The sequence below is a fragment of a genome, unplaced genomic scaffold (assembly GCF_019419815.1).
Source record: "Pyrus x bretschneideri cultivar Hongxiangsu unplaced genomic scaffold, Pyrus_bretschneideri_v1 Contig41, whole genome shotgun sequence".
Taxonomy (NCBI): Eukaryota; Viridiplantae; Streptophyta; class Magnoliopsida; order Rosales; family Rosaceae; genus Pyrus; species Pyrus x bretschneideri.
In genome coordinates, this window is record NW_025999735.1 from 3,437,641 (window position 1) to 3,488,849 (window position 51,209).

The 51,209-nt window shown below is 36.6% G+C and overlaps 2 protein-coding genes, 1 non-coding gene and 3 pseudogenes across 6 annotated transcripts in view; 2 read left to right on the forward strand and 4 right to left on the reverse strand.

Annotated features, from left to right (window-relative positions):
- LOC103948518 (UPF0481 protein At3g47200-like) overlaps window positions 1–2,785 on the reverse strand; it is a 2,984-nt gene extending 199 nt beyond the window's left edge. Inside the window, exons 1-4 of one of the 4 annotated variants that reach the window (XM_048566371.1) lie at window positions 2,701–2,785; window positions 2,556–2,596; window positions 1,508–1,593; window positions 1–1,404 (exon numbers count right to left, since the gene is read on the reverse strand). The exon at window positions 1–1,404 is cut by the window's left edge and continues 199 nt beyond it. In XM_048566371.1, the coding sequence (XP_048422328.1) occupies window positions 21–1,361 (1,341 nt within the window). In that variant the 5' untranslated portion in view covers window positions 1,362–1,404; window positions 1,508–1,593; window positions 2,556–2,596; window positions 2,701–2,785 and the 3' untranslated portion in view covers window positions 1–20. The remainder of the gene's footprint in view (window positions 1,405–1,507; window positions 1,594–2,555; window positions 2,597–2,700) is intronic. The other 3 variants (XR_007251595.1, XM_018647790.2, XR_007251594.1) reach the window with 3 other exon arrangements.
- An 11,441-nt stretch (window positions 2,786–14,226) lies between these two features.
- On the reverse strand, window positions 14,227–21,357 carry LOC125469253 (annotated as a pseudogene).
- On the forward strand, window positions 16,368–17,399 carry LOC125469310 (annotated as a pseudogene).
- Window positions 21,358–27,955: 6,598 nt separating the features above from the next.
- LOC103948568 (expansin-B3-like) lies at window positions 27,956–30,843 on the reverse strand. The gene is made up of 4 exons (XM_048566478.1): window positions 30,551–30,843; window positions 29,939–30,245; window positions 29,069–29,198; window positions 27,956–28,594 (listed from the first exon to the last, which is right to left on the reverse strand). The coding sequence occupies exons 1-4, from the start codon at window positions 30,702–30,704 to the stop codon at window positions 28,388–28,390; spliced, it is 798 nt and encodes a 265-aa protein (XP_048422435.1). The 5' UTR covers window positions 30,705–30,843; the 3' UTR covers window positions 27,956–28,387.
- Window positions 30,844–40,514: 9,671 nt separating this feature from the next.
- On the reverse strand, window positions 40,515–45,788 carry LOC103948569 (annotated as a pseudogene).
- A 4,442-nt stretch (window positions 45,789–50,230) lies between these two features.
- On the forward strand, window positions 50,231–50,303 carry TRNAV-UAC. Its single transcript has one exon. It is a non-coding gene; the product is annotated as a tRNA-Val (tRNA).
- The last annotated feature ends 906 nt before the right edge of the window (window positions 50,304–51,209 follow it).

Genomic DNA, 51,209 nt, shown 5'->3' on the forward strand with positions numbered 1-51,209 from the left:
ATTGACCAATTGGAAGGTTACTAATTCGGCTTGTAGTAGGCGAGAATACCATATACAGTCTGCAAGACGGTAAGAATGAGAGCAAGGATGACCGCATTTGAGAAAAGAGACAAGATTGACTTTGGATTGTATAGATAATCCCTTTTGATCCTTGCAAACCAACGCCTTAGCCAGCGACGACGGTAACATTCATTCACTTGCCGGGCGAGGGAAGAGTAAAAGAAATTTATGCGTTCAGTGCTATAGCGAAGCCTATTGAAGAAACAAACAGTGTCCTCCTCGCTCAACTCGGTGTCTATAATTCCTTTCTGAATGAGGGAGTCTAAATCTTTGGCAGACTTGATAAGCTGATTCAATAGCATGGCGTAAGACAAAACGGCACATTTGTCAAAGCTGTCCAGACACTGTTCGTAGGCTATGAGGTTTCTGAACAGGGATTCTGTGTTGGATCGAATCATCACATACGGAATTTCCATCACTCCATTTTCCAATTTGAAGGTTATGTCCGACAGATCTCTGTCATTGGATGCACTTCGAAATTTGACTCCAATTTCCTCGAGAAGTGTCACTGAGGGAATAGGAGTCCAATCTACATCATAAGACCTTGTGTTCAACAATGATCCAACAAGCGAATTTCTTACTGCGTCAAGTAAATTTCTCATAACACATTTCTCCAAGGGACTATGCTTCATTCCGGAAAGGCCCTTGGTAAGTTGATATAGAGAAACCTCTTGTGATGTTTTTGTGAGGTTGAATAAACAGTCGAGAACTTGCCACGGAAGCTGGTTTTCAAGCAGCAACAAGTCGTTTTTAAATGTGGAGAACCACCCTGGCACACAGAAACTTCGCTTGCGGAGAAGTTCTAAAATATAGCAACCATCGACCACCATCATTTCTACAAAATTATCGCTACTCAGATCAAACTTTTCGTCATAGCAGTTACGAAGAAACTCTTCTCTGCTTCTAATTTCTTTGACAAACTTCCCCAAACTGGTATCTGGAGTTGGTTTGCGATCGAGGAGGGAACGCAAATACCGTAGCTTAGTTCGTTCCATGCCTTGATACTTTATTCTTTGGTGGTGATACGGCCCGATTGAAACCGCTTGTGGGAAAAAAGCATTTTCATTCTCCCTGAAATGTTTGGTGGGGACTCTAAATACGCAAGTATGAACTGGCTCTGTTGATTTCTTGGGAAGCTTTTTTTCTATCAATGACGCTAATTCGTCTTCAATTTCTTCGTTTCTGCTCCAACCTTGGTTACCCATATGACTTATTTCTCTCCCACTTCTCTCTCCCTCCTTTCCTACTTGAATTACGGAGTGATCAGCTTTTGCGTTGCTCTCACCAGCTGAGCCTGTCATCGTCAACTCTTTTCAACTTCAAATGTGACTCGCCTACTCTAGTCTGTATCATATATTAACAAGAACAAAAATTTTATTACCATAATAAAAATTGAAAATATGACTTTACCCCTTGGAATTTAATTTTTTTAATATTTAAAACACACCTCACAATTACATCTTTTCTTTCTCTCCCTCTGTGCCGCCTACCACGTGTTCTCTGTGTCCCTTATAATTGTTCAGTAAAATAGGCCTACAATAAGAACATTGATTCGTTAAATTTTACGTATAATTATATAAAAAAAATGTATTTAAAACTTATTGTACATTTGAAAATAAAAGTATTGACTTTTGATACGTTTAGACTCTAAATGTAACAAGAAACAAAATGTACCAGAAATCCAAATGTATAAAATCAAATGTACCCATAGTATAAGTAATCAAACTTACCAATACAATCAAATGATCATACAACCAAACGTACATTTACTATGTTTATGTATGTGACAATGAGTTTTGAACATTCTATTTAATTCACTAAAATAAATATTATAATAAATAATAAAAAAAATCTAAAATCGCCACAATGAGAGATGCATATAACTATAATAAAAAATGCATAGGTAAACGAATAAAAGGACAAGAAAAAGGAAAATTAAAATATAACGAGAATTTTTTTTAAGGTGGGTAGCAAACAATTTCATGAAAAATTATATTAAAAAAAAGTGTAAAACTGAACCTCTAATAAAATGAAATTAGTCACTAAATTTGTAGGGAAAATGTTTAATCAAACTCTTAAAATAAACATATGTTTAATCAATGAAATTGAAAAACGAGACGTCTATATCAAAACGCTCATATTTTTTTCTAACAAAAACCTAATGAGCTCAAATTAAGCAAATTCGTTAATTAAGTTTGACTTCATCCAATTTGTATTTTCAGTGCCAGCTAAAATGCACCTAATGACATTTTGACTTTCAGTTTGTAACTTATAAGTTTTGTTACATAAGCTGTAAATTTTTTGTAATAATAGGTCACTTATTTGTCTACATGGTATCTTATTTGATTTGGGTTTTATTTGGATGATTTTAAAAAGTGGGCTTATGCTAAAGAAATAAGAGTGGTAAGAGCCTATCTCTAAATACCTTCAATAAAAAATAGAAACAGCAGAAATTTCAATCTAAAATTTGTACGCAGTTGGTAGGAGAAACTCACCTGCAGGATGATCCAGCTTTGATGCAGCATCCAGAGATTGGCTAAAGAAATAAGAGTGGTAAGAGCCTATCTCTAAATAACTTAAATAAAAAATAGAAACAGCAGAAATTTCAATCTAAAATTTGTATTGGTAGGAGAAACTCACCTGCATGATGATCCAGCTTTGATGCAGCATCCAGAGATTGTGTTATATGTTATTGGAACCTTACACACACACACACACACACACACACACACACACACACAATTCCGCATCCAGAGATTGTGTTATATGTTATTGGAACCTTACATACACACAGATATATTCCGAATGGAATTAATTAAGAAACTTGAGAGATCGAACAATGAATTAGACATTTATACTTACCTTGCTCAAGTCTGTCTCCTTTGCTTTATTCTATAGCTAATTTGTCCGACCATTCGTTTTGAGAATAAATTCTATATTGATGGATGAAGAGATTTTGTATGTGCTTATAAGTAATTAGGCTATTCCTCATATTGTCGGTTTTATGGTAGAACCTCAACTTTCTTCAATACGTGTTACCAAAGTTTTAAATGGTTCTTTTGATTGTCTGCGAATTAACCAAAGAATATATTAGAGTCATCTTTAATTTTCTTTGTTAAGATGAATTGCAGTGACTTTTAAAGCTGGGAGCTTCTAGTCACTCCCAGTACTGCTCAACTCACCCTTAAAACAACACTTTAAAATATTCGTTTTGCCCTTTAAACTATTTAGAGAAATTAGAAAACCAGAAAATAATTCAAAGTGCCATGGACGAGATAGTCTATCTGGCGTAAAGGTATATAAACCTTGCCATTTTGTGAGTGCTTTTTACACAACGAATATATAGTAAATGAAACGTTCTGTGGAGCATTTTCGATTTAGTTAGTAGGTCGAGGTTGAACTGATTTAGTTAGTAGGTCGAGGTTGAACTAATTTAATCTTATGCATATATATACCCTTTTTTTGAGAGCAATGGAGGATATATATTTCATTCAACAGTCAACACCAACACAGCACAAAAAGAGAGTCTGGGCAGGGCATATGACTAAAATTTGCTTATGCATGCTTTAATACATGAAAATTGACTCAAGGAGAAAATATTGTGAATGAATATCTTAAATTTGTGTGTATACCATTACATGTAGAATTTTCTATCTTATCAATTGTTAAAAAGTTGACCTCGCTTAAAAATGTTTTTGTCTCCATCCCTGCTAAAGCATTTTTGTTTCTTACAAATATCTTCTCGACGTGGCAACGGTCTATTGGCGATGAGTAACAAAAATAAAAAGTACATATTTAAAACATAGAGAGGAGTCACATTCTTCTAGACTCATAGTCCAAGAACATTGTGACCACTAACTGTTCGATGTTAATTCATCAGTAGGTGATTGTGGTGAGAGATTTTTCAGTGTAATCGGTGCACAAAGTGGTACATCACGTGTCACTATACAAATGGTGGGATATGTATGCTAAAAAGTTAATAACTTAAAAAATAAAATTTTCCACCACTTCTATTAAAACACGTGGTGTACCACTTCTATTCCCGTCACAACTAAAAATTTCTCATGATTGTGGAGACATAATTTAACCACTTCCAATAAGAGAAGGACACGTGAACTGTATACTCGCTATGACAGTTTTACACTTGATGTCGTGAGCAAACCACAAATCACTCCCAATAACGTGGCACCTGTCTGCCCTCCATGAGGGATCGTGGCACCTGTCTGCCAAGTGAGTATTAGGCCTTTGGCCATCAACGTATCAAAGGTGCTTCAGGCTCATGATATTCCTACCACCAATCCAAACTCAATCCAATGGGGATAGAAAGTGGACTCTTCGGAGTCTCCCCTTTGGTGTCCAGCGCGCATGTGTTCTTACTAACAAGGACCTTCAAAACTACTAGTTGGCAGGACTACATAGACTAGCTTGCTCCATCACGACCAAAAAGTTAATGTCTGCCTAGTATGGCTTGCAACCTCCTTGCCTGGCTACCTACCATGGTTAGATCTATAAGTAGCCAAGTCAAACAGGAAAACGATCATCGCCACTTAATACCCAAAACTCTCTCTAGTTTATAGTTTTTTCCCAAACTATCTTTCTGACTTAAGCATAAGAGGTCCCTTGCCGAACACCCTCCCATATTTCTTGGTGTTCGTCAATCAGGCTAACAGTGTTTGTTATTTTGCAGGTTTGATTTCATCAGTTTAGCCTTGTACAAAATTTGCATCCAGAGTGGTTACTTAACTTTTGTTCTTATACATTTTTCTTTATGGCTAAACTAAGATCGAATTATGAGTGACCATCACTGTTCTAAATCACCGCCTAGAGCCACTTGGACTGTGCTGATTAATCTCCAGGCCTTTGAAAATTAAGAAAGGTGACGAGACTTGCCAAGGCGGGTTGTCATGCCCCGGACCTAAGGTTGATGGAAAAACCAGAATTCGGTGCGCAAGCTAAAAAATAAAAATAAAATAAAGAGAAACTATAGAAACTGAAACGAGGTGAGAAATAAAATTACTCTTATAAAAGAATCAAGAATTATTTGCGAGGCTAAAAATAAATAAATACAAATTCTAACATTACATCTAATTCAATCTCATTTCGTCTATCATTTTGATCACTTAGTTTGTACACCTACATAACAATAGAGAGACGAGCTTCAAAAGATCAGTAGGGACATAATTTTACCACAGTAAATTGACAAATCTTAAATTAAGTGTCATGGCATCGTATAGTCAATTATCATTTCATCATTAATTACAATGCAGAATGCAATGCAGAATCTTCGTCTATACCCGTTAATTCGTATAACTAAACACCAAGACCTCGTACATCCATTCCGTACTTATACCACTTGGTCCCGAGCAACTAATTATACGAACTAACCCCACAACTCAATCATCCCAATTTCGCCTTTTGTTAGTCGTCTTGTCAAATCCTTCGTCGCCAATCCCAAACTAAGAGTAATTGCACAAAAGATGCTTTCCAACTATCCTCATTTTCAAATTTCTAATCTCAACACTCAAGTTCCAACTAGATCTAAACAACATGAGTGATGCACAAATAATGTCATTTCATCTTTCACATGTGTCATAGTATATTCTTAACGAATAGCACTTCATCAATAATTCCATAACTAATAATAAGTAAACACTCAAGAGAAGCATTTATCCAAGTAGCACCACATCACATTAATCAACTAGTAAGATCAACAACAATAATATAACACTTCACTAAGGTTAATAGGGAACTTTAGCGAAAAGCTCCGGTTAATGAAAAATCACATTTTTACACTAAAAAGTCAATCATGGTACTATTCACTTTATCCTTTATTTTGTCTTTATCATTAAAACTCAAAATTTTCAAGTCCTTTTCATTAGTTTTCCTAATTTAATAAAGCCAATCTTCATAAAAATTTATCGTACTTCCCCTACCTGAATTCCAGAGCTAAAGCACAGCTCCAAGCTATTATCACAAGAGTCCAACACCTTAATAAAATCTTATTCACAAGTATAAGCAAGTCACTAAATGCACAACCACAACTTTATATCACGATTACATCAATTATTTGATTAAGTTGGATTTAAAATGTGTTTTAATAATGTTGTGCAATGTGCATGCATGGGATTCAGGGGATTAATAACATCTAGTCTAATTTGATTTTTGTATCTGTGATTCTATGTTCATTACCTATTATTCTTAATTTGGGGTCTGAATTAATGATGTTGAGCTTTGCCCCTGTATTTGGTACTGGGTTATGCCGGTAAATAGCATTAACTGTGTGATTTTTTTGTGTGAGTAAATTTGGAATGGGGAAAATTAGCTTAGATCTTTGACTGAATCATTGCATAAGTTGTTTCATCTTTCCCATTTGAATTTTTTCGTTAGCTGATTCCAATCGTTGCTATGGGAATTCATGGCAAGTCACAGACCACCATATAAAATGGATTGCAATCGCTCCTCCAGTCTTTAAAAGGAACCTAAGATTCACTTCTGCTTCACTGGATATAAACTAGATGTCGTTGAATTGCCAATGGATTCCGTGTTAGCTGGTTATATTGTTTCTCTCGGGAATATGGGGTTCGAAGCACTAGCTTTTCCCATATTTCATTCCATTGTAGAACGCTATGCAACATTTTATACTAATTTTTTCTGTTGCTATCTTTCCATCGTGTAGATATTCGCACCTTTTTGGTTAACAGACATTGGAGTTCCTTGTATGGTTAGCTGAGAGCCTCAGAACATAGTGAATCCTAGGTCTCTGCATTATTGGTTTTAGTCGTTAGCTGGTTAACCAAACGAAATGAATGAGTGTATAAAAATTATGCCTTATTTCTTTTCATCTGTTTTCATCTGCACTGATTGACGCATTGAAATATTTTGATTTGACCTTTTTGCGTCAAGGCATGCAGTCCAGATTATCGAGGAAGCTGAGGAATTTAAGCGGGCCTTCTATGAGAAACGGAAGCTCAGTTGTGAAACCAACAAAGCTCACAACAGAGAAAGGGAGAAGGTAGTAATTCTCCCATCATCTTCTACCTCTTTAGTAATCCTAATTCTATTACCCTCCCACCCTCTCCCTTGCTCGCTTGTACATGCATGCATTCTGCAATCACCATCAGTGCTTCATATGTGAGACATGAATTTGACCTTCTGTGCCTCTGTACGTGGCCAACCGAGAGAAGTTCCACAAAGAAGCTGACAGACATTACTGGAAAGTAACAGCGGAGCTGATTCCTCATGAGGTGCCTAATATTGAGAATAAGAGAGGGAAGAAATATCCTGACAAGTAACAACCATTAAAATTGAATATGCCATCTGTCACTCAATTTCATGGATATTCGGATGCTGATTGGGCAGCTGATATTAACCTAAAGCGTTCAATTACTGATATGTAGTTTTCATTTGTGATAATCCCATACCTTGGCAATCAAAGAAACAGCCCTCAGTATCAAGAAGCTCAACTGAGGCTGAGTATAATGAGCTAACTGCACTGCTGATATATGTTGGATTCACAATATTCTCAGAGATTTACATGAATTTTTAGACTGTCCACCTTCACTACATTGTGACAATATCTCTGCATTAGCATTGAGTACAAATCCTGTCTTCCATTCTAGGATTAAACATATGGATACAATTCATCATTTTGTCCGAGAACGATTGCAGAAGAAGGATGTTACAGTTCATTACATTCCTACGGAAAACAAGATAGCTGATGTGCTCACAAAAGGTTTACAGAGTCGAGTCTTCATTAAACACTACTGCAATCTCAGACCTGGACATCCTCGCTGAGATTGAGGGAGAGTAACAACCATTAAAACTGAATATGCCATCTGTCACTCTCTCATTTGTTGAACTATAAGCCATGAGCTGATTAGTATTTGAGAATAATCCTGTTTTTAATTGTGTATTCACTTGTGCTTAGAAATTGCCAAGTGTAAGATCTAAATATGTAAAGCCATGAGTGCCATGTGTGATGATCCTAGCTATTGCTAGATGAGTGGCTGTGATCGTTTTATCTAAAAGGAAAAGATCCAGCTAAGCATTGTTAACAGAATTATTCCTTTTGCACGATTGTGAGTGCAGAGAGAAAAATATACTTTTACAGAAAAGAAGAAAGCTTCCTCTGTGACTTGCAGAGAGGATAGCAATCATTTTACATTCACAGTGCCTTCTTTTCTTCTTCTTCCATTCATACAAAACACTAACATGGCCTCAGAGCCTAGTTGGATTTAACAATCTGGGCGTAAATCTGTGAAGCTATCGAGCTCAATCGGAGCTCCCCTGAAATTCTGTGAAGGTTGTCGATTCAGATCAAAATCATGTCTGGATCTGGAGGCTCGGAAGTGAAGACTCCAATCTTCTCCGGTGAGAACTACGAGTTCTGGAGAATCAAAATGGTTACAATCTTCAAATCTCTCGGGTTATGGAACCTGGTAGAAAAGGGAGTGTCAACACCTGACTCGAAGACGAAGAAGAAGGAAGCTGAAGGGTCATCGGAAGTCGATCGCGATGATGAAATGATGACCGTGCTAATGAGAGATGCAAAGGCTCTGGGAATCATACAAAACGCAGTCTCTGATCAGATTTTTCCTCGGATTGCAAACGCAGACTCAGCCAAGATGGCATAGGATCTACTGTATGGAGAATATCATGGAGGTGATCAGGTTAGATCTGTAAAACTTCAGAATCTTAGAAGAGAATTTGAGTATGCTAGAATGCGAGATGATGAATCCCTATCTAGTTATCTTACAAGATTGAATGATTTAATTAATCAGATGAGAACATTTGGTGAATCTCTTTCTAATGAGAGACTTGTGCAGAAGGTTCTAATTAGTCTAAGTAAACCTTATGATTCCATCTGTTTAGTTATAGAAAACACCAAGTGTCTAGAGTCTGTTGAGCTGCAAAAAGTGGTTGCCATTCTGAAGAGTCAAGAGCAACGATTTGACTTGCATAATGTTGATACCACTGAGAAGGCTTTTGCATCATTCTCAGTGAGTCCAAAGGGGCAAAATAGAAGTGGAGTCCAATCTGGCTCATCAAAATTCCAAAAGAATTGGAATGCTAAGGGAAAGAAATGGGATTCGAAATCTCGATTCCAACAGAAACCTTTCACTAGTCCTGCACCAAATTCATATCAGTCACAGTCAATGAGTCAAGAGACTGTCAAACCACTGTGTAGAGTGTGTTCTAAGTATCATTTTGGTGAATGTCGATATAAGGGGAAGCCTAAGTGTTATAATTGTGATAGGTTTGGTCATTGGGCTAGAGAATGCACTGTAGGGAAGAGTGTACAAAAGGCAAATTCTGCAAATCAGGTGGAAGTGACAGGGAATCTGTTCTATGCTAATAGTGCAATCTCAGAGAAAAATGTCAATGGAAATTGGTACATTGACAGTGGTTGTAGTAATCACATGACAGGGAATGCTGATCTCCTTGTCGATATAAGAACAAATGTTGCTGGAAAGGTGCAAATGCCTACTGGGGTGTTAGTAGATGTTGCTGGAATGGGTTCATTGGAAATTGATACTAACAAAGGGAAGAAGTACATCAGAGAGGTTATGCACTTGCCAGGATTGAAGGAGAATTTGTTGAGTGTAGGTCAAATGGATGAGCATGGATAATATCTAGTGTTTGGAGGAGATTTGTGTAGTGTATTTGATGGACCTTCACTTGACAATCTTGTCATCAAGGTCAAGAAGAAAGAAAATCGTTGCTATCCTCTTTCCCTGTTGCCTGACAATCAGTTGGTTCTGAAAGCAAGCATAGAATACTCTACTCGGACTTGGCACAGAAGACTAGGTCATTTGAACTTCAGAGGGTTGCAACAACTCAGTGAGAAAAATATGGTGCATGGTCTTCCATATCTAGAAGAAATCAAAGATGTATGTCAAGGATGTCAGTTTGGAAAGCAACATAGAGACTGGTTTCCAAAGAAACAATCCTGGAGGGCAAACTGTCCCCTGGAACTTATCCATGTTGATCTGTGTGGTCCTATGCAGAATCCATCCCTGGCTGGAAACAAATATTTCATGCTATTCATTGATGATTGTACAAGGATGATTTGGGTGTACTTTCTCAGATACAAATCTGATGCATTCAATTATTTCAAAAAATTCAAGTCAATGGTGGAGCTGCAAAGTGGTTTCAAAATTAAAAGTCTAAGGAGTGACAGGGGTGGGGAATTCCTATCTTCTGAGTTTACTAAATTCTGTGAAACTGAAGGCATTCAAAGGCAACTCACCATGGCTTATACTCCTCAACAGAATGGAGTGGTGGAGAGAAAAAATCGAACTGTGGTTGAAATGGCAAAGACTATGCTTCATGATAGAGGTATGCCATATGTTCTTTGGGCTGAAGCTGTACACACAGCTGTATATATTCTAAATAGGTGTCCTACGAAGGCACTTGGAAATACAACTCCTTTTGAAGCCTATAGTGGCAGAAAACCAGGTCTTGCACATCTCAAGATTTTTGGTTCCCTGTGCTATGTTCATATACCTACTGAGACAAGACAGAAGCTAGATGCTAAAAGTGTTAAAGGCGTATTTGTGGGTTATGCTACATGTGAGAAGGGATATAGAATATTTGATCCATGTACTAACAAGTTAATCTTGTCAAGAGATGTGGTTTTTGATGAATCTATGACCTGGAATTGGAAAGAAAGTTCACAAAGTTCAGCTGCTGCAACTTACATTCAGGATCAACCTGAGAATGTAGTTGGTGTGAATTCATATGAGATGAGTGTGATTGAAGGAAGTTCTCACATTTCTAGTTCTTCTTTTCATACACAAGAACAAGTAAGTTGCACTCCTGAAATTGGAAAGCTGTCAGAAACTTATGACCACACACCTCTGAAATGGAGAAATCTTGATGATATTTTTGCTCAATGTAATCTGTGTGTTATGGAGCCTGAAAGATATGCAGATGCAGCTCAAGATGAATCATGGTTAAAAGCAATGCAGGATGAGTTGACTATGATTGAGAAGAATGGTACATGGGAATTAGTAGATAGACCAACAATGCAGCCTGTCATTGGGGTTAAATGGGTCTATAAAACTAAATTGAATCTGGATGGCACAGTCTTGAAAAATAAGGCAAGGTTGGTTGCCAAAGGTTATGCTCAGAAACCTGGTTTTGACTATAACGAAACCTATGCTCCAGTGGCTAGACTGGACACTATCAGAACTCTCATTGCATTAGCTGCCCAAAAGAGCTGGAGATTGTACCAACTCGATGTTAAATCGGCTTTCCTGAATGGTGTACTGCAGGAAGAAGTATATGTAGATCAACCAGAAGGATTCACAGTGCAAGGCAAGGAAGATAAAGTGTATAGGCTTCATAAAGCTCTCTATGGACTGAAACAGGCACCTCGAGCCTGGTATGGAGAAATTGATGCATATTTCTCCCAGTGTGGTTTTCAAAGAAGTCTTAGTGAACCAACATTATATATCAAGTCAAGGGGAGAAAAGGATATTATAATTGTGTCTATCTATGTAGATGATATTGTCTACACAGGTAGCAGCAATGAAATGTTGGACGAATTCAAAGAGGATATGATGATGAAATATGAGATGACTGATCTGGGTCTACTCCATCATTTTCTGGGAATGGGTGTCATTCAAACTAATTCCAGCATTTTTATTCATCAAAAGAAGTATGCCTCTTCTTTGTTGAATAAATTTGGGTTGAATGAATGCAAGCCTGTGTCTACACCACTGATTTCAGCTGAAAAACTCAGTAAGAATGATGGAAGTGGTCCAGCAAATGAAGAACAGTACAGAAAGATTGTGGGGAGCTTACTGTATCTTACAGCTACAAGACCTGACATAATGTATGCAGCAAGTTTACTTGCCAGGTTTATGCATTCTCCCACAAACAAACACTATGGAACTGCCAAAAGGGTGCTCAGATACATTAAGGGCACATTACACTATGGTCTGGAGTATGTGAAAGGTACAAACTCTATGGTGATTGGCTTCTGTGACAGTGACTGGGGAGAATCAGTGGATGATAGCAAGAGCACTTCAGGATATGCCTTCTCTTTTGGCAGTGGGATTTTCTCTTGGGCATCAGTTAAACAAACATGTGTAGCACTTTCAACTGCTGAGGCAGAATACATCAGTGCTTCAGAGGCAACTGCACAAGCAATCTGGCTGAGGTTCGTACTGGAAGACTTTGGGGAACTTCAAACTGAAGCCACTCCATTACAGTGTGACAACACATCTGCAATTGCTATCACAAAGAATCCAGTGTTTCACCAGAAGACTAAACATATTGATCGAAGATATCATTTTATCAAAGATGCTCTGCAAGAAGGAATCATTGATCTAGTTTACTGTCCTACAAAAGAGCAGTTAGCCGATATCTTCACAAAACCACTGGCAAAGGATCGATTCAGCTATCTCAGAGGTTTGCTTGGAGTCAAATCAGCTCAAAGCTTAAAGGGGAGTGTTGAACTATAAGCCATGAGCTGATTAGTATTTGAGAATAATCCTGTTTTTAATTGTGTATTCACTTGTGCTTAGAAATTGCCAAGTGTAAGATCTAAATATGTAAGGCCATGAGTGCCATGTGTGATGATCCTAGCTATTGCTAGATGAGTGGCTGTGATCGTTTTATCTAGAAGGAAAAGATCCAGCTAAGCATTGTTAACAGAATTATTCCTTTTGCACGATTGTGAGTGCAGAGAGAAAAATATACTTTTACAGAAAAGAAGAAAGCTTCCTCTGTGACTTGCAGAGAGGATAGCAATCATTTTACATTCACAGTGCCTTCTTTTCTTCTTCTTCCATTCATACAAAACACTAACATCATTGGGTTAGTTAGAATTGTTGGTTGTGTAATGAGTTAGTTAGATTTGTGATGAGGTGTACTGCCACATTAGCCTAGGTTGTTACCATTAGCTGTACATATATACCCCTTGTAATGATTCATTTCTCAATCGATGAAATAGTTCAGATTTTCTCTCTCTCTTCGCATTCTCTCTCTAAAATCCTCTTTGATCTTTCTCTGTAATTTCTTAGTTGTTCATCAATGGCAGTATATCAGTACTGTTACTAAGAAGAAGCCTTCAATCATTGTCATCCAGGGCCCAAAACCTGGTAAACCGACTTCAAGGATGCGACAGATTTTCCTGAAGCTGAAACAAAATCCTCCGCCACACATGATGCCGCCCTCACCTGCCAAAGATGGCAAGGATGCAATTGGAGGAAAAGATGAAAAGGATGCAAAGGATTCAAACGATGGAAAGGATGCAAAAGATGCAAAGGGAGGGAAGGACGCAAAGGATGCCAAGGAGGGAAGGACGCAAAGGATGCCAAGGAGGGAGGAAAGGATGCAAAGGAAGGAAAAGCAAGGAAAGGATGCAAAGGAAGGAAAAGGAAGGAAAGGATGCGAAGAATGGAAAAATTAATTCACCAACTGCGGCTGGAGCTGCAGCTGCAAGCGCACCTGTTTCACCTGCCAAAGATGTTACTACGAATCCTACTCCCGACTCATTAAAACCTAAGGCTCCTGCTGAACCAGAGGGTGAGCAACATTCAGAAACCTCGTCAACTCCTGCGGAGTAACGACCCTTCATATTTTTTTATTCTTTACATTATCTTTGAGTCCAGTGCATAAAAATTTACTAGGAAGAATAAATACAATCATTTGTCCACTATCCAAAGTGTGCAGCATGGAATGGACAGCTTGCAGAGAATTTTTTTCCTAACTTGCTCTAGGGTTTTGTAGTCTTAGCTTTGTAAGCAAAACCACCTATGTCGAATTCTATGTTTTCACACATTTTTTAGCCTTTTGAAATTACACATGCTCTTATTGACGCCCAATTTATGGAGTAAGAACCAATTATGCCCTTACAATATTACTAATTGTCAAACTATTTAAATTCCCAAAACATGAAGTGTTGAATGATGATAAAAAAATACCAAATAATTCTACAAATTATCCAAAAGTTGAAAACGAGAAATGGTAAGATAATTTCAAACTGTATATGACTGTCACACATAATAATCAATTACATCATTGCTTTATTAAATATGGAAAATAACCAAATATACAAACTAAAAAGATTTTGATTATTTCATAAATTTGCCTGCAGTCGCGCAAGTCTTGTTCAGTTTTAAGTCCTTGGGCAAACATTGACCGATTAGAAGGTTACTATTTCGGCTTGTAGTAGGCGAGAACACTATATATGGTCTGTATAGCGGTAAGAATGAGAACAATGATGACCGCATTTGAAGTTGACCAGATTGATGATGATAGTTAATCCCTTTTGATCCTTGCAAGCCAATGCCTTAGCCAACGACGCTGATTATATTGATTCACATCCCAGGTGACAACAGAGTAAAAGAAGGAGATGCATTCAGTGTCATTGCAAAGCCTATTGAACAAACTAACAGTGTCCTCCTAGCTCAACTCGGTTCCTATAATTTCTTTCTGAAAGAGAGAGTCTAAATCTTTGGTAGACTTGATAAAGTTAGCGAACATAACTTGGCATAAGACAAAAGGGGACATCCCTGGTGCCCCAGTGAAGACTGTTCGTAGGTTATGAGGTTTCTGAAGACAGATTCTGTGTTGAATCGAATTCTCATACATGGAATTTCCATCACACCATTTTCCCTGTTGAAGGTTATGTTCAACAGATTCCGCCCGTATACAGGTTGAAATTTGACTCCAATTTCCTTAAGATGTGTTACTGAGGGGATAGGAACCCAATAGTCAAACTGCATCTTAATCCACGGTGATGATCCAACAAGCAAGTCTCTCACATTGTCAAGTAAATGTCTGATTTGCCTTGTCTCCGTGGGCTTATCAATAGGCATCCTGAGGCAAAATAAGTCCCAAGTAACATTGGAACAGAAGTCGCTAATATGTTGATACATATCTCTTTCTTCTGATGTTCTTGTGAGGTTGAATAAACAGTGAGAACTTGCCACGGAAGCTGGTTTTCAAGAAGCAACAAGTCCTTTTCAACTGGCGACAACATATCTCTATATTGTGGTGATAGACGCAGAAGATGTTCATAATCTCCAGTCTGTATGTCTTTGCGGATAAGTTGTATAATAAAGCAACCATCGACCACCATCATTTCTACAAACTGATCGCTACTCAGATTATCAAATTTTTTGTCATAGCAGTTACGAAGAAACTCTTCTCTGTGATAGGGATTTTTAGGTACCTACATAAAGAGGTTAAAAATCACACAAAATACTTGTAAGAGTACAATGTTGTCGTAGTATAGCAGCTCAAGCAAGGTCGTTTTCCACAAGTATTGAATGAATAATTTATGTAAATAACAAATCTTAGTTAAGTATTTGAAAACAAAGTTTGGAAGAGGGTGATTTTATGACCTAAAATATTAAAAACGAATTTAATTAAAAACAGTTAAATAAATTGGGAAAGTAAAGAAAACAAAAGAAAATAGTTTTGAAAATCAATTTGAGCACTAGAGTTCCGCCGTCACCTTAACAATCCTACTTAATTCTTCCAATTACTTATGAATTACACATGCATATTTTGAAGGTTAGGTTTTTCTAAAGTATGCCCTACTTGGTACCTCCAACATAGAACGTATATCTAACAATCAACCCGTCTGTGGCCTCTAGATCGAATGTAAATATGCAAAATTCATTAACTTTTGTGAAATCCTTTTGAAAAACCATACAACCCTTAAGACGTGTCGTCCATCCTAAGAAGTTACATATATTAACCACAAGAAACCTTAGTCAATTCCAAGGATAACCCTCCGTCAAAATTGCATCAAATTACTTTTCTAAATATCCTAATGTTGGCCAATCATTAAGACAATTAGATAGTTTCAACATGGTGATTAATAATTCAAAACTTGCATGCATAATATCATAAGCAAATTGAAAAGAAACTACATATTCTTGCTAAGGCTTGTGGCCTCGTCCTAGCAAACAAAACTAGTTACGAACAATCATAAAATAAAATATTATTAAAAATATGGATAGAAAATATTAACAGTAGTGTAGAGAAGCACAGAAATGCAGAAAGAGAATAAGAGAGAGAGAGAGAGAGAGAAAGTAATTGATTACATTGATACTGAATTAATCTTTACAACTATGAGAATACAGTTTATATAGCCATCATGACTAACTTGCAGCCTAAGCTATTTAACTAACTAATTTTGGTAACAACTCTAACAACCTTTGGATATTGTCAACATCCCCCTTCAATCTCAACTGGGATTGCCCAGTTTGAGATTGAAGCAGACCATCCAGCAATCAACTTCTTACAATCACAGAAATCAACAAATACAACCTTCTTTGGCAATCGGCCTTCAATGAAGAAAGGGAACAAGAACTGCACTCCGGCAATCGGCCTTAATGGAGTTGCACACAATAACAACAAACAAAATTTTTCAAGAACGTTACTCCGGCTATCAGCCTTTAAGGAATAACACACAATATCTGAGACAGAACTTTTCACTCCGGCTATCGGCCTTATGGAGGAAACAAAATGCATTCAACACACTCTTGGCAATCGGCCTTTTTCGAGTGCACAAATCTGAACAAATCTGAAGTATACGGCTATCGGCCTTGACACTTCCAAAATTCCCAAGAAAATTCTCACTGAGACGTTATCACAAGCAGTTGATATGCTGGAAAGAAAATTAGTAATCTAAGACAAAACCTGAGAACTTGAACCTTGAAACCTAGAACACACTGTCCTTACTCCGAATCACTTGCAGACACTTCCTTATCCTTTTCTCTCCCTCTCTGTTCGCAGTTGTTGAAGCCCGGAGACGCAAAAATGGCGACGGGGTTGATACGAAGGGCCATACCTTTTGCAGCGTCGTCGGGATCGACGACGGCGGCGTCGTTTCGTTACGTCTACGTCCGGCTATGGCGTCGGAGGCCCAGGCCCAGCAGGTGGACCTCAAGGCCCGAGACAAAATGGACATCAAGACCTTCTCAATCTACCGGTGGAACCCGGACAACCTGAAGAAACCGGAGCTCAAGGAGTACGAGATTGACCTCAAGGAGTACGGGCCCATGGTACTCGAAGCCCTCATTAAGATCAAGAACGAGATGTACCCCACTCTCACCTTCCGGCGATCTTGCCGGGAAGGGATCTGCGGCTCCTGCTCCATGAACATCGACGGCTGCAATGGCCTGGCCTGCCTAACGAAGATAGCGCCGTCGGAGGCAGGCGCCTCGATGATCACACTGTTGCCGCACATGTTTGTGTTCAAAGACCTGGTGGTGGATATGACGAATTTCTATAACCAGTACAAGAGCATCGAGTCGTGGCTGAAGCGGAAGACCACGGCGGCGGAGTTGGATGGGAAGCAAAATTTGCAGTGAAACCCAGATGAAATCAAAGAAAACCTATGCGAAATCTCAGAGAAGTTTACATAAAAAGAAAGGAAGAAAGAGCTTTTGTATTACGAATAAGGAAATACGCGGAAACAAAAGAAAGTAATGAAGAAAGATAGAAGAGGAATCGACCACCAAGATCCATAGCGTGAGCCTTAGTGGCTCTGATACCATATTAACAGTAGTGTAGAGAAGCACAGAAATGCAGAAAGAGAATAAGAGAGAGAGAGAAAGTAATTGATTACATTGATACTGAATTAATCTTTACAACTATGAGAATACAGTTTATATAGCCATCATGACTAACTTGCAGCCTAAGCTATTTAACTAACTAATTTTGGTAACAACTCTAACAACCTTTGGATATTGTCAATAGAAAACACCTTGAAAATAACTTGAATCGTCAAAAGTAGTGCGTGCGTGCTCTCCCCTCTCTCTAATGGCTAAAAAGCCTTATTTATACTTCTACAAAATAAAATCCTACCTATAAAATGTCTTCTAAAAATTAGGAAACATAATAGAATAAGATAACTAGGAAATAAAAGGTTTTCTATATAAAGAGATTATATTCACACACCCCAAATTACTTCTCTCACACCTTTTAATTTTTTAATATTTTCTACACCACTAACACTTGATAGAAAAATATTAAAAAATTAAAAGGGTGTAGGAGAAGTAATTTGGGGTGTGTGAATATAAAAACTAAAATTCCAACTTCTCATAAAATTAGTCTTTTGACTGACCAAATCAACTCTGATTTAGTCCCAAAAGGTCTCTTTTGAAAGCTTGAGATGTCCCCTACAAATCCTTCAAAGGAATCTTCCTCAAAATATGCCATCTTGACTTCTAAAATACCCAAAACGTCCAGAAACGTCAATATGAGAAAGCTGCCCGCTGGACCTTAATTTTATCGCCACGGTCAAATGGTTTGATAGAAAAATCTGAAACTTTGACATGATCATCTTGAAAGGTACATGAACATCCTCCAATTAGAATTACTCCAAAATTCATCCGTTTGATCACTTTTTTCTCTAGAGGAAGAGGAATGTCCTACATTGAAAATATGTAACAAAGTATCAAAATTCTACCAAAATAATTAATAAATTAATACTAAGATTATGGTAAAATATATGGTATAATATGGACTCATCACTCTCCTTCTAATCTCTTTGACAAACTTCACCAAACTGGTGTCCGGAGTTGGCTTGCAATCGAGGTGGCATTCCAAATTCCATAGCTTCATTTGTTCCATGCCTTGTAACTTTTTTCCTCCGTGGTGATCCGGCCCAATTGAAACCACATGGGGGACAAAAGCATTTTCATTGTCCCTGACAAGTTTATTATCTGCTTCTGGAGATAAATGGGGAAGCTTTGTTCCGATCAAGGACGCTAATAATTCGTCTTTGTTTTCTTCGTTTCTACTCAAAGTTTGCTCACCCACAAGACTGGGGAAGCTTTGTTCCGATCAAGGACGCTAATAATTCGTCTTTGTTTTCTTCGTTTCTGCTCAAAGTTTGCTTACCCACAAGACTTACTTATCACTATCTCTCTCCCTCCTCTCTTATTTCAACCATGGAGTGATCACCTTTTGCATTGCTCTCATCAAATGAGTTTGTTGTTGTCAATTCTTTCCAAACTCCAAATGTGACTCACAACCTCTAGTATTATATAAAAAAAATTACAAATAATATCAATACATTAATTGAACTACCATTTTACTCCCCCTGAAACTAGTTTTATCTCACTTTGTCAATATATCAATACCTTAAACTGTTTTTGTCTCATTTACTCCCCCTGAAACTAGTTTTATCTCACTTTGCTCTTGCAATTGTCATTTCCGTCTCATTTAGTCTTAGTTCATCTTATTTTCGTCAAAAGATGTTAAATTGAAGGGTAGTATAGACATTTTATCTTTGCGTCCAACCTACTCGCCAAAACAGCTGTTCGAATTCTATTTTTAACAACTCTAACTAAAATTTTGAGCTTAACTTACAATAAAACGGTTTCTTTTCTCCAATTTTAGTCATAGACTAAACTCAAGGACTGGATTCACAATGCTAAATTCATTTCTCCTCTTTCACTTATTTCTAATTTGTTTCCCCATTTTTTCTTACCACAACATACATGAGGCATGGTAAATATGTGGTGATGAACAGACATTCCCACGTAAGTGCTAGGTCGCCAAGTATGAGGCTTGTCTATGCCCGTCTCAAAAGTGAAATGTCCATACTACTCTTTAATTTAATGTCTATTTGATGGAATTGACAAAAGAGGAGAAGACAAAAGAGGTGAACTGAGACTAAATGAGACGAAAATTGCAGTTTAAAGGGGTAAAGTGAGACAAAATTAGTTTTAAGGGGTAAAATAAGACTAACTGACAATTGCAGGGAGCAAATCAATTAATAAAACTAGATAGAGCAGAAATTTCAATCTAAAATTTGTAAGCAGCTGGTAGGAGAAGCTCACCTGCAGATGAGCAAACTTTGATGCAGCAGCTGGAGATTGTGTTATATGTTATATGTTATTGGAACCTTACATACATACATACATACATACATACATATATATATATATATTCTGAATGGAATTAAGAAACTTAAGAGGTCGAACAAGGAATTATACGTTTATACTTACCTTTCTCAAGTCTCTTTCCTTTGTTTTTATTCTATTGCTAATTTGTCCGAGTATAGTCAAAGTTTGAAATGCTTCTTTTAATTGCTTGCGATTTAACCTTAGAATATATTTCTGTCTTCTTTTTCTTTGTTAAGATGAATTGCAAAGACTTCTAAAGCTGGGAGCTTCTAGTCACACCCAGTGCTGCTCAACTCACCTAACAACACTTGAAAATATTCGTTTTCACCTTTAAAACTATTTAGAAAAATTAGAGAACCAAAAAATAAATTCAAGGTGCCATTGAAGAGATAGTCTATCTGGAAAGGTATGTAAAATTTCGTTCAGTTATTAGGTCGAGGCTGAACTTTAATCTTATGCATATATAACCCCTTTTTTGAGAGCAATGGAGGATTCATATTTCTACACCAATACAGTACAAACAGAGAGTATGGAGAGAGTATGGTAGGGCTTATGAACTAAAGTTCGCTTATGCATGGTTTAATGCATGAAAAATGACTCAAGGAGAAAATATTGTGAATGAATATCTTAAATTTGGGTGTATACTATTATATTTTGTTGTATTTTTTTTTTTTTCCCAAATGGAGAAAGATTAGGCGAGATTAGCTATTCAGCAATGGTGCGTGCAAAGCACCTACCCTCCTCTAGAGGGGTGAGGACCATTACACCCAGAAACCCCCTGCATGTCCCTTCTCCATCAATTTTATTAATAATAAATGAAAGTAAACGAAAATGATACATGCAGGGAGACTTTGCCAAGACCCACAAAGACAAAAAGATCAACAAAAATTGTAATAAGGACAAAACAAAAGGTTACGAGCATGAGTAAAGGCTACAAAATCTAGAATCATGGACCACTAGTAATAAGCATAACTATCTGCCCCAAAAGAAACTAATACATCTGCAACATGATTTCCTTCTTTGTAAATATGTGTACACATAAATCGCATGTGACAAAGTCGTTAGAGACAATTCTTCCAATCCACCATAAGAAATCACATGACCGCATCCGGTGCCTTAAGATGACAGTGAATAACCAACATGGAGTCGATTTCAATCCACAAGCTATACGTACGGCCTTGTTGAAAACAAGAATTTCTGCAGCAACTGAATTTACAAATTTGATGGAAATTGACTTGGTATTTGAGAAAACCACACCGGTGGGTGTACGGGGGTGGATGGCAACAATTCCGCCATTTAGGAAAGTAACACAGTTGACTACCACCATAGTTCGACTTCTGGTGAGGTAGGGAACAAAGCCCAACCAACCTTGAGGGCGGTGGAGCACCAGAGGTGACGGATCGAAGCCACCCATTTCAAGGGTTCCGACAGATTGAGGTGTTTTCGGGCCACTTCCCAGCCGAACTAGGCTTCGGCCCAGGTATAAAAGTTCTTTCCCTTATTGTGTTCTATAACCCTATCAAATTTGGTAATTTTTAGAGTTCGTCGGAATTTGGGGTTTCCGTTCGCCGGAAATCGCCACCCACGGTGGCGCATGGACAGTAAACCGATGTTGCTTTTTTTTTTTTTTTTTAATGCAAATTTTGATATTCCAATTACATGTTTGGTATCCATTTGATGTGTTTCGATTATTAACACGAATGTTGGATATTTTGGTTAATAAAATATTTTCGAAAATGAATTTAAAAAAAATGGTGAACTACGAATGGTTTGATCCCTTCGAAGGGTACGTTGTCACATCCTAGTCTCGGCACTGTCATAGCACGATATTGTCTGCTTTAGGCCACACCCTGACAATTTTGTTTCTGGGAACTCACAATTATGTTTCTTGCCTGAACTCGTTTAACTTTGGAGTTCTGATAGAACCTGAAGCCAATGAGTTCCCAAAAGGCCTCGTGCTATAGGGAGGGGAGCATGTACATATAAGGCACATCACCCCCTCTCTGTTGGTCGATGCGAGACGTTACATGCGTAGACAGTCTAACGAGCAGTTAGATGTAGCCATAAAATAAACGAGGTTAAATAATAGAGTTTTGACCTCTTGTCGGGAATTAGAGTGAAGAGAAGAAATTGGTTTAAATTAAAAATATAAACGTGTGTTTTTAGATAAGTAATTTTCATGGTAGACTTTTGTGAGTAATTAAGGAACTTTAATTAAAGAATAATGTGTAATGGTAGTAAATTAAACAAGAGTATTGAATTGGGCTTATCATTGGAATAATTTCCCAAAAATAAATATTTCAAGGGCGGGGTGTTACAAAAAGTTTCAAAACAAACCTGAACGCTAATTGAACCACTAGAGAGGGACGTAGAAAAAGCTCCAACAATCAAGACCAAAGACCCACAGTAGAAAAAAAAATCAAAAAAAAATCCAACAAAATCAATTGTTAAAAAGTTTCCCCCACTTAAAAATATATATTTAGGTTCGTCCCTGCTCTTAGCTAAAGCTTTTTTGCTTCTTGCAAATATCTTTATGGAGTTGGCAACACTCTATTGGCGAGGAGTAACAAAGTATATATTTAAAAGATAAAGATAGGAGTCTCGTTCTCCTAGACTCCATAGTCCAAGAAAATTAAGATCACTCACTGTTTGATGTTAATCCATCGGTATATGGTTAGAGCAACTCCACCCCATGTGGAATTCCCTAGGGGATAGTCCGATTAATCCCCTCCCCTTCCCCCAAAAACCCAGTCCACCCCTCTTAATTTACTAGGCTATAGGGCGAGCCCAGTTCCTCAGCCAGGCAATTATCCACTAACCCATTACCCAACTCATGTGGCGCCAGGTTGACGTTAGCAACAATTTTTAATTCAGTTTAATTTCCTCCATCTGTTCCCTCATTCTAACGGATTTCTCCCCCTGCGACGACCATCAAGAAGCCTGGAGAAAGTTTTGTGAACTCAACCTTTGAGAGGGAAGACGCCGAGCCCTTGTTGTCGAACCATCATCGTTATCGTCGAGCCGTCATCGTCACCCTCGAGAACCTAGCATCCACATCTCTAGCCTTCAACGGGCAAATTGGGGAAATTCCAGGAACAAATAAGAAGAAAGGGATCAGATGACTGCTCTTTGGGAAGGAGCAAGAGGAGTTGAGAGCCTGGGGAGAGTTTTACAAGAAAAAAGAAGAAGAAAGAAAAAAGAAAAAAAAAAAAAGAGAACATAGAAAATAAAATTAATAATAGAATATTATTAGGAAAGTGTTATTGGCACTCCAAAAATCACATTCTACACTCCTCACAAGTGTATTTTTCTTTCTTATTATAAAAAGTTTGGAGTGTAGAATGAGATTTTTGAAGTGCTAATAACAATTCCCTATTATTATTTTTATTAATTTTTAATTATCAATTGTCCGGACATTTATTTTATGGGGTGGAGATGCTCTTGGGAAATCACTATTCACTTAGGGCAATTGATGCGTTACGAATGTGACACACAAATTGAACCCTATTTATGACAATTGTAGTAATGATGTAAGTAAGGATCGTTCTAACCGGGGATTAACTAGGGGTGCTAAACACTTTAAACTGACTCAAATAAATAAACCTAACCTTTAAAACACTTAACTCACTTAAAAAAAACTCAAAACAAGTTCACAAGACTCAAAATAGGCTAAAAACACTCAAAATTGCCTAAAAACACAAACTGGGCAGTTTTGAGCCTAAACACAAACTTGGACGAAAATTGGTTCTAACTTGACTCAAAACTCTTAAAAACACAATCTAAGACATATTTGAACCAATTAGACACTCTAAGACAATTGGGGATTTGGTTTTGGATGAAAATCAAACAAACAAAACAATAATGTAAACTAGGCAAATTTGGACGAATTTGAGAGTGTTTGTGACTCCAAATACTTAAAAACACAAAATAAGACAGATTATAATGACTAAGACTTAACAAAATATGGGAGAATTGTGTTTGGACGAAATTAAATTAAATGGACAGATTGTAACGAAAACAGATTGTAAAACAATTTGTGATGAACCAATGGATGATGGAATAGCTAAGGGGTTCTTCTCCACACATGAAATATATGCAACGTAAATCAATTTCCAGTTATCAATTCAATAAGTTATGAACCTCGACACTCCAAGTTAATTAGGTCCGCTTAAATTAACCTTCAGATTTCCCTAGAATCATTGAATTGGATGAATATGCATCGCAAACAAATTATTCCTAACAAGTTCTCTATATATGAACAGCATGATAAAGACACAAGTTAGAATCATTACGTTCTTTGGAAATCATAAGCATCGACAAGGCATTTGTAACTATGAAAAGCATGATACTCTTGCCAGGAATCTACTTAACATGATCGTGACTAGCGACCTTCACTACTTGCGAATATAAATTCATAACGATTAGGTGAAACAAATTTATATCCTAGCACCAAATTCAAGCATGCAAATTAAGCGTGCACTCTCAATCAACATACAAGAATAAGTTCTAAATCAAACGGTTAAGCAAATTGTATTCACGACTTATGCAACGATAACTAGAAGTAATCAACTTATTTCACATATATAATCATGGTTTCAAATACACCCTTAGCCAAAATGAATTTAGCCAATCATACTCAAAGCAAAACAAAGATTACATGAATTAGACATTGAAATATAAGATAGAATACACCTAAAATTGTTCAACAACTCAGAATGAAGAGCCAAACAATTGCGTGAAACTGTCTCCTTTCCCTTGCTGCGGCAGATTGGATGGTGATGTTTTCTGGGCTGTTTTGATGATGTAGAATGGATTTTGGGGGTGTAGAGGCACGGCAAGGGGTGTAGGTTGAGTGTGGATGAGTGTTTGATGGTTGGAAGGTGGTGGAGAACTTGGCAAAGATGGTGGAAGAAGGTGGAGTGGCTGGTTGTATTTCTAGGCTGCAGAATGGTGTTTTAGGATGTTTGGAAGGTGGTGGAAGTGAATGGACGAGTTTTGGTGGTGAATGATACCCTAGGGTTCGGCCAAGGGCTGAATATATGTGTTTTGGGAAGTTAATAACATACCTAATTAAGTTATGATTCAGATTTCCTAGTCTAAATAGAAAAGGTAAGTGAATAAAGTCCAAATAAAATCAGAAAAAGGGGATGCACAAATTTGAACAAGTAAGGAATGTCCTTGCCTTGCAAGGAATCAGAAATTAAACCCCTTGCACAGCAAGGAAATGAAATTTAAGGTAAGTTATGAAATTGGTGCAAAAGAAGGAAGGAAAAGTCAATTCCTTGCAAGAAATCAGAAATTAGGACTTTAGAGAAAGTTTTAGAACTAGGAAAGTGAATTAAACTAGGAAATAAGAAATTAAAATCTGGAAACACAAGGGAAGGTGCGGCATAAAGTTTAGGGAAAGGTAAGGCACAAAACAAGAGGTATTAGAATAAGGGAAAGGTCCTAACACATATGGAAAATAGGGAAGTTTACACAAAGAAAGGGAAACAACCTTCTTTGCACGGCAAGGAAGGGAAAATTTGCAAAGAACCTTTGTTTGTTGTCCAAGGGTGCTCGGGAGCCATCTTAAGTGCTAAAACTTAGAGCATTCTTGATTTAGGAAAGGTCAACCAAAATAGGGAATTTTGGCTTAACTTTCCTACTTCAAGTAGGAATCCTTGTCGTAGTAGGAATCCTTGCGACATCAACTCTTCAATTTCGTCCATTCCTTTTGCTCCAAGCATAAGCTATCCAATTTGTGCCCAAAAATGCTCCAAAAGGCTCCAAAATGCATCCTTTCGCCAAATACGTCTTATGAACCTGAAAACACACAAAAGAAGCTTAAAGAACTAAAATAACTAAGAACTAAAATAACTAAGAACTAATAACATAAATGCACGAAAACAAGCAAACTAAGTCGCATAAATATGCTCCTATCAGCAATTTCTATTCACTTAGGGGGATTAAATTACCTATTGCCCAAGGGACTTTTTAAGGGTGGAAGTGCTCTTATGAAGACATAAATTAATCACATCTAATAGGAGGATATGTAACTATATGCTCGCTATGACGGTTTTACCTTTGACGTTGTGAGCAGAAAAAACCACTCCAAGGAATGTGGCTCCTGTCTACCTTCCATAAGGGACCGTGGCACTTGCCTGCCCTGTACGTATTAGACTTTTCGGCCATCAATGTATCAAAGATGCTTCAGGCCATGATATTTCCTGCCACCGAGCCATACTCGCCCAATGGTGACATAAGCTAGCTCTTAGGAGTTCCCCCTTTGGTGTCTGGCGTGCTGGTACTTTTACTAACAGTGACCTTCAGAACTATGAGCTGGAATAACTGCGAAGATTAGTCTGCTCCATTACTAGCATAACAATAAGGTCTGCCTAGTATGGCCTGCAACCTTCTCTCCTAGCTACCTGTTATGGTTTAGGTCTATAAATAGCCAAGTCAAACAAGAAAAATGGATATTGCCACTTGCTACTCAAAACTATCTCAAGTTCATAGTTTCTCTCAAACCATTTTTTTGACTTAAGCATCAAGGGTCATTTCCCTCCCATTTTTCTTAGACGTTTGTCAATTAAGCTAACGGTGTTTGTTATTTTGCAAGTTTGATTTTGTCAATTTAGCCGTGTACAAAATTTACATCCACAATGGTTATTTTAACTTTTGTTCTTATACTTTTGTCCTCACCGCTAAATTAAGATCAGATGTTGAGTAACCATCATTGTTCTAAAAATTACAGCCTAGCACTGCCTAGACACCGAGCGTCTGACCACCGCCCTAATTAATCTTTAGACGTTTGAAAATTAAGAAAGGCAACCTAGACTTGCCTAGGCACCCGCCTGGCCCACCTAAACCCGCCTACGCACTCTCACTTAGACAAAAAATAGATAACTTTCATTCTGCACTTTATTTTTTTGAATAAATTGTAAGAGACTTATTGAATACTTCGATGAACACTCATTACATGCTTGTTCCCTATTTTTCAATATGTTCTAATATTTTATAATTTATATGTCACTTTGTTTTGCAATTTATATATCACAATACAATTATTATTTTTCTTAAGTATAAGTACACATTTATTTATATATTTAGTAATAAATTTAATCAAAATTAAAAGAACCGCCAAGGCCCTGCCTAGACACCTAGGCTCTAAGCTCTGCCTGCCATCCAACTAGCACCTATCGCCTTTTAGAATCATGGGTAACCGTTGAAAAATATTAGTTTTTAGGTTTATTTTTTTGTTGCAAGATGTAATCCTCAATTTGCTGCTGTCCCGACAATCTTTATTTATTTATTTTTTTTCTTGTTGATAAAAATAATGTCCATAATTTTATAACTCTTTCGTTTTTGCTTACTCTGATTTTGAGATTTTCCATGGTCTAAGATAACGGGACCCAAAAAATAAATTAATTAAAAAAATAAAAAAAAGAGCTTGGCTGTTAAAGAGATTCCGGTATCTTGGGGGATCAAGGACGTAGCAAGCAGAACTTCACATGTGACGAGAGAAAGTCATGTGCCAATCGATGAACCACCACCATTTTACAAAGGGACCCCGTCCCACGTGTAGTGGTGACCACAGCCCTTTGAATCCTTTGACCCTTTTCGTCACTCACAATTTTATTGTTCTGCACCACAAAAATTGCAGGCCTTGTGAGTTGTGAGAGGTTTCAAAGTTGAAAATTGGAACACGTTGCATGTGGGTGACCATGCATGCCATGTGATCCACATCTCTCTCTTCCTCCTGCATTATATGCAATGCAATTACGAATTCTGACATCTATGTTTAGATAATTAAGCTAGCTACAATCGCGCATGTGAGTGTCTGTTAATCATTGATGCAACTAAATTTGCATGAATGATTGTCCATAACATCAATTTTGTTGCGCATATCACTCACATGTGTCACAAAGTTAGAAATGAGACATGATGAAGACACTAATTTGGAGACAGCAAACCCCTGGCCCTTGAGGTCCTATATGCTCGGAGATCTCCAATTGTAAGCGAAATTATAGTGCAATCAAATAGTCCAAATTCATTAAAAACACATTAGGTCACACAACCTTACATATAGCATTAACAAAGCAAGAACACACGCTCTCTCTCCTTTTGGAGAGGGCTGGCTACATATCTTAGTGCACATCTACAAACAAAACCAGTTGGAACAGCAGCAAAATAGGAAAAACAATATCTCAAAAGAAAATAAAGAAAGAGCATTGGATGCCATTGTAATTAACTAGTGCAATCCAACGGCTACTTTTCTTTTTCTTTTCTTTTAAAAAAAAAAAAAAAAAAAAGAAAGAAAAATAAAAGAAAAAGACCACCCTGACAACGGCTACTTTTGGGTCATGGGGGCTAGACCTTTTTTATGGCCTAGAAAATGCTTAGTTAAAAAAGTGCTTTGTAAAAAGGTGCTTATATATATCTTGACTTGTTTGTCAAATAAGCTAGCTAGGAGTGGAGTGGAAATTTAGGCGAGAAGTGTAAGTGGCTTTTGGAGACCAATTACTGGGAATGACGTCTCTGGCAGAGAGAGTTTTTGCTGTTGAGAGAGTTGTAATCTTCACTGAGAATGGTCCATTTAGAGGACCCCCATTTATGCACCAATTAGCTCCCCAGACATGACTCATCTCGATCCACTCACTAGAACTTGCCTGCACCATTCCACCAACACAAAAATATAAATAAAATTAGTGAACTTAAAGATTCTCTAATCAGTTAGTTAACACTAAAGTATTGCTTTGTAAAATTGATCCGGGTTGAGGTACGAAATAGGATTTGTGTTATCGAGTTTAGGAGAGTAACTTACATGACAAATGCACACTTTTATTATTGCAGTATTTTTGTATCATGTAAGTCATTATTCTAATAACTAAAATATTAATTGTATGTATGAGTATCTTTCTTTTGTTGCTTTCATAAACCCTTTTGGGCACGTTTACAGTGCTTTTTATGTGAAAACATGGAATTGCACGATATTTCAAGGAAAAACTATCTTTACTTTTGTTGATTTGGCATTTTTTTTATTATCTTGTTAGCAAATGTAAATGTTAATGTAAAGTAACTAAAGTTGCAAGAGGCATGCATGCAGCATTGTAAAAGAAAAAAAAAAAAGAAGGAGAACGTACTGGTCTTATATGCATCGATCCGACGTCTCCATCTCCATCCTCAAACTCTACCAGAAGTGATAGCCAATAATTTGTTGAACCTTCATTTACATGGAAGGCTATTTGCTTCCCAGGATATTTACATGGTGTCCTGCAGTTAAAATAAATAAAATATATTATTATTATTTCAATTCGTCAAGGATATGAATTCAAAATAAAAGAATACAAAAAGGTGAAAATAACTGAGTGGTGTGTTAACTGTTTGGGTTCAGTTTTTCATAGGGTAATTAAAAGCATTCTTCATTAAACAATCATCAAAGCATATTAACGTAAGATATACAGACAAAGGAGTGACTGCATTAAAACTTTACTCGAGAAAAAACTATGTGAGAAAAACCTCGAGGAAGAAAAGAATGAAAACGACATTCGGTAGTTGCTTAAAGTCAATTGTTCCCCAAAAATCACAACCGTTGTTTGGCAAATAACTGAAAAACAGATGTAGTAGTTAATTAAAAAGTGAAAGAATGTTTCAAGATTAACTCATTTAGCTTGTTTTCTTAAAACAAAGAAAATAAAACAAAAAGGAAATAAACAAAATTAGTAATTAACCAGCAAATAGACGAGAGATTTTTCAATGTGACCGGTATACGGGGTGATATATCACGTGTTACTGTATAAATGGTGAGATATGTGTGCTAAAAGGTTAATAACTTAAAAAACGAAATTTCCCACCACTTCTATTAAAACACATGATGTACCATTTGCGTTCTGTTACAATTAAAAATTTTGTCAAATAAACAAAAGGTTCCATAAAATAAATTATAAAGGACAAAAGAGGACCGTTAAAGCAAACAAGCTAACACACGGTAAACATGACATATGAGAACGTACCGTCGGTAAAGGACAGAGAGCTCGCCTCGGTTTCTGAGCAGACCGCCATTACCGGCGACAGCCATGCGTCCAAAGGCGGCGCCACTGAGGTCGAAGTGGGTGCGCCCATTCGAGCAGTAACCACCCGGGCACTCATCCGTCACAATTATCGTGACGGCTCGTCTCGAACAGATGCTCTGGTCGAGACACTTGACTTTGTAACACGCCCCGCACCCCTCGCCGCTCTTGAACAGCACTGGGCTCACCGCCCCAACCCTCGCCCTGTACGGCTTCACGTCCACCATTGACCCGTACCCACATGCTCCGCCTACCAAAATTACGCACATGCCGACATAATTAATTCATGGATAATTAAGAATATCTGTAACATAATCTTAACAAACTATAAATCGTATCATTGTTTTCTCATTAATGTGAAATACAATATTTTTATTATTTATTTAAAAATGATATGATAATTAACTTGACTAAATCTAAAATTGCGAAAGAATATATAATACATTTGAGATGTACAAAATCTGTTGAGACTGTAGGTACAAATTATATTATAGACAGTCTATACATGCGGCATTGTAAGCTAAAGCCAAATTGGGTTTGAGGGTAGGGGCCTACCGTCGCTGCCGTCGCCTTCGGGACTGCCGTACCAGGTGGCGGTGGCTGGGAGCCAGCGGGTGTTGGCCCCGGGTTGCTGAACTTGACAAGACACAAGCAGAAGCAACGAATTCAGCACCAAAACAAGGCTGCAGCCACGGTGGAGAAGCTGCATTGTGAGCTAGGCTGCTTAATTAAGTGGCGTGTTGAGTGGCGGCGGTGGCGGGCAACAGTTCTGAGCACTGGTTTGGCTAAAAAGTGAGCACAAAGCTTTGCCGACAGTTATGTAGTTGTGTTATGTTTTTGGTATAGGTGTTGTAGTGTATATGTAGGATATATAGCACAAGCTGCACGGCTGCCACAGAAAAAGCTTCAATAATTTCACCATGACCATCTGCCCCATGTGCTGTCGTTGTATTTACACCACAAGCCACTCAAACCTGGGCCCACCGACGGTTAAGGCGTTATTTCCGGCTCTCTTTACCTTCGGTGTGTTTGTTCGGTTGTATGCATTGATGACGGAGTGACTGAATGGTAGGGGTGTTTTCGTAATTTCAAACAATTGGACCGTTAAGCTTTTCGTCCTTCTGGTAAGTTAAGGACCGCTAGTAAACAGTGTGCCGTCAAAGCACAATGTGATCTACAACGGAGTAGTGTACTATATATTTTTATACAAGTAGTAAGATACTTATATTAAAAAAATTAATAATATAAAAAATAAAAATTTCTAACACTTATATAATAACACGTAAATATATAAAAAGTCTTTAGTGTGAGTGGTTGTAAATCTCTAGGTTCAAGAAGTGTACTACTTATTATGTTACGGGCACAAGAGTGAGGCAAGGGGCAAGTTGTGCAAGAAAATAGTAGGAGGGCAAGTGTGGCCACGGAGGAGGCCGTTAGAGAAAACGCAGTGTGAACTAATGGCTGACATTTATGCGGTTTTCCCCCGGGATGTTGGCAGGTTTTGTTGACTGGTTTAACTGATTTTATCTCGAAGAGTAATGTCACATTTATTAGAGTTCCTTTCTTACGGCCATTCTATACACAGCTCGCTGATCCAAACATTTTGAGTGAACCAAGGACAAAAAGCTTATAAATTATGTTAGACATGGAAGACGCTTTCAAATAAAACCAAAATAGTATTGATCATAAAATTTAACATTACAACTTACAAGTTATAATTGTTCATGACGAGTTTATATTATGAAACATGTAGCATTATGATTTCGTTGTTAATACAAGAAAAAAAATGCTAGGAAAATCATGTTTTAGACCATTTGGGGTAGACAATATAATGTGTCGGTTGATGGTTATATTCCTTTTGTAATGATACGAAGAAAAAATCAAATCATCATCCACTACAACATGTGGTTTACAAAATATGGTTTAAGTAGATGATATCTCTAGCATCATCTTAAGAAAAAACATATTTCTCAACGTATGTAAACAATCAAGCTATCACTCAATCGCTAATATCCCATTTTGTTACTCACCATACCTTGCCCAATTCTAGATGGGTAAAACCCCATAAATGGTTGGGAAATTTTTGCGATATTGGTAGGCAGTTGGCCACCTTGCCATGAAAGAGGGGGGAATATAATGAAACTAAGCAAAGAAAGAAAACAAACGAGTATGGAGAGAACTTATGAACTACTACACTAATTGGGACAGGGGTGCGTGGTTGAAATTTAGATAATGCGATTGAAGTTCATTTATCGATGGGGAGCTGAAACATCTTGACCTAGCATCTACTTTGATTTTCTCCCTCCAAGGGATCGTATGGGAACAACACTCTGAATAAAGATTCGAACTTGAGACGTTTTTCAATTGTGAGAAGGAAAATGTTAGACAAAACCTAGGCCTCCAAAAAAAAAAGTGTCCTACAATGCATGCTAACACCCTATGTCTCGTACATGTGCTTCTTAAACGTGAAAATAAACAAAAACAAGGCAGCCTAGCGAAAATAACTGAAAATATGTGGGATAGGGTTTAGAGGCTTCAGACTGACCACAACCTCCTAGAACGAGAGTTTTAATACCATATTAGACAAACATTAGCCTCTAAAAGCTTAAACTGCCATGCTGAAACCAACAATGCACATCAAGCTAATGAAGTACTTGTACCAAAAATTATTTGGTTAATAACAAGCAAAAACCAATCTAAACAAACAAAATTGAACTCATGAGTAATAATTAAAATTATGATATTTCTTTGGCGATTACTCCTTTACTTAATCCTTTATTCCTATGGAAACATGTTATAACTTGAGAAATCACGGCCTGAAGTCACGATTTATTGGCTGTAATTTGTGTGGCCCAACATTTTTCCGGTGCACGAACAAAATTTGTGGCTTACCTATCTTAACAAGTGAGAGATTTTTCGATGTGCCGGAAACACAGTTTTGTACGCTCAGTATATAATATAAGTGGTTGGAGTTTTTTTTCCTCAAGTGTCTAATTACTTGTATTATAACACTTGATGCACCGGGACGTATTCCCGACACACTAAAAAATCTTAGCTAACAAGTTGGAGATAAGCTAGTGGATAGGCCAATAACGCATCGAACTTATATATATACTAACAAAAAAATGGGACCAAACACACATGCTAAAAGAAATCTCATTGTCTATGGACCAAACACATACTAAAAGAAATCTCATTGTCTTGTTTGGTAATGTAAATCACTAATTAAAGAGCTAGAATTACTATTTACGTTGATGCTGTTTTTTTACTCAATATATATGTATATATGCATGCGTGTAACCTCGTGGATGAAGTAGCAATTACGCATCTAATCATGTATATATAGTTATACGGTTTTTGTTTGCATGTTTATTTTCTAAGCTAGCACTTGATTCGATGCGTTTATATTTATTGATCCAAGAAACATCATCTTGAAAACAAAGAAAAATGCTGCTTAGTTGACAAATTAGAAGGAAAATCCACACCGGTTTCATACATGATCACTTGTTTAAATCATTCTGTTAAACATGTGAAGGACTCCGTCCATGTAGTTAGCTACTACTATTACTTTTATGTCGTATTAACATGCGATTAAGAATTGAATTTTGTGCGGATTACAAATTGGACGGTAAAGAGAATTTCAACTCAGGATCCCGAATTCACATAAAAATGTTCTTAACCAACTGAACTACAAACCCTTGTAAGATAAGTACAATATCAAACAACATATATATCTAGGCTTTGGAGTTGTGTTGAGAGCATTTAGATCATGATATATATTTATTGTTTCTTTCTTCAAAGTTCAAACAATAGGTAGCTAGATTATAACTATATGGTGTTATGTCAGTTACTAGTTTTAATTAACTGAAGCCAACAGCCTACGATAACTATATGGTGTCATGAGTATGAAAACTTCTTCTTGATCGCATTCAATGGACTCATTCTCCATTGAGCACCTACGTACTTATCTTAGTGTCAGTCACACCAATGACTCGAGGCCAGTCACTCTCTTTGAGAGAAGACATAGCACATACTGATCTTAACGGACTATCAATGCCCAATTGGCAATCCTATAATTAGGAATGTTTAGAATATGTGTACGAAAGTGAATGGTCTCATGAATCTAACTTCTTTATATCACATTCTTCCAATTACATATTCCTTGGACTTATTGTTCAAGCATATAACATTTATATGAGATGGCTTTAGACAATAATATTTGCCTTATATAAAACTATATTAGTTTAACATGTGAAATGTTGTAAACTATCATCATATGATTGGCTTTAGGGCACATTTCCAACAATTTTTGGCCTAATTCTTCTTTTGATGATTGATTCAACCTCTAGTTAGAAAAATATACCTTGATTATATTTCATCTCTTTAACAACTTTAGATAAGAAGCTTGTTCCGATGGAGAGAAGAACTAGCCCTCTACGTTTGAGAACTTCCATTCAAATTGACAGTTTATATGGTTTTAGTCAAATTTGCTAGTGTAGAAACAAGTAATACCCCTTTTACTAATGAGTCCCCATTAGGGTTTCCATATTATTAGCTATCTTAAAGCACGTGTACTTGAGAAATCACGATTAATAGGCCAATAATCGATTGAACTTATATATATATATACTTACCAAAAAAAAGTTGGACCAACCACACATGCTAATAGGAAGGGCCTCATTTTCTTGTTTTGTAATTTTAAATCCCTAATTAAAGAGCTAGAATTACTATTGCCGTTGATGATGTTTATTTGTCTCAATATGTGCATGCGTGTAATCTCGTGGATGAAGAAGCAATTTTGCATCTAATGATGGATATATAATTATACGGTTTTTGTTTGCATGTTTATTTTCTAAGCTAGCACTTGAATCGATGCGATTATATTTATTGATCCAAGAAACATCATCTCGAAAACAAAGAAAAATGCTGCTTAGTTGACAAAATAGAAGAAAAATCTACACCGGTTTCATACACGATCACTTGTTTAAATCATTCTGTTAAACATGTGAAGGACTCCGGCCATGTAGTTAATCAGCTACTACTATTACTTTTATGTCGTATTAACATGCGAGTAAGAATTGAATTTTGTGTTGATCATAAATCGGATGGTAAAGAGAATTTGAACTCGGGATCTCCAATTTACATAAAAATATTCATAACTAACAGAATTACAAACTCTTATAATATAAATACATTATCAACCGACATATCTATGCTTTGGATTTATGTTGAGAGCATTGAGATCATGATATATATTTGTTGTTTCTTTGTTCAAAGCTCAAATAATACGTAACTAAATTATAACTATATGATGTTATGCCAACGTCTAGTTTTAATTAACTGAAGCCAACGGCCTACAAAAATCATAGATGAGCTGAGTTGCAAAAATAAATATTCAGGACCCTACATGCACATGCATGAACACAATGAATCAAATAAGAATCCTACTGTGCGTGCGTCACGAGGATTATCATACTGCCAATGACAGTATATCAACTTGTCACATGGACCCTTTTGGCCAAAGAAATGAAAAAAAAAAAACAAAAAGAAAGGGATAATGTATTTTTTTATATATAAGATTGAGAAATAAATTTGTTGCTATTAATATTTTCGAAAAATCTATAGCATTATAGAAAAATATATGATGTCAATTAAGAGTCATTGTGTTGATACTATATCTTGTACTGATGAAATGACTTAAGCTTCTTCATTCATCGTCAATTCTTAAGGTATGTTTACTTACGAGGAATGAAATTTGAAGAAATAGGTATCATTCTTATTCATATGATTTGGGAATGAGATATCTCAAAAATCGAGGTATCACACTAATAGGGAGTTGTTTATCTCATACACATTCCTTCTCATACTCATTCATTATTGTACTCATTCACTCGTACTCATACCATGTAAGTATGTGTGCCCCTAACTTCTAGTACCACTACTCATACCATGTAAGTACGGTGCTAAGTTCTTTCGCTGGCCGTATGCTTCCTTCGCCCTTAGACTCCAGGATACTCACATTCTACAAACTGAACAAACTTGGTACTAGTTGCTTTAATATGAAGCTAGCTTAAGCTTGAGGTAACAATTCGAAGCACTTCCTTGTGCTTCTTCAAAAAGTCACGTTGCACCATGATCCGATCAGGAATCTTATTACTTTTGTTTAACTTTGTTCTTTTCATAAAAAACATTAGAGTATATGTGTGGTGGTGATACCCCCAACCCAATAGATAATATTCTTTAGTTAATGAAACATCCGTGATTATCGCTAATTGAATAGTTAATTAAGACTAACCCCATGATAGAATCTCCAATAAGATATGAAGCATGAGTACAATCCGTCGAACAAATGAAGAGTCAGATGTGCTCTTAAAACAAGATTTTGCTAATTTTTTTATTAAGCATTCTTTGACCAACTTTAAGTGCAGAGACTTTCTCTAAAGTTTAAAATAATAAATCATAAAATGCTATAAAAGATGGCATTTTCCCGCTCTAGCTGATTTTGCTGGTATGCTTGTTCATGATGGAACATGGTCCAAGAGAGACAAAAAACTTTTAACGCAAATTAGTACAAAAATACAAAAATATAGTTCGCCAAAAAAAATATTAGTACAAAAATATATAATTCAATAAGGCATCGACGCATTTCCTAGCTAAAGATGCCCTTAATTAGAACTAATTATTACTATTCTAAAAATCTCCACATAGCATCGCTTAGGACCCGTCTAGGCACTAGGCGGCTAGCCATAGTCCCGATTAATCCTTAGGCGTTTGAAAGTTAAGAAATTGTGCCTAGACCCGCTTAGGCGTCTGCCTAGCCCGTCTAGGCGCCCGCCTAACCCTCCTAAATCCAATTAGGTCACCACTCTTACTTAGATAGAAAAACAATAACTTTTATTTTGCATTTTAATTTTTCAATAAAATGTAAGAGACTTGTTCAATACTTGGATGAACACTCATTCTATGCATGTTCCCCATGTTTTCAATATGTTCTAATACTTTATAATTTATATGTTATTCTATTTTGCAATTTATGTATCCCAATATAATTATGTGCGTGTTTTTAAGTGTAAAAAATAAAAACATTTATTTATACAATATATAGGGTTGGTTTGAGATTGTGTTGCTTTAAAAAAAAAAAAAAAAAAAAAAAAAAAAGCTTATTAAAAAATATGGAACATTAAATGTATTTGGTAAAACAAAAAAAAATGTTTTTTTTTTATTTAAACTGTTGTCAATGACAGTAGAAAAGCAGAAGCAGGATCTACCATGCTTCCTAAATGAGTGCTTTTTTCTTTTCAAAGCATAGTAATCAATACTCATTTAATAAAATTTTCAAATGACAAATATACCCTCACATGTTTTATAAAATTACAATCTTTGTCCTATATTATTGTCTTTGACAATTATTATATCACATTAAATACCATGTCTATTTTAGTCATTTAACATATTCAAAGCAATTTATATACAAATTTATCAAACACTCGACACTTTTTTTTTATTATTAAAAGCACTTTTACAAAAAAAAAAAAAAAAAAATTACCAAACACTCAACAATATTATTTTACAGCTGTTTATTCTCACAGCACAGTAGAAACAATTTTTTTTTTTTTTAAAAGCACAACAATGCCAAACTCGCTCATAATAAATTTACTTAAATCCTTCTAGTCCGCCTAGGCACTAAGCCTCAGCCTGCCGTCCGACTAACGTCTACCATCTTTTAGAATCTTGCTAATTATATAATTAAGAGTGTGTTGATTGTGCTTAATATATAAAGCATGACTTTCTGGTAGTTAAAAGTAGCAACTTTATAGAAGAAGATCCTTTGTGAATCCATTCAGCAAATGCCACAAAAAAAAAAAAAAAAACTGTCTAATTATTATCTTTAATGCTCATCTCTCTGACACTGAAGAACCAATCTACTTATTATATTCAAGATCATGGCATGAGTGTCCTTAGAATGACTAGCCGAATCATGCTTTCCTGAATTGAAAAATAAATCCGCCCCCTCACCCTTTCTTGATACGAGAGATTCTAGAGTAGAGGGTTAAAAATGATCTCGTATGCAGGAATGAATACTATTAATGAATTGATATACAAGCTTCTTACAAAGTTGAACATTGAACCTCAAATGCACGTTTATGTAAATTATAACCAACAAAACTCCAAGCTCATTGCAATAAAAGAAGGAATTAAATGCTTTACCTTTTGTTTTCTTTTTATTCCTTCCCTTTTTTCGTGCTTTAGTTTGTGACTTTAAGTTAATGCAGGGTTTTCCAGTCTTTTGCTAGGGTTTAATTAAGTTGAATTTCTTTGTTCAACAGTTGTTGGCACATGCCTCTTTACAAAAGCAAACAGAAAGATTATAACAGCAACACACTGACTTTCTTTTATCTTTTGGAAATGAAGTAGTACCCAATGAAGCATTGGATATAAAAAGTACATTAGGAGGGTAAGGCCGTCTCCAACAAAAATGATTAGATATAGTCCCGTCCAAAATTATATCTCTATGAAAAATTATTTTTAAATAAACAGTGGCATACTCATGTATCTTCTTTAACCGAAGGGCCTAAACATAGCCCTCTCAATAATTTATTAGTTTTAAGTTTATACCTTAAATTTGTTGGTTAATTTAATTAAATTACATTTGGATGTTTTCAAATCTAACCGTTGAATTTGAATCAATTATTGCAATTGAGAAGTTGTGTACCAAGGAAGGGCTAAGAGGTGGGGTTACATTTGGCCAGCCTTAGGTCATCTCCGACCGACCCAGGCAAATGGCTTGTGGGCCCCACCAGGCCATAATTCATACACCTGGCCAGTGGGCTGGCCAAAAGAAGCCAGCCCGATTGTAGTAGCCTAGCCCAGCCCACATGCAACTGTAACCTGACGTCAAGTTACCATTGGAATTTGATTTATTTTATTTTTTTTAAGAAATTAAAAAAAAATCTAATTTTTTTTTTCCATAAATACCTAAGCCATTTCTCACATCCTTTTCACCATTCCATACTATCTTACCTCACTTTATTTCAATTCTTCACATTCTATTCTCTTACCTCTTCCAATAATCTTTCCTTTAATTTTTGAGATTATACAAAGATAATAAACCATATCCGAAAAATTATTGAGATTATATAAAGATAAGGTAAGAAATCCGGAGGCTTATTCATTTAGCGACAAGTGACACTCAAAATATCTTTGGATAACCTTATTTTGATATGGCAGTTTAATTTAATTAACCATATTAATTCAATTAAAATAATAAATTATTAAGGGGGCTAAAAAATAGCCCCTTTGGTTGGAGATGGGTTTTTTGTCAAACAAGCTATGTTTTGGCCTATGGCCCTTTGACCCCCTTTCGGTTGGAGATGGCCTTATGTCCCTTTAGCCAAATAATGGTCTGACATGATTCATAGAATTATAGCCTAACCATCGGTTAGAGATGTTTTTTAGGCAAATCAAGTCATTTATTTGCTTTTGAACCTTTACCCCTCTCCATTGATGATGGCCTAACCTGATGCATGTATTCTCATTGGATTGGTGAAGAAGAATACATGAGATTTTTTTTCCATTATTTTTTAAAGTCAAATATACCATATTATTTTTTTTTTTTTTTGTGGCATCCCTTGTTTGGAGAGATTTTTCAGTGTGATCGGTACACGGAGTGGTACACCATGTGTCACTATACAAATTGTGGGATATGTGTGCTAAAAAGTTAATAACTTAACAAAAAAAAAAAATTTCCCACCACTTCTATTAGAACACGTGGTGTACCACCTGTGTTTCCGTCATAATAAAAAATTCTCCCTTGTTTGATAGGAGTATTTTAAAAACTTGACTCAAAACTTATTTAAAAATTGGCCCACGTCTTGAAAACGCTAAAGTGAGTTTTTTTTTTTTTTATTTAGTTTTTAAACTCAAAATCCTAGGCTTTCTCTCTCCACTCACTCCAAATCTGTGTCTTTCTCCCTCTCCTCTGGCCTTGGATCTTTCTTTGGAGCTATTGTAGGGTGATTTCTTTTCTCTTTTTAATTGTTCAGATATAGATTTTGAATATCATACCAAACAAGTTTACAAGTGTTGAAGAAAATTAAAATGTTGAAAATTGTTCTTTGCATTGTTTGACCGTTTGATCCTTCATCAAATTGATGTTATTGTGAGCGTGGAACTTGTTTATGAGTTAACATATAAGCTATATTTGTACCACATTCACACACACAAAAAAAAAAAAAAAAAAAAAAAAAAAAAAAAAAAAGCCCTAATTATGAGCTTAGGCTTCTTTTAAATTAATTATTTGTATTCAAAACAACAATCAAGCACATAATTTGGTCCAAACAGTGCGTATGGCTTATATGCCATTCCCAAAATGGGTCTTTCATATGGGAAAGGATCCTCTCCGGAGCCGGTTCCACCGGAGCCTTCGGATCCTCCTCCTTTCTCTTCTTTCTCTGCACTTTGTCAACCCCCGAAGTCAGGGTCGTGCTCCCCCGGAGTCGGTGTCGTGGGCTCCCTGGAGCTAGTTATCGACAACATCGTAGTAGTCATCGCCGACCGTGTGATTTTGAAGTTTTTCGATAACTAGCATCGAGGAAGCCACAACGTTGACTCCGGCCAATGCCCACTCCAGGGGAGCACGACGCCAACTCCAGGGGTCGAAAACCTGCAAAGAAAGAAGAGGAAGGAGGAGGATCCGGTGGAACCGGCTCCGGAGAGGATCCTCTTCCCTTTCATATGGGTTGTCATATATTTAACAGAGGCCTAGACTTTCAAACAAACATATGGTATAAACAGTGTTTAAAATATCGGTATCGGTGGAAATATCAATAGACAAATTTGTGGAAATATTGAAGGATATATCTTATATCGATATCGATATCGATTGCCTTCGATGGAAATGATGAAAATTTGCTCAAAAACATGGAAATTTAAAATTATTTTTTAGGGAATGTCATATGAAGTCACAACACACTTATGAATCAAGAATTAATGATTAGATAGTGTGTAAACAATAAATATGTGATATGTGAGAAGAAAAACTTCCTTATAATGACAAGTAATAAAATAAAGCATTTCACTAGAAAAAATAAATTATACATAACTTAATTGAAATTTTCGTCACGAAAACAACACAAGTTTTATTGAAGTAAACCAATACCATAACAACACAACAACACAACAAAGCCTTTTCCCACTAGGTGGGGTTGGCTGTGGGGGAATGCAACACGAGGACTTCCAGTTGGTATGATCGCATCCCAAGGATTCGACGTAAGATAGGAGTGCCAGCTGTCGACTACCTGACACCCTCCCCCTCCTCCTTTATCCGGGCTTGGGACCATAAAGAAAGAATTTTAAAAAATAAAGAATGCATAGGCTCATGGATATTTCCTGCAAACTTCTTGCAAATTGTCTGCAAACACCAAATATTTTTTTAAAATGTCAAGGAAATTAACTGATTTCCAGAAGTATCGTGGATATGGAGTGAAGTTTAGACTTCAACCCCTCTCTCCATATTGTTCCCTGAATTTTTGGATATTTCCTTGGAAATATCGAGCATATCTAGGATATTTCAAACACTGGGTATAAATTGATATCATTTCAAAATATTGTAGTGCAATGTAAAAAAATTAAAACCTTGTGTCTTTTTTTTTTTTTTTTTTTTTTTTTTTTTTTTGTTGAGTACCTTAAATCTAAAGAGTGTAAATTGTAGTTGACCCTTTTTCTTAACACAAATTTTAACATGTTAAGTTGTCAAGTTGTAAATAATATCTATCAATTAGATTGAATCATGTACATTATTGCGGTTATGATTCACAAGTCCAACAATACAACATGTCCAACAATGTTTCGCTTTCCAACATGATAAGAGGTGTCAAGTTCAAATCCATTGATCCCATATATCAAAAAGAAACAATACAAGTTAAATAGTTGAGATGAGATCACCCCTTTGTAAGGGAGGACGAAAAGTAAACCAAATTTTAGGAAAACTAATGAAAAAAGCTTGAAAACTTTGAGTTTTAACGATACGGACAAAATAAAGGGTAAACTGAATAGTACAAGTATTGGCTTTTTAGTGTAAAAATGTGATTTTTCGTTAAAGTGAACAGTACCGGGAGCATTTCGTTAATGTTCCCCCAAACTTTAGAAAAAGAGAAAGAAAAAAAAAAGATGTGGTTTCATTGAAGGCTATGTAAAAGTCATACTGTAGTGCCTCCTAAAGGGTAAATTGCTGTTTGATCTCTTGAACTATTATTCTAGTTGAAATTGACCCTTGAACTATTTTTTTGATAAATTAATCTCCTGAACTATTTGAAATATGCCAATTAACACTTTGTCGTTAAATTCCGTCCACTATTCTGTCAAATTCAAGGGTAAATTAGTCTTTTTACCATCAATTCTTACATGTCACTTATAACCACTAATAAAGTTATGACATGTGGACACATAATAATGTGTAATGACAATGTAAAATGATCTGTTATGTAAACGCTTGGTTTCTTTATGTTTCTTATTATGCTATAAGTTTTTGAATTATTATGTGTCCACATGACATTATTTTATTGGTGGGCATAATTGAAAAGTAATAATTAATGATAAAAAGTCTAATTTGCCCTTGAATTTGACGAAATAGTGAACAGAATCTAACGGTAAGGGGTTAATCAGGAGGTTAATTTACCGAAAAGTAGTTTTGGAGTTCAATTTCAACTAGGGTAACAGTTTTGGGGATCAAACCGTAGTTTACCCACTTCGTAAATTGTATAATGTTTCGGCAAGTTGCTCAAGATTTAATATCCACAACATTCATAATCTTGATTATCTTAAAATTAAACAAAATTAGAAGTCTTCCATTCATCTGTAATAATGATGCTTCCCACGGAGTCATGCAAATTGATAAATTAAGTAATAACCAGAGAAATCATGCCAAGTACTTGCAAATCCAACTGCTAAAAACCTCCAAGTTCCTGTAAGAAACTGAAAAGAACAACTTTTAGCTGAAATTGGGGATGTCTGCACATGAAACATGCAAAAGTTGACAAGATGATTGAATGGAGCTTATAAATGAATCGATATATAATATGCATGGTTTAACAATCTATACAGAAACGCAGCGATGAACTGTCAGTTCATGAGGTTCAGCCTTCTGGTATACAGTGAGAGTTTAAAGTACGTACGTGACTAATTCCACCCTCCATCTGCTCGAGTTTATAAAACTTCCAGTGCTCAATTGGTCAACCGACATCAGATGTCTCATTTTTCGGATCCAGTTCTTCCACTCTTATTGTGTCTCCACACTACCGTCCATCCACAAGTAGAAGCCGAGCTGATGCAACCAATTTACCTGTTTGTCTGATTTAGAAAAGGGAAAAACAAAAATCCATAGAATTGCGGGGACAACCCAACTTAGCAGCAAAAACCTTACTACAGTTCACAACCTCCCTGCCCTTCTCTCCACTTGCAGTTGCAGGTCACTTGTAAGATTATAGCCATTCTTTTGTAAGGATCATCATTCAATGAGGACCTTAAAAAAGGATGGATTAATTTACTGGACCACATTTCACGGTGGAAGTATGCGAGTACAATGTGATCCTTGCAAATGGGGATCCCCACATGAAGGCGCCTGCTACTGTAAATATACATTATACATAATATATTATATACTACATATCATTACGAAACAAATTCTGATAATTACGGGGCATGTTATGTTACAAGACATGATTTTACTTAATCAACGGGCTTTTTCACAGTTTGAAAAGGGTATTACTAATCAAAATATAACATTTATACTAACAATATATATGTATACATGTCCATGTGTGTGTGCTCTTTCCATAAAAGTGGCACTACTTATGACACTCTCAGCTGTCCTACAGGATCTGAATGAATCATTAGAGACTCAGACAGGATCTTTTTCTTTTTTATAGATACTCTAGTGAAAAGAAGTAACAAAGATTAAGGCACAAGAATTAGAACAAGATAGATGAAAAGGCGTTAACAGAGTTTTTTGAATTGAGAAACGAAATCAGGATCTTCGATTTAATAAGTAAGATATAATGCAGCAGATATAGAACATGGCCCATTCAAAGAATCGAACGTTTCTACCTTGCCATTGATCCTTATGTTCCATGAATCATTTTTGGAACCATATACGGGGTTACCAACGACATAAGGAGGTGGAAGAACAGCACTCTTTAGGAGTGGAACCCTCTCAGGAACATACTCATCATCACTATCATAATACGGATGTGGCCCAAGAGCTTTGAGTATCATTGCCAATAACAAAGACAGCCCCTGCAAAAGAAGACAACGAACGTTCAACAGAAAGAGGACAGAGAAAAGATGTAAAGGAATGGCCATGATATGCAAACCAGATAGCCCTTATAAGACTTGATTGTATCACACACTATAGACTCCTGTAGGAAACGATAGATGGGCATGATTAAACATGCAAATCACGCTCCAATCTTGACCTTTTAAAATGGTATCCCGAGTTTTTGCATTGGATTTTGAGAGCCTGTGGCCACGCTAATGAAACTATACCATGGAGGATTGTAGAGTTGAATTTCCAATCTTGTGTCCGTAGGTAATATCAACTTCTAGGTTGTGGTTCCTCAACAAGCTCACAGCACAAAACTTGATTCCTGGTCTCCATTTTTGGGAAAGGAGAGAGAAATGTGAGGAAACTGTTGTCTTATGTGTATTTTAACTTTCAATTGGTATTTACGGTTTATAAACGAACAAACCTTTGAATACATAGTGCCGAGCACATGACAAGTTTTCAGGGAAAATATAGCACATCCCACGGCCGGAGCCATTTTAACACACAAACTGAAAGTCAAGAACTAGAGAGGGGGAGCTGTAAAAGTCCAAGTACTTTTATTGGAAAAACTAGGCTAATTATTGCAAGTTGTTACAACATTCCTAATTTTACCACTCTCCTCTAAATTTTTCTTTACTTGTATCAATAATCTAATAGTCATTCATATTAACAAAATATATGCAACTAAATCGGGTTTTTGACATGAGTGAGTGAGAAACCAAAGAGAATGTAGAGGAACTCACAACTCAAAATGAATTTTGGAACTATTTTAACTAGATTAATATAAACAGTCCTCAAAAAGAAATTTTGAGAGGGACCAAGCGCCCCCTGGGCCTATGTTTTGTCCGCCACTGGAGACATGGGTCGAAGTTTCAGTGGCATTGGTGTGGATTTACCCTGAAATATATTTAAGACAGTCGACTGTTTCTGCAGCTTCTACTAGTTCTGGTAAGACATTAAGTGAGACTCATTGAACATTTAACTTTTAATTTCTTCAAACAAGCATGCACAAACATGCAGTACACAAAAAGAAAGTTGAGAGAGACCTGTACACACGCGATTGACAAGCCAATCCATTTTCAGATTTCAAAGTTCGACCTTACAAATTCTTTGAATTGATCAAATCTCCCAGTAGGATGATCTGGAAAGTCTTGGCCACAAGTCAAAAAATTATCAGCATTATAACGAAATCGTTAATATGCTTCTCTCTAAGTCATTAACCCATTAAACAAAAATAACTACACTGTTCTTCGATATACCTCTTCCCAGTCATGGTTTAAAAATATGTCAGCAGTCACTCCAGCTTCAAGCATGAAGAGTAAGAAGACAAACACCATGTACTGTAAGCAATTAAGGTAAAACACAAACAGTTTTGTTAAATATACTTAAAGATAACAGAGTTAAAAAAATAAAAGAAAGTGAAGCCCCACTGAACTGTACTCATTTCTACAAATGTTTTATAAATATCAACATCTAAAACAAAAGGAATCTAAATGATCTGAAAAGATATGGCAAATATGGAGCTGACAATTTAGTTTAAAATCCATCAACTTCCACAGAGAGACAAGTCTATATGCTATGATGATAAATAGCACTCATAATTCAACCTCCCCACTTTGGATGGAACTACTTGAAAAATATGCCTTTTGAAATTAAAGCAATATCTATCTAGCGTTTAAAGCAATATCTATCTCACGTAGATTATTTTTCCCCCTACTACCTCTCTTCATACTTCATAGGAGTAGAAGTGTAGCTAAGCACATAAGTATTGTCAAGAAATGATGCACATGAATACACATTAACAGAATATTAAGAATCTAATAATGACATATGTAATGAGAAGTGAACAGATTGTAAGGGAAGAAAGAAATGACCCTGTTGCAAGCCTAATAACTATAATTAAAAGACGTTGATTTGACAGGGAAAGAATACACAAAAATACACTACTTAAATCATAGAACAAAAAAGGAAAAGCATAAGCAGCAAAAGAATGAAGAGAAATAAACTCATTGATTTATAACTAGTGTTCTTTTTGGGTCAGATAAGCCCATTTTAGAGCTTTCTTAAGAAGCACTTTTGAGGCACTTCCAAGTGTACTTACAAGAAGCACAAAAAAATTTGAAAACAAAACTACAAAAAAGTATATTTCTAACAACGGTGCTATCAGCAAAATTGCACTGTGGAAAATCACTTCCAGCGGAGGCCCTCAGAAACAGACCCTTATGCTGTTTACAGGCTGTTAGAGTTGCTTAATTTAAGGTTGAGTGTGTAAGCTTAAGGTTGTCTATGTTCCTTGTTAACGCTGATTTCTACAGCAGAATACAAGGGGAATTTATGGATTTGTGTTCCATATAAACACCCATATAATCCACTCCTTAGCAATGCAATACAGCAATCTTCCACTTCTCTTCTGACTGTTTTAAAGATAGAGAAGGTGATTTAACTTTTCAAGATCAATCCAAGACAAATATAAACTGAGCCACAAAAAATACTGTGTGGACCTAATATATGTGCATTAAAAAGAGCACTTTCGTTCACTTAATAAAATTATATTAATTTATAGTTAGTTTGTTCGTTTGTTAATCGTGCGCTCTGATATTAAACTTGGTATTAGAGCAGGTTTGATCCTTCAGGGTTGAATCTGTTCTTGGTAGCTAGTTTGTTTGTCTTGTCACGTTCCTCTTCTTCGTTGTGGTCTGTCGTTGTGCCCTAGTTAGGTTTTTGTTGCTTAAAAATAAAGAGAGAAAAAATTGAATCTGTTTGCTGCCTCACGTCATCGTCTTCTTCTACACTCGGAACAACCGCCACGAACCCGCATCACCATCCACGCGTGCTGATCTGCAGAACCATCCACCACCGCTGCTGCTCAACCACCACCCGCCACCGCCGCTATTTCTGACCTGCACTCTGCTGCACCATGAACCAGACCCGCATCGTACCCACACCTCGCTGCCTGCCTGAACCTTCCGCTGCGTCATCGCCTTGCCACCCAGTCACGCCTGCACCACTACTCCTACCAAGCCCCTACTGCTGACCGCCTTCGACCCACGACTGTTCTCGAACCGACATCGAGTTGCTGCTGCGATTGCATGTTCCATTATTAATGTTGTTTGGAGAAAAGGAGAAGGAATAAGGAAAAAAAAAAAGGGAAAAAGAAGGAAGGAAAAAAAATATGGCTGTTGTGTTTTGAGGTTTTGAGGCCCACGTGATGCTGCTATTGGGCTTGTTTCTTTGTAGCTTCTTGTTGCCTTCTACAATGATCGCTCAAGTGATTGAACTAGTGACCACTCGAATGATATTGTATACATGGAAAATTGGAATTTTTTTGCTTGTTTGTTCAAAAGTTGGTTGGAAGTTCGCACTAGCATTGGAATCTTACACTTGCACCACTTGGAATACTTTCCCTCGCTCGCCTGTTTGCTCGCTTGATTGCTTGCTCGCTTGTCTTGTTTGCCTAATGGAACTTGTCTTGTCTTGTCCGCCTAACGGAGCTTGTCTTGTCGTGTCCATCTAACAGAGCTAGCCTTGTCATGTCCGCCTAATGGAGCTGCATCCACATCTGCTTGTTGGCAAACTTATGATGTGTACTGCCATGAATTTGACGGGGCGTTGGAAAATTAGTTATTATTTTATTATTGTTTATGGTTTTCCTGTGGACCAAGGATATTAGAGTTTCTTGCCCATTAAGGATTAGAGATTTGCTTTAGTTTTCACTATATATAGTAGTGATTGTATTAGTTTATTTTATCAAGTCATTCACAATGTAGCCTCTTAGATTATATAGCCGTCATGGCAATCTTTCGTTCACTTAATAAAATTATATTAGTTTATAGTTAGTTCGTTCGTTTGTTAATCTTGCACTCTAATATTCAACTTCTCAGGCCTTCTTTCCTTTTGTGCTTGTGCATTGCAAACGAACCCAAACCTGGTCTTATAACAAATTGGTAATAAAACACAAGTATTTACCATTGCAAGTATCATAAAGCTTTTCTCCCTCTCCTTGCCAAAAGCTTTTCTCCCTCTCCTTGCCAAAAAGGGAGAAGGTGACAAATAGAAAAAGTATCACAAGCTTTTTGTTGTATAGCAGATTTTTCGTTGAAGAGGGATTCTTTATGGGATGACACCATTAGAAGGATTCTTTATGGGATGATGTCATTAGAAGCAATTACGGGTTACATGCCAAGGGGTGGGATTCCGAGGTTATGAACTTATGGTTAGGGGTCCAAGTTGCTGTCCAATGAAAAAAGATATTTCTCAAGGATTTAATTCGTTCTTGTCTTGAAATTATCGATCAGACTCTGGGAAGATGTATTTTGAGATCACCTATGTTCCTCTACTTTCAGACCTTTGACCTTTCATATGTTTCTAGATTTCTATTGCTAGTATGCATGGAAAACCTATTTTCCAACCAATTGCAATTATATCTTTTGCAGACATCTAAGTGACTCTGAGGTTGTGAAGCTTTCCTTTTAGCTCTCCTCGTTAGACCATATTTCTTCATTTCTGTCTAGACCTAACAAGAGAATCTAGAGGTTGGATTATTGAAAGTTCTTACTTGCAAATTAATTCCAAATTGTTTTCTATTTGTCTTCCAGCACTTGGAAGACCAAAGTACCACTTAAGGTATGAGTTCTTGCTAGGATCATTGACCGTGGTGAGGTAATCACTTGTCATGGTTCAAAGGAGAATACCTAACGCTAGTGTTTCTTCCCCCTAACGCTAGTGTTTCCTCCTTTTGTTGTGTAGTGTGCAAGGGGGAGGTGGAAAACGCTGACGATTTGTTTCTTCATTTCACGAATGGATTGGAGTTGGAGTGGGGATTGTCAATGAGAGCAAATTTGAGTTGGTTTGTTCCATAGCAAACGTGAGGAAGCAAAGTTTACGGTTTTTCGGGTGTCAAGAGGGGACAAGTCCACTGGAGGTGAATGTGATTACAGTTTTCAGCAAAAGGGGTTTTCGCAGAACAATGTTTGTTTTTAGGCCAATTAGTGTGGATTCTGATCATCATTGTTAGACTTTAGACTTGAATGTCAGTTAACTCCTAGTCCTCTCTAATGCACAAGCCTCCCACTATCAGGAGTGCTCAAGCAATAACTAGTAACTTAATATGGCACTAACCAGTAACCACAAGTTTGAGCCCACGCCACAATATTTTTCCTTCACCGTTCGTGTTTTAGATCTACATTCATATATCATCCTTACAAATATTCGTCCAAATCGGAAAGATATTCAATATCTAATTGTAACAAAGAAATAATTGACAGACACATTGTCTAAGAATCCAAGACAATGAGAAAAAGAAAAAAAAAAAAAAAAAAAAACAATACACAATTCAACAGCATGGAAAGCTTGAAAATATGGATTCCCTTGCACTTCCCACATTTTCTCAGGAAATAAACAAATCCACCCTGAATGAGAATATCCAGAGAGGAAAGAAGAGCCAAGATTATACAGATTTACATACCAAGGTCAAGTGTAGGATGATCATGGCGAGAGTGGTCAAAAAGTGGGGGGCAGTGGGGCATGTTCCTCTGCCACGCCCTAATCAACCACAAGGAGTACATAATAATGGCCAGCCCTACCATCCCAATCATACAATTGACCAACTTCAACATTGATTGCACGCAGCTCCTCGCCACCCCTCCCATCCTGTCCGTCCGTCTCTGCCCGCTGCCCCCACCACCCACCCAATTCACCAAAATTACAAAAATTTGGAGGGGACCCAACAAAATTGAAATTGGAAGCTACGCCAAAGGGGAGGATCGCTTTGTTTCAGTTTTGATAATTTTAAGGTTTCCGAATTTTTCGGTTTTGGTGTTGAATGGATTGATCTCGGCTTCCATGAAAATTTTGTTTTTTGTATTTTCCTTAATACTTTGTTTATATAAAACGATAATGATATCATCAACAACAGGGGTGCTGTGGTGTAGTGGTTATCACGTCAGTTTTACACACTGAAGGTCCCCAGTTCGATCCTGGGCAGCATCATTTTATCTTTAATTTTAATTTTTGACTTTCTATTTATTCGGATCTCTCATCTTCCATCCGAGAGTCGTCAAGGCACTCCAAACTTCACACCAACTTTTGTGCTCATTCTAATAGGAGTTAGGAGATGCAAAAATGTTTTAGAATTGGCATTTTATATTTCTTTTTCACCTGAAATCCCTCTCCAACGCCCGACATGTAAATACCATTTCGGCTAGAAAATATCTTAAGGAGGTGGGTCACAAATTAAAGAAAGAAAAGTAAATTAGATTTCAAATTTACATTCACCCTATGAAATAGAGTAGAACTCATATTTATACATCTTGAAAATGAAAAATGAGATGTAAATGTAGTTCTTTCATATTAAATTTACACCTTTCCGTTAATTAGTAAGCAACTTCTCCACGTAATCCTATAGAGAAATGCTAAAGGGACTCTTAAAATTAGAATTTTCCATGATCTTTATGTCACTTCATTTTTTTTTGCATAATATTCTATAATGTTGGCATGAAAATTGATTAAAAAAAAATGTGCTTTACTGAAAAGAAGATTCCTAAACAATGTTGAGGTTTGAACAGGTAATGATACAACACTGAATAAAGTGCATTTGCTGAGATCGCATAGACTAGTTTCAAGGGTTAAAATGGTATTCATGAACCAACTAGATTTGGGTAGTGATTATAGGCATGCCATTGTTGGTCAAAACCAACAGATTGATTGATTGATTGTTTGTTTTAGGTTGCTTGCTTGTGCCACGAGTAATTCACAGTGTTCTAAAAATTAGCCTAGGCTCTAGGTGATGGAGTGCCGCCCCGATTTGGACCAAATCACCTGGCCAAATCAGGTAGGAGTTAGGCGCCAGCCTAGACGCTCTCTAGGCCGTGGACGAGGCGGTAGTTTTTTTTTTTT

Bases quoted from the DNA above. Each gene is read 5' to 3' on its own strand.
- LOC103948568 (XM_048566478.1), bottom strand. From the start codon at position 30,704: ATGCAGCTTCTCCACCGTGGCTGCAGCCTTGTTTTGGTGCTGAATTCG. The intron at 29,199-29,938 runs GTACGTTCTCAT...TTTTAACTGCAG, and splicing joins CTCTCTGTCCTTTACCGACG to GACACCATGTAAATATCCTG. The intron at 28,595-29,068 runs GTACGTTCTCCT...GGAATGGTGCAG, and splicing joins GATCGATGCATATAAGACCA to GCAAGTTCTAGTGAGTGGAT.